Source organism: Gossypium hirsutum, chromosome A05 (assembly GCF_007990345.1).
Source record: "Gossypium hirsutum isolate 1008001.06 chromosome A05, Gossypium_hirsutum_v2.1, whole genome shotgun sequence".
In the NCBI taxonomy this organism is placed as follows: domain Eukaryota; kingdom Viridiplantae; phylum Streptophyta; class Magnoliopsida; order Malvales; family Malvaceae; genus Gossypium; species Gossypium hirsutum.
This window is the reverse complement of record NC_053428.1, coordinates 84,720,398-84,792,486: the sequence shown is the minus strand read 5'-3', so window position 1 is coordinate 84,792,486 and position 72,089 is coordinate 84,720,398. Positions and strand designations below refer to the sequence as shown.

Genomic DNA, 72,089 nt, shown 5'->3' with positions numbered 1-72,089 from the left:
GCTAGACTTATTTTCATTTCTTCCATAAAATTTTCAGAATTTTTGGTTAAGCCGAATAATACAGTTTATTCCTCAAAGTTACCCCTGATTCACTGTCTGACAGTTCCGACCCTTCTGTACTAAAGTTCAATTATCTCATAGTACAAGACTCGAATAATGTTCTCGTCTATTTCTATTGAAACTAGACTCATATGTATACTCACTAATTTTTTTCTAGAATTTTTTGCTAGGCCAATTAGTACAGTTTATTAGTTAAAGTCTCCCCTGTTTCAGGGTATGACCACTCTGACCCCTGTGCACTACAAATAGAATTTATCCCTGTACAAAATTCCAACGACCATGGCGTTTATTTCTCCTAAAAACAGACTCAATAAGGAATCCATGCATGTAAGGTGTGACTCTTAATAATTTTTTCACAATTTTTGGTGAATTTCTAAAGTCAGAACAGGGGATCTCGAATTCATTCAGACCCTGTTTCACAAGAATTCAAATATCACACAATATGGAATTCTTTTTCTTCCCCTGTTTCTTTCATGTGAAAATAGACTCATTAAGCTTTAATCCCATATTTTATTCTGCCTCTAACTCATTTTCCACTATTTTTAGTGTATTTTCAAAGTTACACTACTGCAGTAACTCAAATCTGTCAAGGCTAAATTACTCATTCATGATCATTGTTCACAAAATTAATACAACATCGTTTGTATAATCATCACCGAGACATTCATATCACATTTTCATTTATCATCTTACCATATTGTTATTATGTCGAGTTTTCAACCCGAGAGTACATACCTGTTCAAAGTATCCATTTCACAATATTTACCAATACGTCCCTTTCATCTCGAGTATTCCTCCATTTGAGTAGAATTTTACCCGTTGAACACATCGGAATATAATTTGGATACATGGAAAGTTTGCACATAAGTGCCACATATGTAGCCAAGCTACCATGTAACCCGCCCATAAGTGAACTCGGACTCTACTCAACGAGCTCGGATGCCTAGTTACATCTCACGAACTCGGACTCAACTCAACGAGTTCGAACATTCGCATCCATAAGTGAACTCGGACTCAACTCAACGAGTTCGGATGCTCAACCATCCTAGTGACATGTCACTTGTATCCTAATCTATTCCTAAGGTTCAAACGGGATTTTCTTCGAACACATATCCTTGCCATCTTCTGTAAAATACCGAAACCAATACTCGGTAGCACTTTATATTTAACAGATAATACACATAACTTGCATTTTATTCGAAAATAACCACAAAGCATATATTTATGATAAAAATTAGCATATCATATATTTAACATCAATAACTTAAAAATAACAATTATGCTACATTATTTACACATGAACTTACCTCGATACCACAAAGGTGAAAAAAAAGACGTAATTATCCCTTAATCGATTTCTTTCTGTTCTAGGTCCAAATATCGATTTTCATCATCTAAAATATCACATTCAACTTATTAAAATAATGTACTGATCAAATTAGTCCATTGACACACTTGGGCAATTTTTACAATTTTGCCCCTATATTTTGCCAAAATTACCAAATTACCCCTAGGCTCGTAAAATAATTTTTATCACATATCTTTACTCCTTGAGTCTAGATGAACCATTTTCATAACTATAGCAACTTATAATTTCAGCTATTTCACACATTTACAACTCATTTTACAACTTAGCAATCTAGCCCTTTTTAAGGTGTTTTCATGCAATTTCTTTCACAAAAGTTGTTTATTAGACAACTAGGACTCATAATCTTCCATAAAAAAACAGCAAACAACACATTTACTCTCATGGAAAAACCCTAGACTCTTCATCATTTTGCAAAATAGACCCCTCATATGAAAGCTCATGCTTTAGGGGTTCCAAAAATGTAAAAATCATCAAGCAAAGACATTAAAATCACTTACAAGCAAGGGAAATATGTTGCTGAAATTTTCCAGCTTCAAAGCCCTTTCTTTGCTGCATATTTCGGTGAAGGAGAAGAGAAAAATGATAGCTTTTTCTTTTTAATTTGTTAATAATAAAACTAGTCAAAATTGGTGACCAAATTTCACCTAATTTTGACTTTTCAACAATTTTGTCTCCCATGGCCTGCCATCACACTTTCAATGGCCTAATTTCACTTTAAAGACCCCTAATTTAAGATACAAGGCAATTTAACACCTTTAGGTATTAAAACACAACTTTTACCTTTTACCCAATTTAGTCCTTTTTCGAAATTGGACTAGAAATTGCTAAAATTAACTTACCAAAATTTACATGCACTTATAAAATTATATTATAACACATAAAATAATACTAAAATAATTTTCTCTGGCCTCAAAATAGTGGTACCGAAACCACTGTTCCGACTAGGCCCAAAATCGGGCTGTTACACAACCACATACTCATTTAGGCATACATCACATTACACATGTCGAAACCATCCATTAATTTAAAAATTTTAAATTTAAAAAGGGGGAAATCGACTTTTGAAAAACAAATGCATGGAGTCGCCACTGATCTTTTGTTTTGGTGTGATCGAATCACCTAAAAATGAGGTTAGTTTAATAAAACATTTTTGGTTTATTAAAACAATGATTTTGGTCTACGAACTTTTGAGAAAACGGGTTCGGGAGTCGGTTACGCATGAGGAAGGATTAGCACCCTCACTACGCCCAAAATTGGTACCGAATCGATTAAATACTGTCCTTATGTCTAAAATTAAAAAAAGGTTTTTGAAATGTAGTTCTTTTTTATAACGTTTGAGTAACCCGAGTTGATTGTCAAAAATCTTCTTGTTTCGACATCCGAAAATTTATAATTCAAGAATTACAAAAGGATGCTCAACTATTTAGTCCAACGAAAAATCGAAGCCCAGCACGGTAGGGTACAATTCCTCAAATTCCCAAACATTAACCATTGCCTTACCTTATAAAATACGTGTGAAATTCTGAGAAGATATTAGATTGTTTTTGGATAAATGAAAAAGCGCAACCCAACACGATAGGGCTCGATTCCCAAATCGCCAAATATCGAACATCGCCTTCATTTTTAAATTTTTTTTATAAAAATGAGTGAGAATATAAAGGAATGTTCGATCGTTTTGAGCAAACGAGAAATCACAACCCAGCACGATAGGGCATGATTCTCGAATTGTCAAATGCCGAATATTGCCTTCGTTTTAAAAAGTTTTTAGAAAACACAAATGAAATTCTAAAGAGACATTCAATTATTTTGGGCAACTGAGAAATTGCAACCCAGCACGGTAGGGCACGATTCCCCGATATTTCAAAATACAAATCATTGCCTTATTTGGAAAATTTCATTATCGAATAGTAACGAATACAATATTTAAACAACATGTATTATTAGTTTGGGTTAAAATAAAGCGATTTATTGGATAAATGTATTAGGGTCTAATTTGAGGCAATGATATGAAATGAAGTATAGTGCGACATGGAACAATAATTCATACATAAAATATTCCACAAGTGCATGGCAATAATAGGAACACGAGTAAGCAGAAACATACACGCAATTGCGATAATTTCACAACATACATTATTTATCATTAAGCTTAATAAACATAGAAATGAAGTAATAGTATAAAACAACTTAAATCAAATAATAAGATAATCTTAAATATAAAAAATATATATGTAAAGGGTTTAAAATAAATACTTGTAAAAGCAACTTAGAGTGAATGATAAAGCATAGTTTAAAATCATTAATGAAAAGTCTAAAATAAATGGTACATAAAAAGAAATTTACAACAAATAATATACGTAGTATATAAAAAAAACAACTTCTCATAAATATATATATATATATATATATAAAAATAATGTGTAAAAGGTTTAAGATAAAAACATGTGAAAATCTGAAAATAAATAATCCATACAAAAGAAAGTTTAAGGATAAACATTCTATAAACTTAAAATAATAAGCTATTCAAAAATAATATATAAGGAGGGTTTAAAATGAATAAATAAAAAGCAAATGTAAAGTGGTTAACATATATATAATAGTTCAAAATGATTTATGTAAAAAGGATTTAAAATAAATGATATGCAAGATAATTTAAGATAAATAATGGAAATAAGTTTAAAATGAATATTATGTAGTGAGAAATTCAAAATAAGTAATATACAAAACATCTTAAAAAATAAATGGTATATAAAAAAATAGATAATACATATAAAAATTTGAAATTGATAATATATGAAAAAAGAGAAAAAAAATTTAAAGTAAATAATAAAACAATTTAAAATGAATAATACATAAAAATAAGTTTAAAATAAATAATGTATAAAGCCACCTAAAGTAAAAAAAAACATAAAAAGGTTTCAAATAAAGAATGTATAAAAACTTAAAATAAATAATACTAAAGAAACTTAAAATAAATAAATACAAAAGAAATTTAAAGGTGAATAACATGCAAAGTAGTTTAAATGGAATGCTATATGTGAAGACTTGAAATGAATAATAATTTAAAATAAGGAGTATACAAAACATTTTAGAATAAATAAAATGTAGAAAGTTTAAAATAAAAAAATGGAATTGAAAACGACTACCATATAAAATAGTATATCTAAGTAGTCAGGTGTAAAAAAATTGAGAATGAATAATATGTATATTAAACAGTTTAAAATAAATTGGTATCTAAAAGTTTTCAAAATAAGTGATATATAATATTTTAAAACAAATAATGTATATGAAAGTTAAAAATGAATAATAGCCCAAAATATGTAAAAACTTAGAATACATGATAATAATACAAATTTAAAATACATAATATAAAAAAAAAACAAGCTTTGAATAAATGAATAATAAAATAGTTTCCTAAAAAAAACAAGCTTTGAATAAATAAATAATAAAATAGTTTCCTAAAGAATGAAATAATAAATAAATAAATTAAATAGATTAGGACTAGGCTGAAATTGAATTAAAAATTAAGGTAAAAATTGTAAATAATGAAAAGAAGGCCATCAAGGATCGAAATGAATCACACTGAAACAACGAAGGACTAGCTGGGAAATATTCCCAGCCTTTTATGCGCAGTGTTTCAAAGGACCCAAATGTAACCCAAACGAAATCTAAAAGCTAAATTAAAAAAACAAAAGAAAACAGAAAATGGGGCCTGATCGAATGGAGTTGCAAAGGAGAAGGACTAATCTCGCAAATCTCCCATTTAGGGATAATACACACCCCCCACTCTACCAAACGCGTCGTTTCATCATCATCATTTAAACCAAAAAACCTTTCCTTTTTCAATTTCATTACCAGCCCTCAATTTTAAACAAAAGAACAGAGAGCTTCTCTACTCTCTCCCCCTCCCCCTTTCTCTTTTCAGCTAGGGTTTCGAAAACCCATCATCGCCGCCGTTATGTCGCCGTAGAGGGCGATCGGAGTCACGAAAAGGAGGTTTTCAACCTCTATTTCTAAAGTGTTCGAAGACCGCGTTTTCTTAACCCCCAAAAGCACGAGAGAACAGACTCCCCATTTTCCTTTTTTGGGAGCCGATTCCAACGACGGAGTAGGGCTCCGATGTTGCAGCTCTGAGGTTTGGGTAAGTCCTCTTCTCTCTTTCTTTTTTATTTTTGTTTCAAAACTAATTTTAGAACCCCAAAAATAAAGAAATAAAAAATGAAATATAAGGAAACGAAGAAGATAACAGAGAATGAAACTCAACCTTTTGTGTGTGTTTTTTGATTGCTTGATCGTATAGAATTACAATTTTTTTATGTATTCCCAAAATCTCCCCGATTACAAGATTAAAATCTGGCTTTATAGCCGAAAAGAAAGAGGAAAAATAAATCAAAATACACTATTTTCTTTGTTTTGTTTTTTTGCTGCTGGGTTTGTCTTGTTCGCAGGTACGGAGTGCGCTCGGGTACGGGGGCTGTGCTGGAGGGTACGGAGGTAGCTGGCGTGAGGGCTCGGTTGTGGTGCAAACAAGCTGTTAAGGTTCTGCCTTAGCTTGTGTTCTTGGGCCAGGGTAGTTAGGCTTAGGATTGGGTTATTGCAAATGGGTTGGGATTTTGGGCTATGGGGTTGTATTAGGTTTAGGTTTTAAATTTGGGTAATGTAATTTGGACTGATGGACTTTTTTGGTTTAATTTTATTTTCGGTTTATTTTGGGTTTCAAAGGGGCTGGGCCAAAATTGGTCACTACAGCTGCCCCTCTTTGCTCATTGTCGTGCAACAAGAATAGAGCAAAGACTTCAAAAGGGACCAAATTTGTCCGGCCTAGCTAAGTCTCAAAGTCTTGATCCTCATCTTCCCTAAAGGTATTCTGACTTCAGGAGTGTCAAATTGGCTATCTTCAACTTGCTTCTTGAGAACTCGGGAGCACCAATCTGTTATTTTCGATCTGCTCTCTGCCAATACAGAGATGCCAAATCTGTCATCCTTGATCTGCTCTCTGTCAACACAGAGATGTCAAATCTGCTATCTTCGATCTACTCTCCGCCAACACAGAGACGCCAAATCTGCTATCTTTGATCTGCTCTCCGCCAATACAGAGACGCCAAATCTGCTATCTTTGATCTGCCCCCTGACAATACAGAGACGCCAAATGTGTTATCTTCGATCTACTCTCCACCAATACAGAGATGCCAAATCTGCTATCTTCGATCTGCTCTCCGCCAATACAGATACGCCAAATTTGCTATCTTCGATCTGCCCTCTGACAATACAGAGACGCCAAATCTGCTATCTTTGATCTGCTCTCTGCCAATACAGAGACGCCAAATCTGCTATCTTTGATCTGCTCTCCGCCAATACAGAGACGCCAAATCTGCTATCTTCGATCTGCCCTCTGACAATACAGAGACGCCAAATCTGCTATCTTTGATCTGCTCTCCGCCAATACAGAGACGCCAAATCTGCTATCTTCGATCTGCCCTCTGACAATATAGATACGCCAAATCTGCTATCTTTGATCTGCTCCCTGCCAATACAGAGATGCCAAATTTGCTATCTTCGATCTGCTCTCCGCTAATATAGAGACGCCAAATCTGCTATCTTCGATCTGCCCTCTGACAATACAGAGATGCCAAATCTGCTATCTTTGATCTGCTCCCTGCCAATACAGAGATGCCAAATCTGCTATCTTTGATCTGCTCTCCACCAATACAGAGACGCCAAATCTACTATCTTCAATTTGCTCTCCGCCAATACAGAGACGCCAAATCTGCTATCTTTGATATGCCTTCTGACAATCCAGAGATGCCAAATCTACTATCTTCGATCTGCTCTCCGCCAATACAGAGATGCCAAATCTGCTGGATTCACCAATGTCGCTACGCTGTCTTCTAAAGACATGATGTGTAGAATGGGTTTCCTATATCTGCGTATATCAAATAACTAGGATGCTATGATCGAGATCAATCAAATGTCCCTAACTAGATGAATGATTATGAATGTAGAAATGTTATGAGAGTGATTCCTTTTTAAATGTTTAAGGTGTCATTGCCCATAATTCGTTCGGGTTCTATCATTGATGTGCTATCACGTCTTCCTACTTAGTCGTTATCTCTGACAGAAAATTTGAAGAAATAGTCCAAATTTGGACTACTTTTTTTCAATGTTTTCCAACTTCGAACCTGCTCTCCGCCAATACAGAGATGCCAAATCTGCTGGATTTGGCAATGTCGCTACGCTGTCTTCTAAAGACATGATGTGTAGAATGGGTTTCCTATATCTGCGTATATCAAATAACTAGGATGCTATGATCGAGATGAATCAAATATCCCTAACTAGATGAATGATTATGAATGTAGAAATGTTATGAGAGTGATTCCTTTTTAAATGCTTAAGGTGTCATTGCCCATAATTCGTCCGGGTTCTATCATTGATGTGCTATCACGTCTTCCTGCTTAGCCGTTATCTCTGACAGAAAATTTGAAGAAATAGTCCAAATTTGGACTACTCTTTTTCAATGTTTTCCAACTTCGAACCTGGTTAGTCCTGACTAGTGGCCCTGTTTCAAATCCTTGCATTATTTAGAGACTTTCCAGAGTAATATGCATAACATCTTTTGTGTAAATATTACATGTTCAAAAATCGTGATTTCAACAAAAATGCTCGAAAGAGATTATCATAATGGACAAATGGAATTTTATTAAGCAAAATTTGATGCGAATACATTGGAGAATGAATCTGATAAGGTGCAAAAAAAATGAGAAAAAGGTGCCCTAGATATTGCAGCACAAGTTTCACTATTACAATTTCTCAAAGGCTCCTTCAAACCAAATGTGTATTCAGGAGATCCTATGTATTTTGTTGATGCTCCAATGTGTATTGTTCTTCTGTCTTGCTGATTTCGGAAGGACAAGACTACCATATGCCCCATATTCTAAATTTGAGCTGCCCGTTTTCGGGTTTTCAACTCAAAGCCCCTTTTGGTTCCAAAGTGCCCTTTACGGGTTTTCACCTTGGCCTCTCCCCCTTTTCTTTTTTTAGAAGATTTCAGAGCGCCCTTTGCGGGTTTTCACTCTGGCCTCTTTTTCTTCAAGTAAAATACTTCTTGACCGAATCCGAATTTATAGGATTGGGTAAGTCTCTACCGTCCATCTCGGCTAGAATTAATGCTCTTCCGGAGAAAGCTTTCTTCACAGTTTCAAACATCAAGAATAAGTTTGAGCAATAATCAACATATCACGATTCAAACTTTAAATCCCTAGAACAAATAAACTATGGAAATATCCAAAATATCATGCAAAATTTATGCAACAATTCTACCACATTGTCTTTATTTCCCCAAAACATAAACGAATTAATAACACCTACGAAATAAAGCTAACATCTTGCTTGGATCACCCCTCGGAAATCACACTGCTTACACCGGCATACAACTAATCTGCAATGTTTTAAAAGGAGTGGGTGAGCTTAACTAGCTCAGTGAATGCTTAGAATAACCACAATGCACACACAATATCAAAGGTTAAACAATAGCATACTACAACAAATTCACAACCATATTCAAATCAAGTCAAAATAACATATTCACGTTTCATTAAGTCATAAAAGTAACATATACTCCTACATGCAATTACACTCAACTCATATATAATTCATTTAACAATAATTCATCAAGACTAAACAACTTATACATGCTTTAATAACTCACAAGTCTAGTTGATATATTCACATACATATTCACAAGTTAAATGGAAACGACCCAGACCACAATTACATACGCAATTTACTATGAGAACATACTAACATTTTCATGAAACTTAAATAAACTCATTAGCATATTATTCACATGTTTAAGTGTTCACCTCACATCGTATTACCATAACAAATAAGATCACATTTACACAATAATTTACATAGCAACCACATACTCATTTAGGCATACATCACATTACACATATATACATTTTAAGATAATTTGACACTTGAAGCTAGTAGACAATATTTTTTGTCCGAGCCCAATTGGAGACTCATTTGTTCCCTTTAAATTTTTGTTCTCTTTACCCAATTTTGGTCAATTTAAGGCATTTATTTTTCTTTCTTTTTTCTTTCCTTTTTGGGTCTGTCAAGGGCCCAAATTATTATTATCATTACTACTATTATTATTATCTCTTTTTTTAACAAATAAATAATATTGAAAAACAATATATATATAGATGAAATGGAATGAAAGGAAAAAAAAGACTTTTCATATTTTGTTCTTTAAAAAAAGGTAAAAAAAAACAACAACAACAAAAACAAGCATTCTATTTCTTTTTTCTTTTTCTTTTTTTTTTGCCATATACATATCTTGAGGGATCAGGTTTGAGCTCCGATGAAGGAGACGTCACCGAAACATCTGTCCTCCACCCCTAGGACACCAAAAATCCAATTTTTTCCCTTTCCCTTTTTAAAATAAAGGTTTCTTTTTAAAAGGAATGATTGATCTCGGGAAAAGTTTTGATTTTTTTTTAAAAGAGGAAGTTTAGATTTTAAAAATAAAAATATGTTTTTTAGTCATTTTAAAGGAAAGTTTAAAATTTTAAAATAAAGTTTTGATTCTTTTCAACTATTTCGAAATAAAAGCTTTGATCTTTAAGAAAAGTAGTGAGTTTTTTAAAAGAAAAAAAAAGAAGAGAAAATTTAGATTTTTAAGAATAAAAATCTATTTTTTTTAGTCATTTTAAAGGAAAAGTTTAAAATTTTAAAACAAAGTTTCGATCTTTTTCAACTATTTCAAAATAAAGCTTTGATCTTTAAGAAAAATTGTATTTTTTTTAAAAGAAAGCTTTGGTTTTGTAAAAAAAAAAAAATTGGCCACCGTATGCGGCGGCTCCACCACCATAAGCCGAAGAGCCGTTGGACTCTTTGGTGGTGGGCCATTGCCAACATAGAAGGAGGAAGAGTTTTTTTCTTTTTTTTGAATGAGGTTAAAAATGAAAGAATGAATAGTTTTTTCCCATTTATAGGTGCCTAAAATGGGTAATTTATTGCCACCTTATTGCTTTTTAAATTTACAAAAAGTACCCTTTTTTTTGCAGTGTCACCCTCACTATCTGGCCTATTTACACCCGCAACCCTTTTTTTTATTCAAACCTATGATTTAATCCGAAATTTTAAAATTAAAAGAAAATTAATTGCTACATCAGTCCTGTCTTCCACATTTTTTATTTTTTAATCCCAAAATCAAGCTATGCCATTTTGTTTTCATCTTTAATAAATTATTTACACTTATATCTTCCCTTTCATTTCCATTTATACCTTATATATTTAATGTCAATTATGTACTTTATTTTAATGTTTTATATTTATTCACACTTGTATAATTTTTATTTATTCTTATTTCATCTTTAGTTATTTTCATGTCTGTAACCTCCCAAACTGGGCCTAAACATTATGGTCGAATCGGGAAGGCGAGACTGGACACCTTAGTGTCAAATTTGTCCTAATGATAGTTAAAAACCTTTGGGTACTTCTTTTTATAAAACCGTGGTTTCTATTGTTAGTTTTGGAAAACGTCCATTTACTTAGTCCAACCATACTTAGATCAAATTAGCGAATTAGGTGAGTTTTTGTAAAACCTTACTGACGGCGTTGCCTTTGAAAAATTATTTTGTTATCTTCTTAGCAGTAGAAATGTACCATTACTAGTCAAATTATTAATTTAGTCATATATCATGCATAGTCCATTTCAACATATTATAAAAACCATCTATCTATACCAAATATGTGTGTCATGCATGCATGAAAAACCCCAAAGTCTCGAACAGTCCCAAACCACATTTTAAAGAAACTTTACAATCCAAGACCAAATAATAATAAAATAACCTAAAAATATAATTAAGTTAAAATAATATGACGAAGTAAAGTTCGAAGCCCGCAATACGTCTGCATGCCAATTCCGATCCTAAGTTCGATCATTACCTGAGAAGTTGAGATAATGGGGTGAGCTTAAAAGGCTCAGTGTGAGACTAAACGAGTATTAAGCATTCATACAGGCAATTTCATAGAGGTACCAATAGCACAATCAAACAATAACAATAATAATTTTCAAATGCACATGTTAGATCCTACCCATACTATTCACTACACACCACGAGTTCCCCATAACCCGTCTGTCAAACTCCAACGTATGTGAGCAATGCTCTATGTGGTAAAACCACCAATAATCAATAATGTAGTGAAACTGTCAAATATATAATGCGATATAATTGCCAATCCCCTCGGTACTCCAAATGCAGTGAATTAACTAAAAATATATGCGGACTTAATATGCCGCTGGTACTCCACGGAACTCCTCCGTCAATCACAAAATCCTATCCCATCCCAATGCGCATGCAATATGTCATACAAATTCATACACAATCACATTTCAATACTTTTCACTTTTATTTGACATGCTCAACATGTCCTCAATAATTACATACTTTCAGAAAAAGGAAACAATGTTCCAATTTTCAAATTACCATTAAGATGGTATCCATCAATATCGTTCAATTCACATACTTTAGAAATTTCATTGTGCACAAATAACAACCTCATGTATATATATCATAGTAAATATTTCATGCATTTAAATCATGCATAAAACTAATATCTCAATATTTCATACCATTCCATCAAACATTCTCATACCACATAATATAACTATGAATAAGAATCTCAATTACACATTCATACAGTCAAACTAGCAATTTTGCCAACACATCAATCTTTTAAGGTTCGAAATGTACCTAGTTTGGCCACTCGCAAAACTAATATTTTGGCTACTATGCCAAACCAATCAGGAAGCTAATTATCAAATAAAACCTAACATTTATCATTATCAAACAAATTACAAGTTTAGGACCCATACCTTATTTTTCGCTTTATCGCAACACCCCAGTGAATCTTCCAATTTTCCTTAATAAAGCTTTATACGATCCTAAACTAAAATTCAGTATAAATTAAATCAATTCACCATTAAACCAGTCTCTAAACACCCGCTTATGAGTTCAAACCAATTGTCGAATTAATAATTATTTTACGAATTCAACTAGTTAGATTCCTTACCTTGTATCGATGCGAACCGTACGTACAATTGTTCTTCGGCTTTACGGTTGATTCGAGGCACTTGGATCAGCACCTAATTCTATAATATATTGGAAAATCAATAGTTAATAATTATTCAATTCTTTCATGTAATCAATCCATGACATTTACCCTACAACTATGTCGAAGCAACAATTAATTTTACACTTAACCGCACTTACGCTTCCCAATTTGTGAGATTTGAATGTCCAAACGATCAAGAACGGTTTTTCCCTAATTGAAATGGGTTTAATAGATGATTAGAAGGGTTCAAGAACTCAAATTAAAACTGGAATTAATTGGGCAAGATTTAAGAAATAAAACAACCCCCTATTCTACACATATGCGCACGCACCATAACCCATGATGGCTGAAATTAGGGCTGAATTTTAAAATGATTCGAAACCTCATTAAAATATATAAAAATACATTTAAAACCATTCAAAAGCCCCTAAATTCCAGATCTAGAAATTTAGGTTTTTAATGGACAAGATTAATTGAGAAATTGAAGTGAGAAGAGACATTACACAAGCTAGTCGAGAGAAACGGCAATGGCACTTCTAGGTGATGTTTGGAATCGATATTGGATTTAAAAATTTCAAATTTAGGGAAAATTTAATTGATGGAAATTTGAAACAATATAGAAAAGGAGATGGTGCACAATCTTGATGCAAAAAGTAAAAGAATAAGCTGATAAAAGGGCAGGTGTGGGCAACGACAACAATGGAGGAAAAAGGGAAAAGAAAAAAATAGAGATGAAGTGTAACACCCCAAACCTGGCCTAGACAATGGTCGAATCTGGCGTGTCACTTTGCACTACTTTTCGAAAATATGAACTCTGTTGGTTTTTAATAGTTAAAACCCTATTGTGGTTTGATAAGTATGTTAAATTCCTTGTTATTAACCGATCAGCTAGTCAAAACATTAGTCATATTAAATTACCATTATTTTATTACACTTATTTAAACGTGGAAGCTTTTCAAAACTATAAAGGTTAAATCGTGTGTCTTTGCAATTAATCGATACTTTGAAAACCCGTCTTCCTCTAAACTAGCAGTTTAAAGTAAGCAAGCAAATGCCCAATTAAAATTCAAATCCATAAAAGGCCTTGTTCCAGAATTAAAAACCCAAAACAAAAAAACTCAGATTTGGTCATAAAGGCAAATTGAGTCTGAGATTTATTGGGCCGTACGAGATTATAGAGCGTATCGGGCCGATTGCTTATAGACTACTGTTGCCACCTGACTTGGAAAAGATCCACAATGTATTCCATGTTTCGATGCTTCGTAGATATCGATCTGACCCCTCACATATAATTAGTCCGTCTGAGATTGAGATTAAGTCTGATATGACATATGAGGAAGAATTGATTTGTATTCTAGCTCACGAGATTAAAGAATTGCGAAATAAGAAAATTTCGTTAGTTAAAGTGTTGTGGCATAAACACGGAGTTGAGGAGGCAACGTGGGAGCCAGAGGATACAATGGGAGAACGTTATCCAAACCTATTCACCGGTAAGATTTTCGGGGACGAAAATCCCTAAGGGGGAGAGTTGTAACAGCCCAATTTAGACCCTAGTCGGAACGGTGGTTTCGGGACCATGAATCTGAGTCAGAAAAATATTTAAAAATTATTTACGATGCTTATTATGTGTGAATTTGTGTGTGTGAAATTTTCGTGATTTAACTTTATCGTTTGAGTTCCCGATTAAATAAAAGGACTTAATCGCGTAAAATGCAAAACTTATATGCTAAATGTTGAAGTATCTAATTGCTTTGTTCTTTTAATGTGGGGTATTTATAATGTAATTATACCATTGGTTTTATAGGCGGACGGTAATGGGCATGTTATATAAGGTTTTCTAATTAAATTTATTAAGGTTATAATGGTAAAATATGAAATAATATATGTATAATAAAACATAAAATTTATAATATGGTTTTATATTATAATGATTTTGTCTGAAACTTAAAAAAAAAAAGAGAAAAGAAAGCTAGGGTTCGGCACTTGCTTAAACTCAATCAAGGTAAGTTCTAACTCGGTTTTTGATAATTTCTACGTTTTTGAGATCATTGCTTCAAGTACTAGTAAACCCATGCTTGAATTTTTTATTTTGGTGAATATTTTGAGTTATGCCATTGATGAGAGCTTGTGATTTTTGTTGTTTGATGATGAAATATGAAAGATATGTTTTGGGTTAACATGTTTTGTATTGGAATTTTTGATGATTTTGAGTAATTAGGACTAAATTGAAAAAATAATAATTTTAGGGACTAAAATGTAAAATAAATGAAATATATGGACTTGTATGAATACTAGGAACATTTGGCTAAACATGGGTATATTGAAATTTTGCATATTTTGTGTTTTGTGCAATAGGGACTAAATTGTAAAAAGTGTAAAATGTCAGGGTAAAATGGTAATTTGCCTATTTATGTGTTTTTGGACTAAATTTAATGCAAATATGTTTGAATGAGTTTAATTTGAATATGTTTAGATCAAGAACCAAAGAAATCAGATTTGGATCGGGGGAAAACGAAAGTTGTCGACTAGTCGTCCCGTTCCATTTTACATCGTCCGAGGTAAGTTCATAAGCAATAGGCGTACTTAAGTTTAATTAAATACAAATTGTATATGCTGAAATGAAATATGTGGTTTTATATATACAATAGTCAAATATGAGTAAGCTTGGCTACTATATTTCCGAATTCGTTTCGACTGAGTTACGACGTCCGAAAGCCCCGTATAAACCTTAGGAATAGCTAGGATACATATGTCATGACATAGGATTCCAATATGTGATGTGCGAGTAAGACCATGGCATCTATATGTGATTCTGATATATGTGTGCGAGTAAGACCCTGGCTGGGACAGTGGCATCGATATATGATTATATGTAAGACCACGTCTGGGACGTTGGCATTGTATGATATATGTGTGATAATCCAAGTGTCCTATCCAATTCCGAATGGTTCATCAGGCAAAGATAAGTTGTGATCGAATGTGTAATACGAGCTAAATGGTCAGGTATGAATTAGCTTGTTGTCTACTTGAAATAAGGTAAGTAAATAACTTGATTAATGTTACAAATTTTGTGTGATGCAAATGAATAATATATATGAATTTGGTAAGTGTATTCGGCCTTGTGAATATTATTGAAATGAATCTTAACTATGTGTATATATGATCATGTGTATTCCGTCACATAACTAGTATATGTATATGAAGTTATATTTTGATACATGAGTTTATGTATTTTAGCGTATGTGGACTAGGTTTTATAATGATTATTTGGCTTTGAAAGTTGAATAATAATATGTTAAATTGACTATGTGGGTAGAAATTGTGTATGAAAATGTATTATTTATGAAATTTGTAAGTTTGAGACTAAGCATGTTAACGTTAATGTAATTCGGTTTAGCTTTAAATGAGTTGATTATAACATTGGTTTGTTTACTTGCTTATGACTTACTAAGCTAAGGTAGCTTACTTTATGTGTTCATGTTTACTCTATTTTATAGATTTTGGATCAAGTTACGAGCTTAGGGATTGTCAGCAAAGTTCATCACACTATCTACTGATTTGGTATTTAATAAGTTGAGCTCGAATTATGGCATGTATAGGCTAGATTACGTTTTGAAATGTTGAATTTTGGATGTGTGTAATCTAGGCCATGCGAGAATGGCTAAACTTTTATGTTTGGATTTGGTTAGGTTAAGTATGGTTTGTGTTCATTTTGGTTATAAAGTTATGTGCTTTGAATGTACAATATTTGTTGTAAGTACTATATGTTTTGAAAACGGTTGATGACTTAGAATGTACATGTGGTTGGCTCGGCTAAAGTTATGCATGGATAGAGGTATATGTGACTTTGAATTATCATATTGACTTATCAGGTTGTGCCTTTATATTCGGCTAGTGATAGTAAAACATATGCTCATACTTAAGATATATTGTTTGTGGTTTGGTATTTAAGGCCAAGTTGTTAGTGGGATGATTGATAACTATATATTCTATAAATGTAAGGTAGTATTTTAGGCAATGGTGTAAGGTTCATTTAATGAGCATGTGGTCGATTGAGGTTATAAGTGATAACCGAATGAAGGATTAATTAACATATGAAATGTGAGGTTTAGACTTGATACTATATATGCAAATTAGGTATACATTGATATGTCAATTATAATTGAAGTTGGATTGTGGCTATGGTGAAATGCGTATGAATTGGGTATTGAGTTGTCATATGTGTCCGATAATGGTTTAAGTTATTATGGTAAATTATGCTTGAGCTTGGTAAGATATATTTACACCTCTAATGTGTTGATCGTTTATAAAAATTATAAACATGATTTGTTACTAAGCTTTATTCGAATATGTTTAAATTCTTATATATTCTAATAGATGTATTAAATTGTATTAGAGTATGAGGTATGTAAATTTATATTGACTAATGTAATCATGCGCATAAATGAAGTATTGAAACTTGTTTTGTTTGACATGTAATTTGCACTTACGCAAGTCTTTTAAAATAAAATTATAATAGGTCTCATATTAAATTAATAAAGTTGTTGGTTTGTCATATGTTCTGTATATACATATAGTTTGTGTTAACATATGTTGGATCATGTTTTAATTATACTGTGTTATGAATGATATGATTTTAAGTTTGATATTAGATTAAGTTAATTTTAATAATGTTATTAAAATTTCGAGTTGTAAAATGAAATGCATAATTGTATAAACTGTGACATGACCGGTAATGCCTCATAACTCTACTCCGGCGACAGATACGGGTTAGGGGTGTTACACATCATTTCCCTAATCACAAAACTTGTATTCAACTAGAATTTCCCAAATTAAAACCACTTCCATAACCATGAATCATACAATTTATACACTTATGGTCAAAAAATACCAAATTAAACACATAACACCATTGCTCACATTCGTAACATAACATCACCAAAATGTCAAAATCATTACTTGTATTTCATCAAATAACCTATCATGTGTGTATTATTTCAACATCCTAACCATGCATTATATTCAAAACACACTTTTATATTATCAAATACAAATCCAACCAAATCATCAATAAAGGTTTCCATCAAACACATATATATATTTCAAATGGCACAAAACATAACCAAAATTATCATAACATACACATACTAAAGCCCTATTTACATGCCACTTATAACCTAACCAAAGCGAACAATTAATTACAAAATAAGTTACCGGATAGTGTGGTCTCTAAAAGCAATCCAATCAATAGCTCGAATCTGACGATCTACAAGGACGAAAAACCAACGCTAGGTATAAGCTTATGTAAAGCTTAGTAAGTTCACAATAAACTTAAACTTTTACCTACTGTAAAGGATGTAATTTTAAACATTCTACAAGATAATTCAATATCATGATCATGAGTTTGTTAATTACATATACACATCATAAGTCTCACAAGGTTAGTGAGTTCATATGTAAAACGTATAACTTTATCATATTATCAAACTTATACATGAATAACACATTTGGTATATAAACCAACCATCACATATTCATTTAACACACACATTTCATTTCAAATATCTATATAAATTGCCCCAATTCACACATATATTTTCACATAACCATTTCATGTATTCATTCCATATAACCGTTTCATTTACATATATAACACATAATCATTTTGTATACCACGTTTTGTTTCAATAATTCATATAAATTTATTCATTCAATGTTTAATTCCATATAACTGTTTCGTGTATTCCAATTCATTTTATACATTTAACTCCCGATGAACCAAATGAAATAACGTTGGATACGCTAGAACCATGCTCACACAAAGTGTGCCTGTAACCGTAACTGTAACTGCTCTCACGAGCCATATCTGCAAATGCTCACACGAGCTGTGAGTCGGAATGTTAGGCTACACGATGTTGCTCACACGAGCTATGGAGAATCCACAACAAATGTAAGACCTTAGCCACCGGTAAGACATCCAAGACCAGCACCCGAAATTGTAATAACCCCTAATGACATGTCATTTGTATCCTAAGTATTCACAAGGTTCATACGGGTTATATACCATGTCCATTTCAATTAACGTTCTTCACATTATACCATTACTAGCATACATCCATATAATTCTTATTTATCAAACACAACATCGATTTATCCAATAATTCAATCTAGTTTAATTTACTAATTGCCATATATCAACCAATTTAATTCATCCATAACATAAATAATAATTAACATATCATATAATTATTTAGCATTTCTTTGTCACATGAATTCAATTATATACTTTCTCCATTTTCAATTATGACCCTCAATTATAAATTCATTTCAATTTGATCCAATTTCACAACTAAATATTTCCTATGCAAGAAAATTTAAGTACAACATATTTAGATATTTAATAATTTAAAAAACAACAAATAAACCGATTCAATTATTATACAAACTTACCAAAACTGATTCTGCAGCAAACACAACGCCAAAGTCTAATCAACAATTTTTTTCTTTTCCACGTTTGTTTATGGATTCGTGTTTTTCATGATCTAAATAATAATAATTTTATTCAGTTAACCATTTCAATACCATAAAATACTAAAATTTATATATTTGACCATTAATCTTTATTTTGCACTTTTACTCTAAACTTTTAACTTTTATTCATTTTAGTTCCTAAACTCGACACTTTCAAAATAACCACATTTAGTCCCAATTCATGCTAGCCGAATTTCCTATAATCCTTATCCAGCCTATATTTAACAAATTTTACAATAATTTCATATAATTTTACTATTTTAGCAACTTAGTCATTAAACTTTAAAATTAACTAAAATCACTTTACAAAATAGTCCTATTTAATTATCAAGTTTACAAAACAATCATAAAAATTAAAAAATCTCACAAATTCAACAATGACACATGTCAAAACATTTAACTTTTTTGTAATTTAACATCCAAGTTAGCTAGACCTAGTTGTAACGATCACAAAAACATAAAAATTATAAGAAATGAGATAAAATTACACATACATGCGCACCTGCAAAGCTTGACCGAAGCTTTTATGTTATTCAATAATGGTTTTCGGTTCAAAACCATGAAAATGAAGAAGGTGATGATAATGACTTTTGTTCTATTCATTTATTAATATTTTAACATATAATATTTTAATTAAAACATTTAACAAATAATATTTTTTATTTTTCCTCCCACTAACCGGGCATCATAACAATTAAGGTCTATTTGCACTTTAAAACCTTCATCTCATACTTTTATAACCATTTAATAAAAATAAACTTATAACAATTAGCTTCTATATCCTTTACAATTTAGTCCTTTTTCCTTAATTAACTATCAAAACATCAAAATTTCTGAACCAAATTTCAATATACCTATATAATTGCTCCGTAAATATTTAATTATTAAATATTTATGAGCTCAATTTATAGAAATGAGGTCTCGATACCTCATTTTTTAAAATCACTTAACTTTAGGAACAAACCACTTATATTTAAATATTAATTCAATCACCAAAAATTATCAAATCAAAATTCAATATAATATTATATTAGACTCGTAAATATTAAATAATAATATTCACGGACTCACTCGTCGGATTTATGGTCCTGAAACCACTAAAAAACGAGCTGTTACACTTTAGTTGTGATAAGCTAAGGTAGTGGAGTAGGCAATTGGAGCCGAACTACTATAAATCCTTGTGTTCTTTGTTGCACAATTTTTATTGCTTTCACCATAACATCTCAAAGGTTAATTCAACTTTCTTATTGGCAATCTCGAGTTGATTCTTCTGTGCTAATACAAACCACTATCCTGAAAATTAGGGATATACTCAAAGACTTAACAATCATTTAACTAGAAAATAAAAACAACTGATTAAATTAAACATTGACTAAAGACTTAATTAATAAATCAATAAAAACAATTAACCAGACCAACAGACCAAATATAAACAACATAAACATTGCTGGTGTTACTGCTTTAACATAGGGGCCAGAAAGAGTGAGGGTTTTCCTCTGGTGTTACTGCTTCTTGTGGTAATGTAGTCGAAGATATAGACCATTTACTGCGCCAGTGTTTTGTTGCGAAATCGGTATGGTTCACTTTAGTTCAGAGAGTTTTTGTCAATGAATATTAAAGAATGGGTGCAATTGAATATACGAGATCCAGCTTAGTTTGCGAAAGTGGATGCTGTCGACTGGGACCTGCTGTTTGGATTTATATGTCGAAACTTATTGAATTTGTTGAAATAAGCTTGTCCTTGACCCTAGCTTTATTGAAACAAAAGGAATTTCAGAGAAAAGCAACATGATATGTATTGACATGCGAAGAGCAGTTGGTCTCGTGGGGCGACAGCAAAGTGCCAGTGGCCAAAAGTATAGTTGGTTGGTAATCTGGGAGAAACCGATGGAAGTATGGTGTAAGGTAAATACAGTCGGGGCGTTGCGGACTGAGGAAGGGGTGGCATCGCCAAGGGAATCATTCGAGATGCTGATGGACGTTGGCTGATCAGTTTCTCAAGAAGCTTTGGGCCATGCCTGATCCTAGATGCCGAGCTGTGGAGAGCATATGATGGGTTAAAATGTGAAATGGACATGGGTATGAGGAAGGAGATTTTAGGGACGAATAACATGGAGGTTGTTTGACTGTTGAGGCATAAAGGAAATCTGGCAGCTAATAAGGTAGTGTTACGATCGATTTGGCACTTACTTGGGAAGGAATGGGATGTTAGGGTGACACATGTCTTTCGCAAAAGAAATTAGGTAACGGACGAGATAGCGGCAATAGCTTGGGCTTTGAATAATTCGAGAGCCTCAGGACAACATCTTCAAGATGATTCCAGCGGTGTAGGAACAAGAAGAGTAATGCATAATTAGTCTAATTTAGAATTTAAATCCTTACATTAAATAAAGAACCCTAAAAAACTGTGATTGCAATAAAAAAAATATCACCACATTTAACCATTTCAGCATAATTCAAAATTTTTTAAAAAATCCTTAGAATTTTAAAAATTATAAAAAAAAATTAGAATGAATGACTTTTAAAGTTTTTATTTTTTTTGGAACACCTCTTCTTCTCCTTCTAGGCTTCTTTTGGTTCACCGTTTAAAGCCAGTGAGGTGCAGTTGGACTCCCAACCTCACTGGGAAGCTGTTTGGTTGAGTGTTTCAGTGCAACCAAAATCAATTCTCATCACACTGCTATCCCAAAAATCAACTGGAGCTTTCAGCAGCAGTAAGCTCACTGGTTGAACTTCCATTTATTATTTTACCATTTTATCCTTAAAGTTTCTTTATCAATCTGTTATTTTTTTTCAGATTTGGCGGCCAAATTCTGTTATCTATGTTGGAGTTTCAACACACTTTAACCGGGTAAAGTAAGAATTTCAAACAGAGCACCAGCAGCAATGTATTATACCCGGGTAAAATATGAAGGAAAAATACTTGAAGTTCAAGCTTTTAGCTACTGTTAAGAATGGAGAACAGAACTTAAAATTTTTAGAAGGCAAAGGAAGAATGGAGCATATGGAAGAAAATCTGATGATTTCATTCGTTTTAAACATTGGTTATATAATAAAAAATTAAAAATTATTATCATTTTATCTAATAAATAATTTAAATTGATTATATAATTCATTAAAATATTTATAATAAAATATTAAAAGATACATTTTAATATTTTATTAAATAAATTTATAAATTCACATATTTTAATAATTTTATATAAGTAAAATAATTTAAAAACTTCTATTATATATCAATTCTAATATGATGTCCTTAATAGTCATTTTTCATTTTCACCTCACCGCTACAGCTGCGTTTGAATCCAAACACACACTCCACCGCTGTTTCTAATCTCACCGCTACAGTATCCAATCTCACCGCTACAGTAACTAATCTCACTGCCACCGCTGTTTTTAACCTCACCGAAGGTAAACACACCGCCCATCCAAACTAAGCCCTACTTTGCTCTCTTCATCTCAAACCTTCCGCCATTGTTGTCCCAGCAAAACCGATCCAATTTCTCGGATTTCCCATGGAGTCCATCTCAAAACTAGATTTTTATCTCTAGAAACAATGGCTTCGCTACGGGTCTATGTCGTTGGGCTCTTCTGGAAAACTCTACTATTTCTCTGTTTGGTATTGCAACATGTCTAGAAATAACATTGTTGTTTGATCCTCCGATGACTCTCTTCGGGCCAAAACTTGTTACCGGGGCAGCCATCAGCGACTGGTAACCGATATTCAACGAGGCTGGCATTGGAAGATGGGGGATGTCCGGTTTATGGGAATTGACATAGTTTGGATTTTCCAGCTGATACGAGTTTGCCCAACCACACAATGAATTTCCTGAATTTGTTTGAATAAAGACTAAATTATATAATATGTAAAGTTGAGGATATTTAGGTGAGCATTCCTTAAATGATTTAAGGAGAGAATAATCAAAAGTAATAATATTAGTTATTAAAATAATAAATTTAACTCTTATAATATTAATACTCTTACCAAATAAAGTGAGTGAATATGATTTTTAATTTTAATTCTGAGGTCTATTGTATAAAACTGAAGAAGAAAGAAGGTCAAGTAATTTTATTACCAGATTTATAATGACGAAATGGTTGAAGGCTCCCATTAATCTCCTATCTTGGTGGGAAATTTGATAAAGTCAAACCTTTCTGCCCCTTTTCTGGGTTATTTACCACTAGTCTTCAATTATTTATTAGGGTTGTGGGCGTTCTGATTTGATGGTTGGCCGTAAAAACCCCTCTCTCTACCAATCCATTAGTCTGAATGCGCTCCTTTTTTCTTTCTTTGATTTCCGCTTTAACACTTTCTTTTTCCTTCAAACATCCCCATGCATGAAGTTGAAAGGTCAAAGTCTTCTTTAGCCCCTAAAGACAAGTTACAAGGTGGTCACCTCACGCCAGGCGCCCACTTCGCTCATCCCCTTCGTATAATTTACATACACACACGTTGCCCTCACTTTCCTATTCCCCATTTTAGGCTTGTGTTACAACCCAACTATATAACATTTTGGGGTTTAAGCTAGCTTTATATGTCATGTGAACCTTCAACTTGTTGCTCCATTTTGTTTAGAGCTTGATTCCCATTATTGGAATGGACAAACACCAAGAATACGAGAGGGTATTTAATCACTTCGATGAGAATAAAGATGGGAAGATATCCCCGGCGGAGCTTCAACTGTGCGTGAAGGCGATAGGAGGGGAGCTGTCACGGGAAGAGGCGGAGGTGGCGGTGGAGGTGTTGGATACGGACGGGGATGGATTGTTGGGGTTGGAGGACTTCATTAGGTTAGTGGAAGAAGTAGGAGAGGAAGAGAAAGTGAATGATTTGAAAGAGGCTTTCAAGATGTATGAGATGGAAGGTTGTGGGTGTATTACGCCAAAGAGTTTGAAGAGGATACTTAGTAGATTAGGTGAATCTAGAACTTTAGAGGAATGTAAATCCATGATTGCTCAGTTTGATCTTAATGGCGATGGAGTCCTCAATTTTGATGAATTTAGAGTCATGATGTTATGAACTTGTCATATTTACATATATAATCTTAACGATGAATTTGAAGTCATGATGCTTGGATGTATATATATATATATACATCTCTTTCTTCTTCTCTTTCCTTGTTCTTTGTTGGGATTTCTTAAAAATATTTTTATTTCACATAACGATATTAAGATTTTTTATATTAAATGTCAATAATATGATACCTTCAACAAAGTAATTGGAACATCAATTAGGTATCTTTTTATCACATTTTATTTTTTGATTTAAATATTCTGAGAGGTTATGAGTAAATTTACGGAGAGGAGTGTTTGATCCCTTGTCTTAATACATATGGGAGTTGAATAGGCAACTTAGACACCACTTTATCTAGTCTTTTTGTTGAGACAATTTTAATTTTGCGGGAATAAAATTGAGCACGGACACTTCGAATCTAATACCAAACCTATTGGGAGGGTTTATAAACTTTTAAGAATGAAACTGTAAAAATTTCTCTTTAAAATTAAGTTAAAATCCGCTAAACAAAAATAAAATAATGCAATAAGTACATTAAAAACTTAAGTTCAAATGTTCATCTATTTTAAATCCCCTAAATAAGTTGGAGTCATAAACACAAAAATGATTAAAATTTTAATTTTTTTATAAAGTAAAAAATATTATTATGAGTGTAATTTTATTTTTTTAAACTTATTTTTCTTGAAAAACAACAAGTACATTTTTATTTTTTATTTTTATGTAAAATCTATAAATCTAGAAAATTTTCAATTAAAGCCTAATTTTTTTAAAATAAAATAATAATATTGCAAACTGCAGTTTACGATTAGAGCTGATCATGGGCTGGGCGGCCCGGCCCGGCCCGAAGGCTCGCCCGAAAAATGGGAGGGTTTGGGTAAAAATATAGGCCCGAAAAATGGGCTTGGGCAAAAAAACGAGGCCCGTTTAGAAAACGGGCCGGGCCTCAGGTAAGGGTTTTTTGGCCCGGGTCCGGCCCGGCCCGGCCCGAATTATATATTAATATATATTTTTTATTTTATTTTTAATTATTTTAAATTTTTAATATAACCATTTTTTATTATATTATTAATTTGTGTATTGTTTTAAGAATTGTTTTAGTATTATTTTTATTTGTTTTAATATTTATTTTTATGTTTTTAAATATATTTGATTTATTATATTTTTAAATTTTTTATTTAATGACATAAAAAAAATTTAATATGGGCCGGGCCGGGCTCGGGCTTAGTAAGTTTATTTCGGGCCGAGCTTGGGCAAAATTTTAAGCCCATATTTCGGGCCGGGCCGGGCCCGGGCCTAGTAGATGAGCCTAAAATTTATATGGGCCCGGCCCGACCCGGCCCATGATCACCTCTATTTACGATAAGAGAAAATAGGGGAAAAAAACTGTAGATTCGCGCATTTCTACATGATGTGACAGGAGAAGAACCAGAGACTTTGCCCTATAAGAATTTTCATACTGTGGCATTTGGTCCCTCCCCACCCATAAAAAAGCTTTTAATTATTGGCCCCAAATTCATAGAACCACCAAAAGCTTCAAAATGGTTTTGGAGTAAAAAAAGAATATTCCAATCTTAAATATATTGAATATCTTAGATAGATCAGTTACCAATATTTTTTCTTGCAGATTGTGATCCAAGAAATGTGAATCATACCACTACCAAGCGTCACCTAGAAAGTAGCAACCTTTTTTATTATACAGTTTCTGCCAATTTCAATAGTTTAGCTAAACTTTGACTGAATGAGTCAAAGCAGCACAAGCTTCAATGAAGAATTCCCCACCATTTGGCTTCATAGTTTATAGTAAATTGTATGTAATCTTCCAAGCTTTTTCTAAAATGTTGACTACTTGAATGATTTATTATGTATCAGGAAATTCAGAGAAATTAAACAAAAACTACAAAGTTTAAACCTGCCTTATTTGTTCAATCTCAGTTTTCTTTTAATTACATATATGTAGTTATTTACAGGGATCTCAATACCCTTATCAAGAGGACAAGAGGCTATGAAGCCTGGACTCGAAAATAATAGCTATTTTGGATCTTTTTTAACAGATTATATTATATATTATTCACAGATTGGATGTTGTGGATGATGTGTTTACCAGAGGTTTGGAAGAGCTTTCGAAGATCAATGTGTGTTCTCCTTCTGTTGGTTCTTCCACCGATCTTGATAACCTGCCAACGATCTCTCCAGCACTTGGTCTCAAGCAAGGGTCTTCTTCAGTGCAAGCTCTTGCAAGGTTTGCCAATGTGACTGCCATATCAAATGAGTAATTCTCCCCTAATGCACTGTCCATCCATGCCCTTAATTCATCTGCGCTTTCTGATTGTAATATGGCCTTGATTTTCTCCGAAAGCCAAACGTTCCCGCCTCCTTTCTTATCCGGTCGGCTTATCGGGGTTTGTCCCGATAAGATTTCGAGCAAAACTATCCCATAAGCAAATATGTCAATGCCTGGGGAGATCACACCTTGGTGAAGATATTCAGGAGCTAGATAACCCAAGCTCCAACTGGAAGGGTTTGTTGAAAGATCAGGATATTTTGTATCATCTTCAACACACCTTGCCATACCAAAGTTCCCAATCTTTGCATTCAAATCTTCATCCAGGAATATGCTTCGGCTCTTGATATTTCTATGAACATAGCTCGGATTCATAACTTGATGCATATACTGTAATGCCACGGCTATATCGAAACTGATCTTCAGCCTTTGCTTCCATGTCAAGAAGCAGTAACATGAGGCTATGAACTGATTTTTCATTGCCAATCCACCATGTAACCAATCCTTCAAGGAACCATTTTTTGCATATTCAAAGACCAAAAATGAATGGGAGCCCTCAGTCACACATGTTCCGAGTAATCTAATTATGTTTGGGTGGTGATGAGTTGCATCAGTAAAGAATCTAGTCTCAACCTTTGAAATATTTTCTGTTCTAGTGCGCCTTATTGCCATGCTTTTCCCATTGAGATGACCATGATACACACTTCCCTCTATCTGAGTACTCGGATTGAAATCCTCGGTAGCTTTCCTGAGCTCCTCTATGGTATATAACTCCAGTAGCGCCTTACGAGGTGTAACACTGTCTATCAGCCGACCGTCTCCGGCATTCTGAGATCCTGCAAACGAGACTTTCTTCTCGCTTGCAGTCCGCACACTTAAGCTAAGCTGCTGCAGTTCCAAATCATCATCCTTGCTTAAGTTTTGCTTCTTCTTTTTCCTCTTCAATCGGATCACCAAGAAGGTTGCTGCAACAGCAATGATAGTCCCAATTACAACACCACTTACAGCAATATAAACTCCCACTTTCCACATCCTTGGCTTTTTCTTCTGAGGGTTAATTATAGGAATGCTGGTTTCCGGAAAATGAGGAAGGGGCTCACCATTAAGTGGAATCAAAAGAGATGTAAGAGTAGCTAAACTTTCAGGTTCAAAAGTCTCTAAAGATCTGTTATTTGTTGATATTATAGCTTCTGAGGTTGTATTGAAGGCAGCAGCCAAGTTAAAAATTGTATCACCTGGACTTACAGGGTAAGAAAGTAAGAGCCTTACTTTCAAAGCGACTTCAGACGGCGACGGACATGCGCATCTTAGTGGTACCACTAACCGGACTTTGTCACCAAGACCCCATGGTGAGACCCCGGGATTCTTGTCTTGGATTGCTTTGCAGGTTGTCAAGCCTTGCAGTGATTCAGCAATACCATAGAAGCTCTCCCCTTTGATTGTAGTTTTTGTTAAATCAGCATGGAACAAACCATTGTTGCATTTACAATCAATTGGCAACAGCAAAGGCTGATCTCTTGGTAGAAACTCAGTTTGTGCAGAGAAGCCATTAGCTTCAGCAATTGCAACCCTGTTGAAGCCTAAATAAAAGCTCAGATTGGAAAGAGATGAGTAGTATGATGTAGCTCGAAGCACCACGAACGTGCCGCATTGATCCTCTGATCCATTTATACGACAACGGTAACCCAAAGCATCTGGAGATGTAACGTTACAGCTAAGCAAGTTCTGTCCAAGTGGAGAGACAAGTAACCATATTAATAAGACCAAAGCTATCAAGTATATTTTACTCATTACAGATGCCATACCAGCTCCAACATAACGGACCAATCAAAAGAAGAGCTCACTTCGAGAGAGTGAATATTTTGGATCCATACATAAAAAAAAAAGAGAGGGGTTTTTGTTGGTGCTATAATTGAAACTAACAGATTCAGTGCAAACTTGTTAAGCAAGTCTCGAGACTTGTTGAGCAAACAAAAGAATTCGAGCTAGAGAAAGGAAGAAAAGCTAAGAAAAATGAAGGGAGAAATTGATGAACAAACTAAAACTTCATTCATGGGTTGAACAATGGCATAATGCCAATACATAAACCAAGCAATTTGCTTGTCAAAATCTGCATAATGATACCTAATCATCACCTACTACCACTAATACATTGAAACTTGAAAAACTAAGCTTGCACACTTAAACAAAGCTGACTTAACAGCTCAATTATCATCAAAATTACATCAATCATAAACCTAACATAGTTCTAAATAAACTAAAGTACATTACATTAACTTAAGATTACAAGATGAACAAAATAGGAATAGTTCAGCTCGTTCCAGGAGCTCCTGCATGACTTGGTCTTCATGGCCTGCATGCTGTCGAGTTTGCTGCATGCTGAACCAACTTCATCACTCCTCCTTGGTTTGCATGGAGCAAACACCTAGCTTCTTTCTTAGACATTCGAACCTTGTGACACTAAGGGCTTTGGTTAGAATGTCTGCAAGTTGATCCTCTGAATTACAGTGGACCAGCTTTACTTCCTGAGCTTGCTCCATTTCTCGAACAACATGCAACTTGATGCTGAAATGTTTTGTTCTTCCATGGAACACTGGATTTTTAGCAATTGCTACTGCAGATTGGTTGTCACAGAAGATCTCAGTAGCTTCCTCTTGATGCACATTCAAATCAGCCAATATTTTCCTTAGCCATATGGCTTGGTTGACAGCACTTGTTGTTGCCACATACTCTGCTTCAGCAGTAGATTGAGCTACTAGACTTTGCTTCTTTGAGCTCCAGCAAAACATGGCTGAACCAAGGTTAAAAGCATACCCTGAGGTGCTTTTCATGTCATCTATCGATCCAGCCCAGTCACTATCAGTGTAGCCAACCAGCTTCAGATTTCCTTCTTTGCTGTACTTCAAACCATAGTTTGAAGTGCCTTTGACATATCTCAGCACTCTCTTTGCAGCTTGGAAATGCTTCTCATTGCAGCAATGCAAGAACCTTGAGAGCAATCCTACAGCATACATGATGTCTGGTCTAGTGGCAGTCAAGTATAGCAAGCAACCAACTAGACTCCTGTAGGTTGTTTCACAAACTTTCTTAAAATCACCTTGGCTCGATAGTTTTTCTCCAACAGCAACAGGTGTTTTAGTTGCCTTGCTGTTTTGCATGGAGAACCTGGTCAGGATCTTTGTGGCAAAGCTTCTCTGGCTTAAAAATATCTCATTCTGCACTTGAGACACCTCCATTCCAAGAAAGTATGACATCTCCCCAAGATCAGACATTTCAAACACTTCCTGCATCTTGGTCTTGAAATCAGCCAGCACTACTCGATCTCCTCCTGTCACCAGAAGATCATCAACATACAGGGACACAATGAGTTGTATTTGTGTCCCTTGTTTCTTGACATACAGTGTTGGCTCACTCTTACTTCGATCGAATCCCAGATCAGTCAAGTAGCCATCGATTCTGCTATACCAAGCCCTTGGAGCCTGTTTTAATCCATATAGGGCCTTCTTCAGTTTGTAGACCATATGCTCTCTGCCAGCTATTTCAAACCCTTGTGGTTGTTCAACATAGATGTCTTCATCTAAGAAACCATTCAGAAAGGCTGATTTCACATCAAGTTGATGGATCTTCCATTCGAGCTGTGCTGCTAAGGCAATCAGCAGTCTGATGGTGTCGAGCCTGGCCACTAGTACAAAGGTCTCTAGGTAGTCCAAGCCATACCTCTGACTGAACCCCTTGACAACTAGCCTTGCTTTCAGCTTGTTCAAGGTACCATCAGCATTCTGCTTGGCTTTGTACACCCATTTCACCCCAATCACCTTCCTTTTGACTGGCCTTTCAACCAATTCCCAGGTCTGGTTCTTCTCAATCATGCTGATCTCCTCAGCCATTGCCTGTTTCCACCCTTGCTGAGCCTCAGCCTCTTCAAAGTTGTTTGGTTCAGCTATGGCTACATGAGCCCTTTCATAAATTTCAGCCAATGGCCTTGTTCCTCTGACTGGTTCATCATCAATATCCATTTCAGGGACATTTTGGTCTGGCTCAGCTTGGTCTATTGCAAGTTCTTCAGAAACTTCTTCAGGTTCATGTCTTTCCCAGTTCCAACATGACCTCTCATCAAATACCACATCCCTGCTTACTGACACTTTGTTTGTTGAAGGATCTAAAATCCTATAGCCCTTCTTAACAGTGCTATACCCCACCAAAATACCAGGTCGAGCCCTTTCAGACAATTTGTCCCTTTTAACAGCAGGTACATGTGCATAACAGATGCATCCAAAGACCTTCAGATGAGCCAGTGATGGCTTGAAGCTAAACCAGGCCTCGAATGGGGTCTTTTGATCCAAAGCCTTGGTTGGAAGTCTATTTTGAATGTATGTTACAGTGTTAACTACTTCTGCCCATAGTGCTTTAGGCAGACTCTTCTGAATCATCAAGCACCTGGCCATATCCATCAAACTCCTATTCTTCCTTTCACTTACCCCATTCTGCTGAGGTGTATATATGTTGGTAAGTTGATGTTTGATGCCTGCCTTATCACAGAAGACTTGGAACTGAGCTGAGGTGTACTCAGTCCCATTATCAGACCTTATGGTCTTCACCTTGCAGCCTGTTTCAGTCTCAGCAGCAGTTTTGAACTTCCAAAACACAGTGGCCACCTCTGATTTCTGTTTTAAGAAGTAAATCCAGCAATATCTCGAGAAATCATCAATGAACAGTATGAAATACCTGTTTCCACTTAATGACTCAGTCTTCATAGGGCCACACACATCAGTATGCACCAGTTGGAGTTTTTCAGAGGCTCTCCAGGCTTGATTCGAGGGAAATGGGAGTCTGGCTTGCTTTCCTAGCTGACATACTTCACATACATCATCATGGTCCACTGAGTTGATGAAGTTTTCAGCCAGGTCTTCTCTGATCATTCGGGCCATCGATCTGAAGTTGGCATGTCCCAGTCTTTGATGCCACAGCTTGGATTCATCTGAAGTGGCTGTGTAGGCAATGTCTGACTTTTTTGTCCAGTCAACCACAAAGCTCTTATCAGCCATAGGGACTGCCATCAGTTTGGATCCACTTGGATCACTGATTTGGCATTGGTGGTCTTTAAACACAACTGAATAACCTTTTTCCAGCAACTGAGCTATGCTGAGCAGGTTTCTGTCAATTTCAGGCACCAACAGCACATTTGAAATTACTTTGGTACCTGTAATGGTGCATATCAGAACATCACCCTTGCCTTCAGCTTGAATAAAATGACCATTTCCTATCTTGACTTTAGTTCTGCAGCTTCTGTCTAAAGACTTGAAGATTGCAGCATCAGGTGTTATGTGGTTGGTGCATCCACTGTCTAGGAGCCAACCAGATGAGGATCTTTCCTGAGCAGCTGAGCATGACACAGTAAAGACTTGCTCCTCTTGGTCACTGTCCTCCTTAGCTACTCGAGCCTCAGCTTTCATCTGTTGAGACTGGTTGCGCCTTGATTTGGCCTTGCTCTTACAGACTCTCTCAACATGACCCTTTTTCTTACAATGCTGACACACAGCATCTGGATTAAACCAGCATTTTTCTTCTGAATGACCAGCCTTTCTGCAGTGCTTGCAAGTCTGACCTTCTCTCCTTGCAGCATCATCCTTTGGCTTGTCTCTCCAGGCCTTCTTGCCTTTGTAGGCAGTATTTGTTCTTGCCTGAAAGGCACCTTCTTGGTGCTCCTCCATTCTGCTTGCTCTCCTCTGCTCTTGAGCATATAGAGCATTGATCAACTCTGTCAGGGAGATGGTGGACAGGTCCCTTGAGTCCTCGAGAGATGAGATTTTTGCCTCATACCTCTCAGGCAGAGTTGCTATAACCTTCTCCACTATCCTAGCTTCATTGAACTGCTCTCCAAGGAGCCTGATGCTGTTAACCACAGCCATAATCCTGTCAGAATATTGCTTGACAGTTTCTTCTTCCTTCATCTTCAAATTCTCGAAATCTCTCCTCAAGTTTAACAACTGTTGCTGCCTTGTCCTCTCTGTCCCTTGAAACTCTTCCTGCAACTTGTCCCAGGCCTGTTTTGGTGATTCACAGGCCATAATCCTTGTGAAAATCACATCAGACACTGAGTTTTGGATGCAAGACATAGCCTTGTGCCTCTTGGTCCTTTCATCAGCATGCTGCCTGATCTGAGCCACTGTTGGATTAGCTCTAAGTGGCTCTGGTTCAACATCAGTGTTGACCACCTCCCACAGATCGAAAGCCTGCAGGTAGGTCTTCATTTTGACCACCCATATGTGATAGCCTTCTCCATTAAAGACTTGAGGTGCAGCTGGTGAAAAGCTTGATGAAGCCATGGATTTGTGTAACAGATCCTTTAAGAAATAGGCTCTAGATACCAATTGTTGGTGCTATAATTGAAACTAACAGATTCAGTGCAAACTTGTTAAGCAAGTCTCGAGACTTGTTGAGCAAACAAAAGAATTCGAGCTAGAGAAAGGAAGAAAAGCTAAGAAAAATGAAGGGAGAAATTGATGAACAAACTAAAACTTCATTCATGGGTTGAACAATGGCATAATGCCAATACATGAACCAAGCAATTTGCTTGTCAAAATCTGCATAATGATACCTAATCATCACCTACTACCACTAATACATTGAAACTTGAAAAACTAAGCTTGCACACTTAAACAAAGCTGATTTAACAGCTCAATTGTCATCAAAATTACATCAATCATAAACCTAACATAGTTCTAAATGAACTAAAGTACATTACATTAACTTAAGATTACAAGATGAACAAAATAGGAATAGTTCAGCTCGTTCCAACAGCTCCTGCATGACTTGGTCTTCATGGCCTGCATGCTGTCGAGTTTGCTGCATGCTGAACCAACTTCATCAGTTTTAAAATAAGAGCTTTTTTGCTTTTTTCCTCAAAGCTTTTTCAAGGACAGGATTCTTGGGGATGGCGAAGATATTGTGTGTATATATATTTATATGGTTCCAGCTGTTGGTTAACCACATAGGGGGTGGCTATGTATCCCAAAGGTTTCAGTTGCCGGGGAACTAATTGTAGCCACCACTCTCAGCTACTTTTAGAGAACTTCTGGGGCCACTCAAACCTGCTTTTATATGCTGCAAAATATTCTTACATGTGCATTGACAGGACACTTAATTTGTTCCTTATCTATATCTATATATAGATAGATATTCATTTTCCTATGACATGAATGCCCCATTAGATCATGGATATGCAAACATTTTGTACATATGGTCCTGAAGTTGGGGAAAAAAGTTGCTTATAATTCACGGACCAGAACTGGAATGCAAACATGGTCCTGGAATTAGGACAATAAGTTGTCATCTTTATTGGTTGATTTAAATTAACTATGTTGATTGCATATTTGTTATTTGCAGAACAGAATAGATATAGGTTTTTGCAATGAAGAAAGCTGTCTGATCAATGGGGTAAAGGAAGCAGGAAGAAGAGGAAAAACTGGGAAATAATGAAGGTAGATAAAAGCATGTCCACAAAGACATGCATGCATTGACATACATGGCCTACCATAGCAATGAATTGACAAAAGTGAGGGGGAGGCCCCCGCAATTTCTAACGTTTTCCGTCATGTAAAATTATGATATGATGAATGAGCAAAAGTTTCCTTACTTTCATCAAGATTTTCTAGACAAAACATGTGAATTGCCTTTCCTATAATCAGCTGTCTATGTGGGAACAGACTTAATGAGATTAGACAACTCCGTGAAAATTTTCCACATGCAATAACCAGATTAGAGATGGATTTCAATGACTCAACTTATTAATAATAATATGAGGAAGGACTTATCAGAAAATTTTATTATTTTATTGTAGGTTTTTTTTTCCAAAATTATTTATCATTTATTTATCTCTAACTACCTTAATCCTATAATTTCTTTTTATTTTAAATACATCTTGTCACCCATACATTTTAAAACCAATTGCTTGAATAAAATTTCTAACAAATTTGTTACTATTTTCATTTTTCTTAATTACTACTTTAAAATATTTATGTTGTTACCTTTTTCGGTACCTAGCACTTTTTATCTTGGGATGATATATTATATATTATTTTATAGTATTAGTAGTTACATGCTGTTGATGTAATTTGTTTCATTGAACTCGATTACTCATTCTTTCACAAAAAATTTATATCAAAGATATATTTTGTACGATTATCAAGTTACAAAATATAGGTGGAAGCGAATAAAAACTTAAAGAACATGGCATTATCACATGCTTTGAAATCTTTGTTAATTTCTCAATACTACCTCATTGTTTATAGCTATCCTCATAGTGCCATGCTTTCGATGTCATATCACTGTATGGTAAATCGACGAGCTTTTTTTTTTTAATTCCCATAGATTTACTTAAATTTGTTAATGGAACTTTGAATCAATGGTGGGTGTCTTAAGCTAAAACATATGTTTATTTGGTGATTTTAAATTCTAATAATCGGTAAACTTCCAACCATGAAAAGTTATGACTTTTCAAAAACACAATTATGTACTTATTGGTACATGTATAAATAGAGGTTTGGTTAGAGTTGAATTAATTTATTTCATCCAAATCGTGAGTGAACATTATTATTATTATTTTTTCTCATGATTTGAGATATATATGGAATAATTTATTTATTCAAATCATTATATTATTAACTAACATTTGGATGTTGTTACGAGATATTATTTTAAATGTATTCATTGTTAGATGTTACATTTAAATTAAAGTTTATAGAAAATCATACAATATAAATCATCTTGACCGGTTTAAAACATCATAAGCTAAATAGGGTGTACATATGATAACATTTTAATATATATTAAAAGGTTGAATAGGATTGTGAGTTTTTAGTCACGTTTTATATTAGTTTTATGATAATTAAATGTTGAACTAGAAGTGATTTTGATTAGAAATAAAATAAGTCATATATAATATGCATGGTTAATTTTTCTAGACAAAGTAGAATAATAGAAAGCATTGGCTTATATGATAATATCACTATTCTGGTATAAAATCTTTTAGTGAGAATATGAATGTTGTAATCATACATTTGAAATCGAGATCATATTGTGCATATTTATGATGGTGAACATTTTTTAATATATACATATATGATTTGCATATGATTTATAATTTCAAGGTTCTATAAAATTTTTTTAGATATAATGAAATTTGAAATATATTTAGAAACCATAAACAAATTATCTAGTGAGTAAAAATAATAATAGTATGAAGCTATTTGACTCATTTAGGTGATGACCATAGTTTTAATTATAGTTACTAAAATGACTAATAAAGTCTATGATTATGATCACATATTATCTTAAATATGAAAACATCATATCTTTTTGGATATTCGAAATATACTAGTTTTCTTTACAAAAATATCCTAATTAGACAAACTAGTGGATGACCAATTGATACTAACAATTATTTTTCTTACCATGGTAGTGAATTAGTGGTTTTTTTTTGTTGGATTATATGTTATTAAAGATTATTGAATTCTTTAATATTATTTCTAGTATTAATATTTTAATATTTTACAACTTCAATTGATAAGATCAATAACCAATTTATCAACTTAGTTTATTATAGTAGATCAAATTTGGATGATTTAGATGGATTCATATTTCAATTGATAGATCTTATCAACATGATTTTTAAGAATGATGTCACATTGAAGGAAATAAAAAAGTGGATTCATAGAAAAATGTAACGAATGTGATATATCGCATTTGAACCCAACAAATGCAATGAATTGTTAGTATCAGTTGGTCATCCACTAGTTTGCCTAATTAGGATATTGTAAAGAAAACTAGTATATTTCAAATATCCAAAAAGATATGATGTTTTCATATTTAAGACAATATGTGATCATAAAAAAAATGTTCTAACTTTGTATAGATGTATTTCAGTACTTTTTATCCAAGGATACATGATTTGGTAAGATTTGGACAGATCAAAATAGATTGAAATTTGCTTATTGAGGATTAAATTTAATCTTTTATATTGAAGTCTTGCTCAACCTTGGAATATATTCATTGAAAAGAGTACATATCTAGTTCACTGAGAGGAACTTGTTCTTGAATGCATTTACTTATGTTCATAAAATGTTCTTTCGGTTTATACTAAGCTTTTGTGGTGAAAGATTTAATTTTTGAGAGTTTTCATTGTAATTGTACAAGAGTGAGGTTGCAATGATTAGGATATCAATCAAGTTTAAATCATAGCTTGGAATATGAAAGTTATAATCGATTTCTCACTGGGTATAACCCTGCAAATGTAGGTTTTTGAATTGAACTATATAAATGATTGCTCATGTTCATTTGTTTTATGTTTACTTGTTTCTTAAGTCACAACTAAACATGCAACTAATCAACAACTTTAACACTAGCAATAACATAACAAATAACGTATTTAAGAATACTAATAACATAAAATTGGGTAAAAAATATTTGCATGATAAATCGAGTCAAATTAAAGAGTGATTAAAAGAGTTTTAGAGTATATCGAGAGGTTTAGGTTTGAATGTAACATCCCATTTTTAGTTAAATCGAAACAGTGGTTTTAAGACCACAAATCCGAATCAGAAGGAAAATTATTTTAATATTAGTCCATGGTATGCATTATGATAGGAATAACGTATGAAAGTTTCATTAAGAAAATTTTACCGATTACATGTCTAATTTAATAAAGGACCAAATTGCATAAAATGTAAAAGTTGAGTTCTAGTAGCTATAAGTATCAAATAGCTATGGAATTCAAAATTTGAGGTCCTTATATGAAAATTAGACCATTAAGTGGAGTTAGTAGATAAGTATGATGATTCATCCATGGACATTTAATTAAATAAAATGATGAAATTGGAGAGTAAAAGATGAAAAGATGATAAATTTAAAAAATAAGAAAATATCATCATTTTCATCATCTTTCCTAAATAGAAAAACATGGAAACCCTAGCTAAGAGAAAAGAGCTCAAGCAAGTTTACTTAGCTTAAGTAGGTAAGTAATCTTGTTCCATTTTTAGTAATTTTCATATTTCTGAGATCATAATAACTTAATCTAACTATTTTGGGGATTAATTTGAAAATTTATCAAAGTATTAAAGTTTTTCCATGGATGAATATGCATGAATTATGAAGTTTTATGGTAAAAATGGAAAGGTTGTTGATATATAAACAACTTTTGTAAAGGAAATTTTCATGAAATTGTGATTTAGGGACTAAATTGAAAAGATGTAAAATTCATAAAAAAATTATAATTTTTTTGAAATATATGGGCTGTAAATGTTATATGTAAAAATCGGCTAGGCTTGGAATAAGGATTAAATCGCATGAATTTCATTTTTCGAGCCTAGAGACGAAATCGTAATTAATCAAAAGTATATGAGAAAAATGGTAATTTTGCCTAAGATGTGAATTGGATGAAATTGAATGTGAATTTTATTAAATTGAGTTAAATTTACTCTTATAGATCCAGATAAACCTAGTTCGGAATTGGATCGGGAAAAACAAAAACTATCGGAATAATAGTCTACAAACACGAACATTGTCGAGGTAAGTTCGTGTAACTAAATTGTGTATATTTATATGTTTCAATTAAATGTTGTATATATGTGAATTGTATAAATGTTGTATGTATGAAATTGATAACATATCTAATAATACCTGATAAATAATAAGTCCCGTTTGGATAAATGAGATTCGATGGATACAAGGTTCCCGAATTGGTTGTGGTCCTGTATATATTGCGGACACACCATAGCTCGAAAGAGCGTCCCGTTATTAGCTCTCATGAGCATCCTAGTATTTGGCCCTCTCAAGTTTCCCATTATATGGTTCTTGCGAGCTTTTTGTTAATAGCTCTTCGGAGCATCCCGATTGGTTGTGATTCTGTATGTGTTGTAGACACCACAGCTCTTATGAGTGTCCTGTTATATGGCTCTTCGTGAGCTTCCCAATATGGCTCGCTTGAACTTTCCAATATATGGCTATCCGAAGCTTTCCAATTAATGGCTCTTTAGAGCTACCCGTTATAAGGCCAGGATAAGCCTCCTGTTACATGACTCACATGAGCTTCCCATTATATGGCTTAAGAGAGTACTTTCCGTTTATGTGCTCTTATGAGCATTCTCGAATATGAATTGACATATTACAGTTTTGTACACTTAGTGTGTACTACCCGTTTATCCATCGATATTTTAAATAATTCAATGGACAAAAATCCTGACATGAGAACATATGAATCCAAATTGAATCGTTATATGTACATATATATGAAATACATCGAACTTGGATTTTGATGAGCTCATCATTATTCTTGATAGTCACATGAAATAAATAACTAATATGTTTGGTGAGATTATGTGCTTAGGCTTTTGGCCAAGTTGTTTGGAATGTGTTTGTATGCTTACCGTAAATGTAAATGAATGGTAAGATAATTTTCTTTATACGAACTTACTAAGCATTAATTGCTTACTCTATTTTATTTCCTTTTTTTATAGTATTCAGAGGCTCGTAAAGGTTGGATGTTGGTCGGAGCTACATCACACTATCCTACAACTCGTTTTGGTATAAATAACAAAAATTTCTTTTGAGTATAATGGCATGTATAGGCTAAAGTGGTCAAGGATGGCATATATGTGTTTGGTTGGGATTAGGCGTTGGTATGGCTTGTAAATGGTATGTTTTGATATAAAAAATGGTTTTAATATGCTTAATTTGTGTTTGAAATGGATGATTAATGAAAATCATCTAGGCATTTTGATTATGATAGTAAAATTGATAGAACATGTCTATATGTACACATGGTATTTTGGTAAGTATATATACTTGAACATATGTGTTGATATGTCTTACATAAAATGTAATGACCCAAAATTTAGGAGTATCAGAAAAGTATAGTATCGGGCCTCCGTCTTAGTAAAACGAATTTGTAAATATTTATTAAAAATATTTATGAAGCTAGTTGTTTGTTTAATTAGGTTTTAGTTAGGTGAATTTATTTTAATTAGGAGTAATTAGGAAAAAGGACTAAATTGAAATAAGGGTGAAAGTTTAATTATAAATTAAAAAAGTTAAAGGGACTAAATAGGTAAATATACCAAGTCCCATAAATGAGGCGGCATAAATATGATAAAATCTTAGATTTTTATGTTTTAAATATATTAATATATTATTTAATTATAAAATATATTATATTATATGTAAAATTTAACTAAATCTTAACAAATGTATGGTAAAATTTGTGACCTGTGTAATACACATATATTTGTAAAACACATACATGTTTACTTATTATATAAGTATATTATTAAGTTACATTTTTATAATATTATTAATAAACAAATGAAACAAATGAAATAAAAAGAAATAAAAGATAGGAAAGACACAAAGTAACATAATAGAAAACGAAATAGGAAAGAAAGAAAGGAGAAAAGAAAGAAAAGAGAAATTAGGGATTTCAAGGTTTGAAGTTTATTTGGTAAGTTAATTTAAGTCATTTTCTTATAATTTTTGAGTTTTTAGAAACCCAGAACAAAATATGTCATGGTTTATGTTGAAATTTTGTTAGTTGATAGATTTTTATACATGAGTTATGTTGAATTAATTGATGAATTAGGGGTTAAATTAATTGAATTTCAAGTTAGAAGTTAGTAAAGGATTGAATTGTAAAATAAAGTGTAGGTTTTGAATAGTAGGGACTAAATTGAAAGAATTTTGAAATTAGGAATTTATGGTGAAATTGAAGAGTTAAAATGAGTTTATAGAAGAAATTTAATGAGAATATGGAATAGTTTTAGTAAAATAAAAATTAGTATTGATTTAGGGATTAAATTGGAACTTAGATAAAATTTATGTATAAAAAGAAATATTAGATGGAATTGTATGATTGATGATTTTTAATTGTTTAATTATGTAGCTAATATCGTACCAGAGTCGTTGACCAAGAAAGGAAGGGAAAAGGTGGACGAGGAATAGATCAATGAATTTCGATTCGTATTACTATAATTCGAATTTAATTATTAATTGTTAAATTTTAAATTAATATACATGATAAGCAAATTGAGGTAAGTATTAGTATTAAATTGAATGAATTAGATTGAATTGTGATTATATGTGAGTAATTCAGATGTATATTGAATTGAGAAAATGAAATTAAAATATGATTATTAAATGGAAATTTAAATGGTTTGAATTGAATTATTGTACTATTGTGGTATTGAATTGGAATATGGAAATTGGTGATTGATATGGATTTTATTGAAATTAAATTGAGAAAGTATATTGAATACCCTATTAACTAGTTAGGCTAAGTCGGATATAGTTGGCATGCCATAGGATTGGAAGTGTTCAGGGATATTCAACCTCGAGTCGATTAGGCACTATATGTGTCGTATTAGGCACCATGTGTGTCGTATTATTACTTCTGATATATTGATTAGGTACTGAGTATCATTTGCTTCGGCAATATTTATTAGGCATAATGTGCTGTACTGGTGTGTTGGTTCGATCCGTGTATTTGCCAAGGTCCGAGTTATGTTAATAGGGGTAAAAGAACAAATTGCAATAGAATTGGTATTGAATAAATTAAATGAATTGTATATGAAATGAAATGATCTATTGGAATGATATGTGAAAAATCTAATGAAATTGAGATAGTGAAATAATGTATGAATTCAATTAAATACAAGATTTGAAATAATGCTTATTGAACAAGTTGATTTAAAGTATGAAATAATTATTGAATATTGTAGGCATAAATTGAATGTATATAATTTATTGTATAATGTTACAAATTTGAATTATGGTAATACCACTGAGTATATCTATACTCAGCGTGCGGTTGTTTCCGTGCGCAAATCAATAGAAATAACAATCCCGACCTCAGCTAAACTTTGGTGAAGTATCTCTCTTTTTGGTAAATGTGGCATGTATCTAGGTTAAATTTATAGGCCAATGTGAATAGTAGTTGTAAAGGATGTCAAATGTTGTTTTGACATTGGTTAAGTGAGATGTTAAATATGAAATGGTGTATATGGTATGAAATTTGACATGGAGAATGAATGAAGTTTATTAGCCAATTTTAAATGATGTTAAGAATGTTTATTGAGTAAATTATCAAGTCAATGTTTTAGGCATAATTAGGTATGTTTGAATGTGAAGATGGATTGGTTATCATATTGATTGTAAATTGGCTGCGGTTTGAAATTGCAGAGAAGGTTAGATGTTTATAAAAAGGTTATATTGAGTTTACAAAAAAAAAAACTACGAAAAGTTTTTGGAGCACTCAAACAAGTCTCGATTGATTTCTAACACGTATTATGGGCCTCAAGGGTCCATAAAAGGGACTTAATGAATAAATTATAATGTGTATGTTAATTGTTTTTTAATAATCGTAAATTGTCCGATATGTCCAGTAATGATCTGTAACCCTGTCTCGACGATGGTTTAGGGTTATGGGGTGTTACATAAAAAATATTTTGGCTTGATTTGAATGATTTATATTGGATTGAGAATGTGTTTAAATATTAATGTAGGTGAAATACAAGTTTGGGTGAGAAATAAGGCTTGGAAATGGCCTTATTTTGTCCACATATGCGCACAAGTGTGTGGTTCAGCCGCGTGTCCCTTGCATCTTTAAAATTGCAAAATAAAATACTCAGGTATTTTCGCGCGGACAGAGACACAGGCGTATGTCTCAGCTGTGTGTGGCACACGACCTCTGCACACGGGCATGTAACTTGGCTGTGTGGCCCCTGCACGTAATTGATGTAAATTAAAATGTTTACACGGCTTAGCACACGGGCGTATGGCTTGGCCATGTGACCCAAGTTAATAACCACCCTAATTTGGACACAGGCTGGGACAGGGCCGTTTGTCCCTATTTCGAATGTCCATACGGCCTAAGACACGGCATGTCTCTCGACCGTGTGAGACACACGACTTGGCCACACGGGCTGGTGTCCCTTGCACCTTGGAAATTTTTTAAGATTTCGTGAAAAATCCTCTGAGTTCCCGGTTTAGTCCCAACTTATTTTAAATGCATATTTTGGGCCTCGATGGCCAATTTAAGGAACAATATGATTGATTTCAAATATGAATAGTAAATGATATGAATTAACTGTATTTGTTCTATAAACTTTGGTAATACTCTGTAACATTGTTCTGGCAATGGATATGGGTTAGGGGTGCTACATTGAATGTGTAGAGGATAGGATAATAGAGGAAGAAGAAGTGATTGTAGGGTTTAAGAGAAATTAAACACAAAAAATATAAGCCAAACATCAACATCCATGATGTTGAGGTCAATGTAGCTAAGATCAAATTCATATTAATTGAAGTATAAGATCCTTAACTGTTATAATAAATGTCAATAATGGCAATAAAATGATTGCAAAAATGAGAAAAAAATAAGAACACATGGATTTTACGTGGAAACCCCTTTGGGAAAAAACCACAGGCAGAGGAATGTTGAAAAACGAATGATACAAGAGGAATTTTAACTACATCTATTTAAGGATTGAAAAAATCTTGTTCTAATCAAAATCAAATAGAAGAAGTGTAGTTTTATATGGATTCTACTTGTACGGCCTTTAGCCTCTCGCCCCCACAGATATCTTTATTTTGCCACTGTATTTATTTCTTCAACAAGTGGTGGGATTCAGGTCACACAAACTCTAACAATCTCCACCTTAGCACGAATTCTCAACGAACAAGTTCTCCACCTCTTCCATAAAACCCCTAAAGGGGTATTCTTTAATAATGAGCACCAACAAAGTTCAAGTAATGTTCAAACTTGGTTATAGGAAGTGACTCAGTCATCATATCTGTAAGATTATCATGAGTACTAACTTTGCTCACAATAATATCACCACGAGTAATAATATCAAGCACAAAATGATACTGAACATCAATATGCTTTGTTCTCTCATGAAACATTTGATCCTTCGTAAGGAATATGACACTCTGACTATCACAAAACATTGTATTAATCTGAAGGTCTTTACTGAGTTTACTAAAGAATCTTTTTAACCAAATAGCTTCTTTACAAGCCTCAGTAATCGTCATGTACTCAACTTCAGTAGTAGACAAAGCAACTGTAGTCTACAAAGTGGCTTTCCAACTGATTGCTCAACCCCCAATAGTAAACACATATGATGTGGTCGCGAAACTAACTAAAATTTTGACTAAGGCAAGTGCACCTATTAATTAATAATATAACTACGGTGAGCACAGGTATCGTTCTTACGAAGACTAAAAGTACTAGTAATTATTATCTTTCTATTATTTAACTGATAAATTCGGGTGATCAATTAAAAACTAAATTTAACTAAACTAATTAACTAACGAACACGAAAAAGAACAAAACATGAAAATAACCAAGTAATAACCGAAAAGCGAAACAATACCTAGGAAATAATTCACCTAGATTTCATCTGTCACTATCAATCTAAATTACACAATTTTTTTACGTAGCATCTTGATCTGTAGAAATCCTTAAATTACGCTAATATATCTTTCGAGAGTAAGAGCAACTGAGTCTAAGTTGATTAATTGAAATTTCTTTCTAATTAAAACCTCTATTATCACATTAACTCAATCTATGGATTCTCCCATTAGATTTGACTCTAATCTGATAGATTTATATCGTCCTATTTTTAGGATTGTATGCAACTCCACTCAATTACGCTAGATCTACTCTTAAACATGGTCTATTCCTCCTCTGATTTAACCATACCAAACATGAATCAATAGTCTAGAAATATCAAATCAAGAATTAAACACACATAATTGAAAAACAAGATCTAAGTATTTATTGCGTAAAATAAAAATCAAAAGACACAATCTATCATAGGGTTCATCTCCCTAGGTATTTAGAAAATTAGTTCATGCTTGAAATAAAAACATCCAAGACAAAGTATAATCGAAAGAAATAAAGAAACTCATGATGGCTTCCTAAAAAATCAACGGGGAGTCTTCAATTTTGATAGAAATCTACTTCAGAATCTGCTTCAATGATTTTTTTGAGTTGTTTTCTTAAATATTCTATGGCAGCTTTTTCCTATCTTCTTATTTTGTTATATATACGTCTTAGAAAGCCCGAAAAACTTAAAAATCGCGTTTTTCACTGTTCGGAGTGTAATTTTGCAAAATCGACATGGCCTGCCACATGGTCGTGTGGTAGCCCATGTAGCCAAGCCATGTGGAAGGGGTTAGCCCGTGTGGCTCTTGTACCTTGCTCTAATTTTTCGATTTTCGCTCATTTTTCGCTCCTTTTGCTTCCAAATGCTCTCCTAAGTATAAAAAATGAATTTAAAATATTAGGAGCATAAAATTCACCAATAACATCGAATAATATTCTAAAAATGCATTAAGAATGAGATTAAAACATGTTACTTTTAGCACTTATCAACATACCCTGTGAGTGACATTCTTTTATCAAGGTTTTCGACAAAATCAGAATCAACACACCCAATGAATCCATCTTTAGTTCTTACAAACTATAAACAAACATCAGTAGTACATCGTAAGTATCTGAAAATACATTGAACTGCTTTCCAATGTTCTCTACCAGGATTCGCAATGTATCTACTGACTGCACTAACTGCATATGATAAATATGGATGTGAGCAAACCATAACATACATGAGAGATCCCACTGCAGTAGAATATGGGACACGTGACATGTAGTCAATCTCATCATCTGATTGCAGAGACAAAGCTGATGAAAGTCTAAAGTGGGCTGCTAATGCAGTACTAACAGACTTGGCACTTTGCATATTGAACCTGCAAAGGTCCCCTTATTTTGCCACTGGATTTATTTCTTCAATGAGTGATGAGATTTGGGTCACGCAAACTCTAACATTAACAAATCTCAAAAATTGATCATGATCTAAACACCCAATAGAGTCAACGTCAAAGTATAATTATTTTATCATGTCCTAAATTATGGAAATTAGATTCTGTAAGGAATCTTTGACATAAATACTAAATCTCGCGATACCTATGAGTGTCGAGTTTCCTTCAAAAACTATTGATATTGACCTCGAAATTGGTAGATGTTGAAGTTGTGTAATATTAAAAAAAATTATAAAAATAATCTTGAAAAATCCTATTTTAGAAAAATATAAATAATAAAATAAAATTCCCCTTATATCACAATAAGAAAAAGGCTGATATTCTAATAAATAGCAATAGAATTTGTTACGCAATAATAAATGCATTAAAGATGGAGAAAAAGCAATGGTAGTATGTGAAGCAAGTTGGATGAGGGGAAATGATTGAAATTTTGAAACATAAAGAGGATGACATCAATCCACTGAAGATATATATGTCCATGAAAGTTGAAACGAAAAGCTGGGGCATGATAGGAAGGCTAGCGAATCATAGGTCAAATTTGGCATGAAGTTCCTACGTTGACAAGCTCCACGTACCGACCCATGAATCAATCAATCATCATTGCAACTCCAGGTTGTCCATGGAACTTGACTACTTTTGGCTCTCTTAACTTCAATGAACAAAAGGAGTAAATCAACAAAATGTTCATTTTCCCATTTTGTCCCCTTCCATTTTCTTGCCTGGAAGGCCACTTCTTCACTTCAACAAGTGAAGTTATTGCATTTTAGGAGAACTTGTAACTTTGGGGTTTACTGCTTTTTCATTTTAAACCCAGAATTGAAATTGCATTGAAAGTTTCAAACATCCATAAAACTAGATTTACAGAACCTAATGTGCACGTGAATACACGTGAAGCTATGCATAATTTAAAAACAAAAAAATATGGGACTTAGGTTTGGAACATGGCATAGCAGACACATTTAAGGATCGTTTCTTGTCGAGGATAAATGTATGCTTCTCACGTGCGTGCACGTAAATGGACATCTCGTTTTTGTTTGAAAGCTCCTGGATGTAACAATTTGATCCAAAGATGAAACAGTGTGTGTAGAAAGAGGTTTCAGCTCAACAACTGTGAAATTAATTTGGGTTTTCTTCATCAGTCTTAACAACAATTGGTAGATTTAAATCACTATTTCTGATTAGCTCAACCAATAAACCATGTCTCCATAATATCATTCAATTATATTTGCAGGCCGGTTTGTACATACATAGAGCACTTCAGAAAGGTCATTATCACCAATAATCTCGAATCATTTTATTGAAGGTTCGAACCCACCATCTCACCTGCAAAACAAATCCACAAAGGCTTTAGCATGTCTTCATTGCTCTAATGCATGAACATGGTGTTCCCAAGGAATGGTACTCTTCAAGAAGTAACCAATGCAAAAAGGTTGTGGAATATTACAAGGTTTGACCTTTACTTACCCCAAGTAGCAGATATAATCACAATAATAACATAAAGGTCGCGGAATATTACAAAGTTTGAACTTTACTTACCCCAATTAGCAGATATAATCACAATAATAACTAAAGCAAAAAAGTGAAGACTATGTACCGAAAAAGTAAAGGAAAGAGCTTTACCAAAGCAATGAAACATACCCATCCTGCAGAAAAAAAGGTCCAGAGCTGAAAAGAAGATTAGAATTTAGAAACTCTTTTTCATATCTTAAGAATCCATGAAAAGCAAAGCTAAATGCTTTTACCATGATATCCGTGTGATGCCAGTCAGCTCCAAAGTCCCATTTTCTTTCTTGTTCATCAAATAGGGTCCAAGTTTTAGGCTTTTTATTATTGTTTTGGAGCCCAAGTTAAGTTTTGTTTGGATGGAAGGAAAGTGGATTTGCAGTCTTGGGCCTAAGAAAGCAAACACATATTCCCATTAATTGCTTTTTTTTGCTACAACCTCTTAAAGATTTAAGAAAGTGACTTGAAAGTGGGATTTGTTTAAACCACTAATCAAATTATAGTGAATCATTCATATGAATATCACATGGTTTGATCTCGAAAGTTCAAAGCTTGAAAGAAACAAAAAACGATCACGCCAGGCAGCCACATGGCTTGGCCGATCATAAATCTCTAATAAATATTTTCTCCATGATTCTTGATTGAAAAGCTTGATCGATTAAATATATTCCGAAGGGTATGATATTTTTAGTGAATGTGAAGCTCAAACAGACAGACAATGACAATTGGAAATGGTCGGTGTTGGCATACAAACAAAAGAGATATAATTCTTTCTTTTGATTAGAATTTTGTTATTGTTTTGATTTTCAAAAACTCTTATCTTTTGGTACTATAGCCACAACCATCCTCAGTGGGTTTTCCATATTCCATTTGCTTTCCTCTCTTTTTTATTTCTGTTTGGAATTTTCTAGCTAATCTAGGGACAGGTCGGATTTATGGTCCAATTTGATAATTTAAAATATATTTTATTATAAGAACAAAAAGTAATAAAAAGAAACTAATTCCAGCACTGCTTGCTAATTGTTGTGCTAACTCCCCTTTCAATTCAAGACTAAGCACTCTCTTGCAGAATCCATTTTTCCTTTTCTTTTTTAACATAACGCTAAAGAAAAAGAGCTCTCTTTCCTTTCTCTTCCATTTTCTTTTTGCTTCTGCCTTTTGGGTTGCACGGTCCATTGGCAAAATAAAAGAAAGTTTCTTCTTTTCTTAGTGGGATTCTGTGGTTCTAAAGAGTTGGAGACAGAGAGAGAGAGAGAGTGGGAGAAGGAAAAAAAAAAGAGATGGGTTCATGTGTTTCAGTGCATAAGAGCTCTCAAGAGTCTGCCATGAAACTTGGGCTTTTTATAGAGCCTAAAACAGATAGCCTTATCATTCCACCTTCACCTGTTAAAGAGAAACCTGCTGCTGCCAATGGTCACTTTGCACTTGAATCTCAATCTTCCTCTACTTTTAAAGATTTAGGTAATTGTTTTCTTTTTGGTTTTCTTGGTCTTGTTTTTGGAATTAGTTTGCTTCGTTATGAGATAAAGGCAATCTTTTTTTTTTTCTTGTCGTACACTTTTATCATAAATTGAGTACAAAGGTTTTTTTTTTTTTTTTTTTTCACATTCAGGAATGATCTTGATGTCTAGTAGACTATTTACCTTTTTAATAGAAGAAAGGGTTTTTTTTTTTCTGGCTTGATGAATAATGATGCTTCCAATTATTGATTTTTATGATTATGTTTCAATCTATGCCATGAATGATATGCCTAATGAAATTGGTTTTAGCTTTGTTGATTGTGAGATATAAACATGGTGGCTCTTTTTTTTTTTTTTTTTGGTTTTCTTATAGTTGTGGGGTCTTGTTATTGTTTCATAGCACAATAGAGTATGGCGTGGTGACATTTCAGAGCATTTTCACCGTTGTATTACTGCAAGTTCATCTATCTTAGCTTAAATTTATTTATTAGAGTTGAGATTTCTTTTATAAGTAAAAAAAAGTTCATGTTTACTAGTTAACTCCATTTCCCCCCTTCCGTTTCATATGAGATTTGTTAAAGAGAAGTAGCTTGTCTTGCAAGAAAAGTCTTCCAGTATTGTAGTTTTTGCAAAAAAAGATATCTAATATCAGATGTAATGAAGCCAACTATTCCTAAATCTCTGAAGTTTTAGGTTCTAAGTTAGACTTTTGGGGTGGATCTTTATTCAGATGGATTGAAACGCCCTTGTTCAATACCTTACCTTGTGATGTGGAATAGTAATAGCATAAAGACATGTCAGCTATTTTAAGATTTTGTCTGATTTTTGAAGGAGCACATTATAGGGGCCCATTTTTTAATTTCTGTATATAGAGAGCAGTACACATCCTATTGTAGATTTGTCAGCCTCTGATGGAAAGCTTGTTGATGCATGGACCACACCTAGATATTATGAAAGAACAAAGAGTTTTAAGGTTTTTCCAAGGACATTGGTGTAAATAATTTGATATTAACATGTATATAGAAAGACCAGAAAGGCAATTTGTGGACTATCTGGGTACCATTCATACTTGTTTATGAGTCACAGGGTTGCTGGTAGTGATGTTATATTTGTAGAATATCAAAGAGGTTACATCCTTGTACATTGTGATGATGTAGTTCTTAAATCAACTTCATCCTTTTTAGCAATCTAAATACCTTGAGCTAAACTGTTCATTTGTTTTGCAGGTAGTAAAGATGAAACTTTTTTTGATTCCCGAGCGTATCTCGATTCAGATTGTGAGGATGATTTCGTTAGTGTCAATGGGGGTATGAATATAATAAAATTTTGAATTCATTGATCTAGCAAGCTTATATAATGGTCATAAATGGAGAAGCTTTCATGACATAAGTTAGGTTGTTTGTGATCATTTGTGATAATGTTGCCTTGGATGTTTTATGAATATATACCAGAGCAACTGTATAGTCCTTCCTGCTCTAATATCAAATCATTTTTCGAAATGTTTGTATGTTTCTGTGCAGATTTTACTCCTCCTCATAGTAATACCCCAGTTCATCGGAGCTTCTTTGTGGGGACATCTCAAGTTAACAAAGTCGGTGATGATGGATCTCCAGGGTCAGTTTCTGAAACATCCCCATCAGGGAAGAAAAAGAAGCTGGTTGAACTATTCCAAGAGAGCATTAGGGATGACCATGATACTACCGAGCCAAATACCTCAAGCAACCAGGACACTGCCACTGAAAAGATAGTCAAACCAACTATCCAAGACATACTACCTCCAAAATCCGTAGATGGTACCCCTTATGTCTCTGGAGCTAACTCCTGCTGCAGTAGTGAAAGGACTGTGAATGGAGATAACCCTATCTTTAAAGAGAAGCCATTAAGATCTGTACAGTGTTGCCTTCCCAGCTTGGTTTCATGTAGTAGTTTTAGTGAGAGGAAGAAGAAGATGAGCCCTGCAATAGCTGCAAACGATAAGCCGTAACTTCCATCCGCTACCAGCAATTAGATTGAAGAAGCCTGGATCTTGATTCCCAGAGATCATTTGCTCAAGATGACTTCAAATTTTTGTCAGAATTAACGAAGTCTTGGTGTCATGGTTACTTAAATATGGGATTTTCGGATTCAGGGAAATGAAAAAAAGCTGCCCTGGCCTATTAGTAGTATACCGTCTCAGTCAACCTGAAGGTATTAATTTTCTTTTCGACACGAAGTTTATAACATTACAGGTATTGTGTGATAAAAATGCAAAAGAATCAAAGGAAAACTTGTAAATGACTCTTGTAATCAATTTCATATATATTATGTAAAGTATTTTTTATATATCTTAAGTAACTTAAGGGTTGTGAAATATTAATTGTGCTTCTTGATTAGTAGGTCTTGGCACTTTGAAAAGCTCATGCTTTAACTTTCTTTCTCAACACTCAAAGATGTTGCTCCTTCAAAGTTTGTGTTTGATTGCTTAATAAATTTGAACATGATGGACACTTATTTTTCTGTTGTAAAGTAAGCCCTCCCTTCACCTTTTGTTGATTTATCCATTGAAAGTAATTTTGGGATGTTTTCTTCAACCATTGCTGTTTTAGCTGTGTTCAAAAGGACCCTAAAGAAGAAAGGGAAGAAACAAACTTGAGTAACGAAGGGGCATAGGTTTGCATTTACTTTTCGGAACTCTTCGGATTTAATACAGTTGGAAAGTGGTAAGATCAGACTGTAGAGACCTTAAACCAATCTACAATATGTTGCCTGCTTCAACTCTAAAGTCTTGCGGTTTTTGTCTCACAAGTGTGAGATTAAGTCTATGTGTCTCGAGCTTTTAATGTGGGATTGAGGTGTTAAACATGGCTTTCATAGTACGGAAGTGGTTGTGAAGGATGCGCCAAGTTAGCATTGGTCTCGGATTCATCACGTGTTGCCATAAGAGGACAGCAAGATGTAAACAGAAAAAAACAATCTATTTCATTTATTGCTCTGTTCTTAATCAAATGTAAATATCTTCGTTATTTACTGAAACTTTATGAAAAAGAATTGGTGCAACTTAACAAGGTTTTACACGGCTGTTGAATCTCTTCTCTTTGATCTATCCATAGGTGAAAAAAAAACTGCAAAAATTGAGTGCAACTGTGGAAGACTGAACTTAGAAAGATGAAAAAAAAAATGTGTGGTTCAAACAAATCTGCTATTGTACTTTTGTTTTATTTTTCGCTTAAGAAAGCTTGGGTCTTTCTAGATGAGGAAAGGCACTCAAAATGTTGTAAGCCCGCAAGTCTTGCCTGGTCAAGATCCCAACTACAGGAGCCACCTGCAGAAGCAACTTTGTAAGTAAGGTGTACAAAAATGGAAGAAAAGCATGAAAAAGAAGAGAAGTGTTTATGGTTAGTAAACTGACCCCTGCGCCTTGATACTTTGGCACGATGAGCAAATGCCTGAGTCCGACTTGCCTGAACAGCACCAAGGCTTTAGCCACTGACATGCTTTCCACCACAGTGAAAGGGGTTGTGTTGGTGAGAGGATGTAAATCAACATACATTTCCATTTCATCACGGGTCACTGCCACCTGCTCAATCTTGAGTTCCCTTTCAGCAAGTTCTACCCAGTTGAATTTCTCCCTCACTTCCCATTCCTCAGTTCTTCTTTTCTCTGGCAGGAACCATTTTTTCTTCAAGGCTTGAACAAGGTGAGCTCTGAGGATCAGTCCATGCAGTTCGGTTGCACCGGTGGCTACCGTGCCTGGCACCAGCACACCCTGGTCTACAATGGGGAATGCATTATGTGTAGTGTTCCTCAATACGTCCATGATCCGTGAAACCTTTTCCACCCCACAAAGAGTGACTACCGGTGGCTTGACATCAGCAAGCTCGCCAACTGTGAGATTTCTCATCCAGGGTTCAGGATTTGCATCTAGGAAAGGAAGGCCTTTAAGTTCTAGTATAATCTCATAGATACTGGGGTTGAAGCAGTCTCCAACAGTTTTGGCAATCAAAAGGACTATCATAGTTATTGGCAGCAAAAGAAGGTTGTTTGTGAGTTCAAGGAATATGACACAAAGTGACACAGTCATCCTCATTGAGCCAGCCATAAGGGAGGCTGCACCAAGAACAGCAAAAAGACCCTCGTCTAAGTTTGTATATGATCCCATGGCCATACTGAGAAGTCGACCATAACCTGAGCCCATTAGAATGATAGGGAGGAAGAGACCAGAAGGAACAGCAATGCCAAAAGTAATAAGTCCTAAGATGCAATAAAGTGCAAAAAAGATTAAAATGGAGGTAACATGGAATTCATTTGTAGTGTTGGTTGAGAAAATGTTTCGAACAGCATCATCATTAGTGGTAAGAAGGAGGGTGGCTAGATCATTATAGTAGCCATCAGGGCAGTTGAACTGCTTGAAGTTCCCAGACCGATCATTTGTCGGACAAGTCTCAGGAAAAGATGGATCGCATGCTCTGCATTGAGCTAGAAATGGGAGACAGTATTGGCACACAGAGGTAAAAAGAGAGACACCAAGAGCTAGGAGTAGCTTATGCATTTTCCCCTTACTGCAACAAGATTAAAAACATTGATTACTAATCAAGCAATCAAACAGAATTATATTCATTTTGAATTGCTCATTGACCATTTATCGAATTTTTAGAATATGTTAAAAATAAATCAATGTAGTTGTAGGATTGATGTGATAACATAATTGAAGAGGACGATGGATTATGTAGCTTACTGGTTAATGAGATTGTAGACTCTGAGGACCTTATGAAGAACATGATTATATAAGCTTCCCAAAAGTCCACCAATGATTCCAATTATGATAATTGGGATTACATCCATGGCTTGGTAGCTGACTTTAACATCGCTAACATCGAACATGATCAACCCTCCTGTTCCGAAAAGGCCACATTTCCCAGAATTGCAGATTTCGATGAATGCCCTTAGCACTACCACCACAACTGCTGTACTAAAGAAAGTTCTCCAGAGAAGGGCACTCCTCCACCATGTTGCAACTTCTTCGAGAGCAAATAGGACACCTCCCACAGGGGCACGGAAAGCTGCACAAACACCAGAGGAAGAACCACAGGTGATAATATCTCTGCGATCCCGATCATTGTTGAAGTAGCGAAGCCAACGCCACTTGATGCGGTAGTTATCAGGCCCTCCCTGGGCTAGTAATGAAGCAATGCAACTCCCAATGTGCACTAAAGGCCCTTCTTTCCCCAGATCTAGACCAGCAGAAACTGCTCCAATGCTGCCAACAATCTACAATTTTACAAAGGTCATCAGCACCACTAAGAAACAAATTAAAGTGAAACTATCTCATACTATATCCAAATTATAAAGAAACAAAGTAAAAGTATCTCATACTAGAAAAAGTATCTCATACTAGATCCAAATTTACCAGCACACTAATTAAGAAACAAATTAAAGTGAAAGTATCTCACTGGATCCAAATTAAGAAACAAATTAAAGTGAAACTGCTCAATCCTTAAATCCCGGACAAAAGCAGCAAAGCATAAAGCACAATGGCAAACCCACAATTGATGTATAGGACAGAAAAGAACTCTTGAAATGCCGGATCTGATCGGTCTCTACCGTCCATAATTGTTTAAAACAGGCATTTCTAACTGAAAAGGTAACCAACCTTGACAAGCAATGTTGTAGCACCAAACATGTTAGGAGTATCAACTCCATTGAGATAAGCCTTGATTTCAGGGATACCAGGACCAGCTGCAGTTGGGGCAAAACACACACAGAGAACTGCAGCAATCAAGGTCAGAAAAAAGTTTATCCCAGTGAAAAAGATCAACCCAGACATATACCTGCATCAAGTCACCTAGTCATTATCAAAATCAAATTCAGATCATCTTGGATGTAAAACTGAAGTTTAGTCTTTGATCATTAAAGTCCTTACCTGCCCTCCTCTATGAAACCAACAATAGCAAGAAGCTTATAGCCAGCAATATTCTCAATTGCAAGATTGATAAGGGTGGCAATCAATCCTGTCAACAATCCAACAAGGAAAGCCAAAGACCATTTCAAGAAAATGTACTGCAAAACTTGAACTTTAGATCTTCTTCTCCAATCATGCTTGAAAAGATCATTTTCATTTATCCTGCATCAATTTTTTTCTTTTAGTAGATGTTATCAGAAACAATGATCAAAGAAGAAGAAAATTCAGAATTTAGAAATATATGTGTATATATAGATTATTACTCATAATCCAAACTCTCAATATGGGAGACCTTGGCTCCAACCAAGGCTAATGGAGTGGAAGAAAGGGTTCTGTTTCTTTTGAGAAGTGGCTGACGCAAAGAATTGCTCTCAGTGTCACTTCCTTCTTCTTCTTCATAAGTTTCAGCTTCCAAGCTATGGGGTGTTTCTGGATTTGCCAAATGGTTTGAGTCCTCCATCAATCAAAGAAGGCAAAGACAAAAGTGTTGGCTTTTGAATGGCAATGGATTAGTATTAAGGAGGAAGCAAAAGCTTTTTATATCTCTTGAAACTTTATAGTGCACTTAAGCTTCTTTGTCCTACTTTAAACCAATCTTTCTTCACATGAAGTTGCACGATATACACGCTAGTTAAAGAAAGTTTAACCATTGTTGGTCTTTAATATAACATTTTTTAATTTTTTTTATTTTTAAAAATAATTTTTATTTTTATTTTTTATGAATATCCTTTTAAATAAACCCTTATTTGGTTTTTCATTTTTTTGACCATATAATCCATGCATGCAGATCACGCAAATCACTCCTCAGATCTTTAGTGTGTTCAAATGGATGAAAATTGGCCCACCTACAATCAAAGTAGGCCACATTTTTACTCCAAAATTGGCCCCACCAATAATGAAGTATCACAAGCAGAAATTTACTGCAACATATAGAATAAGATGAAATTGGATAAATTAATGTTCACATTGGCTGTTTATTGCTTTGGCATTTGGCTCTTTATTGTTCACAAATTGATAATTAAAGAAGGGCGGGGGGGGGGGTGTCTTCATGACAGATAGGAACCAATCTCATCTCAATCAAAGCCCAGTTGGATATAACGTTTAAAGATCTAACGGTGGACAAAAATCCGACCCTTGGATAATGGAAAGGGTGGCCTTATCCATTAATTTAATAATAATATATTTGTGGGACTAAATAATTGAAAATGAAAAGTGATGGGATTTTGGTGTTTTTATTTATTAGGAGCCAGGTGCCAGATATTCAGGTGGGTTGACGACGGATGATCCACATTACTGGGGATGTAACCCATGTGACGTGGGAAACCCTCAACCATCAGATGTAAATTAGACAAAAGAAATCCAAAATACAATCTCGAGACGCCACTTTCCAGCAAAATCGGCCGACCAAGCAAAGAGCATGGGATGGCATGATATATGTGATGTAAGAAATGTGGATGGAATGCCCCCATATTTTTCCTTTTGCCTTTTTAAACAAATTCATCATTATTTTTCACTTCTAGCAACATATATCAATTAAAAAAAGGAAAATAGCTTTAGGAAAGACGAATACATAAAAAGATGATGGTTTTTAAAAGTTAGAGGTTGAAATTTGTGAATTCATCAGCCCACCGAAATCATTCATCCTAACCACTTACGCCACGGTTCTAAAAAAGAAAACAAAAAGAGTATATATTAAATTTTATAAACGTTAATCTTTATCAAGAAAAATAAATCGGACCAATTAAGTTTTAATTTAATTGACATGGATATTAATGTTAATATAAGAGGATATAAGTTTAAATACATTGAAACACATTATTCTCCTATTTATAAATTAAAAAAATTTATTGATAATTTTAGATATTATATCAAAAAATAGTAAATATAATCAAAATCTATAATAAAATTGAACATGTGAGAACAATATGTAATTAATCAAAACAATTTTTTCCTTTACTTACTGCTATCTGCTATCGACCATTATTATAGAGAAGCAAATGAATTATTAAACACCTATTTAAATTTCTATATGATATGCAGTTGTTTCTCCACTTTAATTTTTTACTTATTTGTACCATGACTACTACTCATAATCAATTTTAAATGATTATATAAATTAATATTTGTAACAACTCATTTTCAGTGAAATCGGATCAGTAGTTTCGAGATCACAAATCTGAGTCGAAAAGATAATTTATTTTAATATTATTACATGATCTACGTTATTATAGGAATGTTATATAATAATTCTGATAAGAAAATTTTACCGATTATGTGTTTAATTATAAAAATGACCAAATTGCATAAAATACAAAAGTTGAGTTCTAGTAGCTATAAGTACCAACTAGCTATGGAATTCAAAACTTGAGGTCCTTATATGGTAATTAAACCATTAAATAAAAGTTAGTAGATATTTTTAATGAATCATCCATGGAAAATTAGAAAAAGGCAAGGACTAAATTGGAAAGCGAAAAAATTAAAAGATGATAATTAAATCAAATAGAAAATATAATCTTATTTTTCATCATCTTCCCCAAAATTTCTATGGAAACCCTAGGAAAGATAAACAAGCTTTCTTGGCTTAATTGGGTAAGTATTCTTGTCCCGTTTTTAGTAATTTTTATATTTTTGAGATCAGAATAGCTTAATTTATCTATTCTAGGGATTAAATTAAAAATTTATCAAAGTATAGAAATTTTGCCATGGATGAATATGCTGAAATTTTGAAATTTATGGTAGAAAAAGAAAAGTTGTTGATAGATAAATAACTTTTACAAAGTGAATTTTGATGAAAATATGATTTGGGTACTAAATTGTACAAATGTAAAAGTTATGGAAAAATTATGAATTTTGTGAAATACATGTGTTGTAAAAGTTATATGAAAATTTCAGTTAGGCTTGAAATAAGAATTAAATTGCATGAATTTCACTTTCCGAGCCTTGGGACAAAACCGTCATTTATGAAAAGCACAGGGGCAAAATAGTAAGTTTGCCTATGATGTGAATTGAATTAAATTGAGTATGAAATAGATTAAATTGATGTTAAATTTATTTACATAAATCCTGAAAGACCTAATACTGAGTTGGATCGAGGAAAACAAAAAGTTTCGAATTAGTAGATTTCGTATACGAACAAGTATCGAGGTAAGTTCGTGTAACTAAATTTTGTATATTTTCATGTTTGAATTGAATGTTATATATGTGAATTATGAATTTGTTATGTATATGGATTTGATTATATTCGACATGCCCGAGAGTTATTAAGTCCCGTTTGAATAGATGAAATTCTATGGATACAAGTTTTTCCCGAATTGGTTGTGGTCTTGCATATGTTGCGGACACACCATAGCTCAAAAGAACATCCCGTTATTAGCCCTCTTGAGCTTCCCGTTATATGGTTCATCGAGCTTCCCAGTATGACTTCTGTTAGTATATTTTGATGTATATATATAAGTGACTTGTCATGTTTAATGTGTGAATGATATGGTAGAATGAAATAAAGTAAAATGTGGTTTGAATATGTATACATGAATTTGGTTTAACAGTCCGGTTTAGACCCTAGTCGAAATAGTGGTTTTGGGACCACAAATCTAAGTCATAAAAATATTTTAATATTATTTTCCGTGCTTTATGATATGTGAATTAGCATGTGTAAAAGTTTCGTATGAAAATTCGATCATTTGTGTGCTTAATTTGAGAAAAGGACCTAATCGCGTAAAATGTAAAAGTTGTATGCTATTTGTTAGAAGTGTTGAAATGCCATGGCTTATTAATTGAGAGGCCTTATGTTGATATTAAACCATGGGTTTTGATAATAGACATAAATGGCCTTAACATATATGATTTTATAATGTTTATAATAAGGTTAAAATGGTCAAATGTATATTTAAGTTATATTAATTAAACAAAACAAGAAAATAGGCCATTATATGTTTGTATATGCCGAAATTGAAGAACAAAAGAAGAAGAAAACACAAGTTAGGGTTTCAGCTATAGTTTTGCTTGATTGAGGTATGTGTTTTGATCTGTTTTTGATAATTTCTATGTTTTTGTGATAGTTGCTTAGTGTTCTCCAAAGCCCATGTTTGAATTTTGGAAATTGCTGATGATTTGGAGTTGAGCTATGGATGATAATGTGAGCTTTATGAAGTTTGATGTTAGTAAATGGAAGATATGTGTTAGATTATTAAGTTTTGTCTTTGAATTTTTGATGAAATTGAGTAATTTGGGATAAATTGTGAAAATGATATTTTTAGGGACTAAAATGTGAAATAAATGAAATATGTCGGCTTATATGAACTATATGGAAATTCGGCTAAGCATGTGTATAAGGAAATTTTGTGTATTTTTTGATTTTTGTAATTAGGGACTAAAGTGTAAAAATGTAAAAATGAGAGGGCTAATTTATAAAATATCCTAAATATGTGTTTTTGGTTTGATTTGAATGATTAGGTGATTAAAATGGTTAAATTTGAATATGTTATCAAGAACCAAAGAAAACGAAATTAGATCGGGGAAAGTCGAAAGTCATTGAATAGTCGACTCTGTTCGTCCGAATCTGTACAAGGTAAGTCGATATACAAATAAATGTATTTTGAATTGAATTATTATTGATTATATGATAGTGAACATTGATGAATGGTTATATGAGTTGAGTATGAGACATTCGAGAAAGTATCGACAAAGTTCCGACGTCCGAAACGCCCCGTACGAACCTTAGGAATAGTTAGGATACATGTGTCATGACATAGGATCCGATATGTGTTTTCGTGTAAGACCACGTCTGGGACGTTGGCATCGTACTTGATTTCGTGTAAGACCCTGTCTAGGACAGTGGCATCGATATTTGATTACATGTAAGACTATGTCTGGGACATTAGCATTGTACGAGCTTTCCGAGTTATCTGTGTATCCTTATGATTCCAAACTGTTCAACGGACATTCCGAGATACGAATGATTATATGAAATGTGTATCCGATTAAGGTACATTTGAATTGTACACTATGTTGAGATTGAAAGGTAAATACATGTACCTTTGTGAACATATGATATAATTATGAAAAAAATATGTTATATGAACATATGAATTGGAAGTATGTGAATTGTATGTGAACTAAGTGATATATGTTAGTATCTTGGCCATGAAGTATATGTATTGTTATGATATTGATATGTTTAAGTTGATAAGTTTATTTGTATATGGCTTACTAAGCTTTTTGAAAGCTTACTTTGTGTGTATTTGCATTATTTTATAGATATTGTAGCTATTGGGAGTTCGGGGATCGTCGAGGATCGTCACCACACTATCAAACCTTATTTTGGTACCTTTTGAAAATTTATTTATTAAAGTATGACATGTATAGGCTAGAAGTACTTTGAATATGTTTTGTAATATGTATATATCTAGCCATGTGATATGGCTTGGTTTTGGTTGTGTTTATGTATGGTTTTTGAGTAATAAATATGTGATGCAATATTGCCAATGTGATGTGTTTTTGGATGGCTAATGGTAATGGTCAATTTGGTAAGTTTATGAGATGTGCTTATTTGAGAATTTGGTAAGTTAATGGTATGAAATTGAATGAAGTGTTTTGAAATTATAAAATATATGTTTTGTTATGTTTATAGCTTATGAAATGATATGGTTTGGTATATGATATGTATAGAATTGGTTGGAAATAATATAGCATGATTGGTCTATGTTTTGGTTGTGAATTGGTTGATAATTTGGTATGCAATTGATGCCTATTTGTTGATGCAGGGAAGACCCTTTATGGTGGCAAATTGGCCTTGTAAATGGCCTATTTTTACCCACATGGGCAGAGACACGGGCGCGTGTCTCAGCCTTGTTGCTCGAGGGCCATTTTGAAATGAACAGACCATACGGTCGCATATACGGTCATGTGCTAAGCCGTATGGCCAAGTCAGTTCCGGCCATGGGCTTGACACACGGGCGTGTGACTGGCCGTGTAATCCAAGTCAGCAGCCTCCCTAATTTTCACAAGGCTTGGAACACGGGCGTTGCTTGTGGCCGTGTGGACAAGTCAGTATGTATGCCTTATTTTGACACCGCCTAGACATACGGATGTGTCTAAAGCCGTGTGAGGTACACGACCTGTTCATATGGGCATGTGACCTGTACAACTTTGAAAAATGTTGTAGTTTCGAAAAATTTTATATGTGCTCAATTTAGTCCCGACCCTTTTCTAATGCATGTTTAAGGTCTCAATAACCTATATAAGGGACATTATGATCATATTTGATTATGATGGTGGATAATGTATGTGAATTGTTTGTAAAATGTTTCTGGTTGTCCGATAACGCCTTTAACCCTAGTTCGGCGATGGATACAGGTTAGGGGTGTTACATTTGGTTGGTATCAGAGCTACGGTTTAGTCGATTCTAGGACTAATATAGCGTATGTGAGTCTAGCTATATATACCATATTTATGAACTGCGATAGTGTGATGAATCCTGACAATGAAAATGAGTTTTTACACAGCAAATGGATCCCGAACGAGTCGTAGCTGACAATGTCAAAAGTAATGCGCCTGTTCCCGCGCAAGAGACAGTGCCATCCGATTCTAGACCAGCTATGAGTGGCCATGATGGGGAGGCTAGATAAGCCTTCTATCAAATGATGAATGATTGGTTTAGTCAATACATTAGAACTAATCCGGCTGTTCAACAACCCCCAACCCTGGCTAATCCTCTGCAAGTCCCTGCTATGTCGTAAGTTAATCCGAATCAGTTGAATAAGCCTCCAGTTGATATAGAAAATATGGGGCTGAAGAATTCCGTGCTACTACTAATGATGATGCTGAAAGATCCGAGTTCTGGTTAAAGAATACGATAAGAGTATTTGATGAATTGTCTCTGATTCAGGATGAATGCATAAAATGTGTTTTTCACTTATGAGAGATACGACGTATCACTAATAGAAGACTTTGATATTTGTGGTTCCAAGTGAGTGAGTCACCTGGGATTTCTTCCAAGCTGAATTTCAAAAGAAATATATCAGTCAGAGATTTATCGACCAGAAACGTAAAGAGTTTCTTGAATTGAAATAAGGTTGTATGTTTGTTACAGAATATGAGCAAGAATTTGTAAGATTGAATCAATATCTAGATAATGTGTTTCAACTGAAGCAATAATGTGCAAAAGATTTGAAGATGGTCTGGATGAAGATATTCGTTTGTTAGTTGGGATTCTAGAGATAAAATAATTCATTGTGCTTGTTGAACGAGCCTGTAAAGCTGAAGAGCTCGGGAAAGAGAAAAGAAAAGATGATTTTGAAGCTAGAGACATGAGAAAGAGATCTATAAGCAAATCATTTCAGTCTGCGTCAAAGGAATAATGAGATGATTATAACCGTTCAAAGGCTAATGTGGGACATTCGAGTAGTCGAGTTTCAGAGCTCCAACTGCACCTGTTGCCAGTGTTGGAAATGTTCAATTTGATCGTCTTGAATACAAACACTATGGTAAAAGAAATCTTGGTAATTGTAGATTATATGATCGAGCTTGTTTCAAATGTGGATCTTTAGATCATTTCATCCGAGATTGTCCAGAATCAGTTGAGTAAGAGATTGTGCAAAATCTGAGATCGAGTAACACCTCAACTAGAGGGAGACCTCCCAGAAATCTGAGAAATATGAGTGGTGGTCAAAGAGGAACTAAAGATACTGTTGTTAGATCCAAGGCTCGTGTACCTGCCAGAGCCTATTTCATTCGAGCTCGTGAGGAAGCTTCATCGCCAGATGTGATTACGGGTACTTTTACTCTTTACGATACTTCTGTGATTGCTCTGATAGATCCTGGTTTAACACATTTATATATATACATGAATTTAGTGAATAGTAAGACTTTTCTTGTAGAGTCTACTGAATTCGTAATTAAAGTATCGAACCCCCTAGGCAGATTGTCCTAGTTGATAAAGTCTGCAAGAAATGCCAGTTAATATTTTGAGACATTTGTTTTCTGGCTGATCTAATGTTATTACCCTTTGATGAGTTTGATATAATTCTAGGTATGAATTGGTTAATTTTACATGAAGTTGTTGTGATTTGCAAACGGAAAACCATTAATTTGAGATGAAAAAATGATGAAATAGTCCGAATTGAATCTAGTGATTTGAATGGATTTCCTGCTGTGATATCTTCGATGAAAGCTCTGAGTATTGTGAGAAAAGGTTGTAAATCTTACTTTTCCTATGTGATTGATTAGAAAGTGTCAGAAAAGAAAATTGAATCAGTGCCTGTTGTCTGTGAATTCCCTGATGTGTTTCCTAAGGAACTTCTGGGATTACCTCCGATTTGAGAAGTTGAATTTGGCATTGAATTAGTGCCCGACACTACTCCAATTTCGATAGCTTCGTATAGAATAGCTCTGACCGAATTAAAAGAATTAAAGTCTCAGTTGCAAGAGTTGACCGATAGAGGGTTTGCTAGATTAAGTTTCTCACCTTGGGGTGCTCTTATTCTGTTTGTGAAAAAGAAAGACGGTACAATGAGAATGTGCATAGATTATCGTCAATTGAACAAAGTAACTATCAAGAACAAGTATCCTCTGCCTCAAATTGATGATTTGTTTGGTCAGTTGAAAGGAGCTACTATATTTTCGAAGATAGATTTGAGATTAGGCTATTATCAGTTGCGAGTGAAAGACTCAGACATTCTGAAAACTGCATTTAGAACGAGGTACGGCCACTATGAATTTTTAGTTATGCCTTTCGGATTAACTAATGCACCTGCTATCTTTATGGATTTGATGAATAGAATTTTCAGACCGTATTTAGATCGATTTGTTGCCGTATTTATTGATGACATATTGATTTATTCGCGTGATGAATCCGACCATACCGAACATTTGAGAATAGTACTACAGACTTTACGAGATAAGCAATTGTATGCGAAGTTCAGTAAATGTGAATTCTAGTTACGAGAAGTTGGTTTTTTGGGCTATATTTATCACAATTAGGTATCCGAGTTGATTCATGCAAAATTTCGGCTATTCTGGATTGGAAGCCTCCGAGAAATGTTTCTGAAGTCCGCAGTTTTCTAGGACTTGCTGGTTATTATCGAAGATTTGTAAAAGGCTTTTCTATGATTGCAACTCCGTTAATGAAACTGCTTTAGAAAGATGTGAAGTTTGAATAGTCCAAAAAGCGTCAGAAAAGCTTTGATCAGTTGAAAACTTTGTTGACTGAAGCTCCAGTGTTAGTACAACCCGAATCGAGTAAAGAATTTGTGATCTATAGTGATGCTTCGTTGAACAGTCTGGGATGTATTTTGATACAGGAAGGCAAAGTCATTGCTTATGCTTCGAGACAGTTAAAGTTGTATGAAAAGAACTATCCAATGCACGACCTTGAGTTAGCTGCGATTGTGTTTGCTTTGAAAATATGGTGCCATTATCTGTTTGGTGAGAAATGTCACACATATTCTGATCATAAGAATTTGAAATATTTGATGACTCAGAAATATTTGAACCTGTGACAAAAGATAGTTAGAACTGTTAAAAGACTATGAACTTGTAATTGATTATCATCCGGGAAAAGCAAATGTTGTTGCTGATGCTTTGAGTCAAAAATCACTGTTTGCATTGCGTACGATGAATGCTCATTTGGTTCTATCCAATGATGGTTCGGTATTAGCTGAATTGAAAGCGAGACCGTTGTTTTTACAACAGATTATCGAAGCTCAAAAGGTTGACAATGAGATAATAGCAAAACAAACTTAGAGTGATTTAAATTCTGATTCAGAATTTAGAGTTGATAAAGATGATTGTCTGAAATTCTGAGATCAAATTTTTGTTCTGAGAAATCTAGAGTTGATTCGAATGATTTTGAATGAAGCTCACAACAGTCGTTTATCTATTCATCCGGGTAGTACGAAAATGTATAATGATCTGAAACAACATTACTGGTGGTCTAGAATGAAAAATGATATCTCTGACTTTGTTTCTAAATGTTTAATTTGTCAGCAAGTTAAAGCTGAACATCAGGTGTCATCCGGGTTGTTACAACCGATTATGATTCCAAAATAGAAATGAGATAGAGTGACAATGGATTTTGTTTCTTGTTTGCCCCTATCTTCGAGAAAGAAAGATGCAATATGGGTTCCAGTTGATTGATTGACGAAATTAGCCCATTTTATTTCGATACGATCTGATTACTCACTTGATAAGTTAGCTAAGTTATATATTTCTGATATTGTGAGATTGTATGGTGTGCCATCATCTATTGTGTCATAGAGAGATCCGAGGATCACATCGCGATTTTGGAAGAAATTGCAAGATGCTTTGGGTACAAAATTCTACTTCAGTATTGCTTTCACCCGCAAACGGATGGTCAATCTGAGCGGATTATTCAGATACTCAAGGATATGTTGAGATGTTGCATTCTTGAGTTTGAAGGTATATGGGAACAATAAGCCTTTGATTGAATTCACCTATAATAATAGTTTTCAATCGAGCATCAAAATGGCACCATACGAAGCTTTATATGGTTGCAAATGTCATACACCTTTGTATTGGACTAAGCTCAGTGAAAATAAGATACACAGGGTCGATTTGATAAAAGAGACTGAACAGAAAGTAAAAATGATCCGAGATAGTTTGAAATCAGCTTCTGATCGTCAAAAAAATCTTACGCAAATTTGGAACAAAAAGATATTGAATTTGAAATCGACGACAAAGTGTTTATGAAAGTGTCTCCGTGGAAGAAAGTATTTCGATTTGGCCATAAAGGCAAACTGAGTCCGAGGTTCATTGGGCCGTATGAAATTATAGAGCGTATCGGGTTAGTTGCTTATAGATTGTTCTTTCCACCAGATATATTTCATGTATCGATGCTTCGACGATACAGATCTGATCCTTCACATGTGATCTCTCCGTCTGAGGTTGAGATTCAGTCTGGTATGACCTACGATGAAGAATCGATCCGTATTTTGGCTCGCGAGATTAAAGAATTGAGAAATAAGAAAATTTTGTTAGTTAAAGTAATGTGGCATCGACACGGTGTTGAAGAGGCTACGTGGGAGCTCGAAGATGCTATGAGACAATAATATCCGAACCTATTCGACGGTAAGATATTCGGGGACGAAAATCCCTAAGGGGGAGAATTGTAACAGTCCGATTTAGACCCTAGTTGGAATAGTAGTTTCATGACCACAAATTCAAGTCAAAAAAATAATTTAATATTATTTTCCGTACTTATGATATGTGAATTAGCATGTGTAAAAGTTTCGTATGAAAATTCAATAATTTGTGTGCTTAATTTGAGAAAAGGACCTAATCGCATAAAATGTAAAAGTTGTATGCTATTTGTTAAAAGTTTTGAAATTCCATGGCTTATTAATTGAGAGGTCTTATGTTGATATTAAACCATGGGTTTTGATAATAGACATAAATGGCCTTAATATATATGATTTTATAATGTTTATGATAAGGTTAAAATGATAAAATGTATATTTAAGTTATCTTAATTAAAAAAAAAAGAAAATAGGCCATTATATGTTTGTATATGTCGAAATTGAAGAACAAAAGAAGAAGAAAACACAAGTTAGGGTTTCGGCTATAGTTTTGCTTAATTGAGGTATGTGTTTTAATCTGTTTTTGATAATTTCTATGTTTTTGTGATAGTTGCTTAGTGTTCTCCAAAGCCCATGTTTGAATTTTGGAAATTGCTGATGATTTGGAGTTGAGCTATGGATGATAATGTGCGCTTTATGAAGTTTGATGTTAGTAAATGGAAGATATGTGTTAGATTATTAAGTTTTGTCTTTGAATTTTTGATGAAATTGAGTAATTTGGGCTAAATTGTGAAAATGATATTTTTAGGGACTAAAATATGAAATAAATGAAATATGTCGGCTTATATAAACTATATGGAAATTCGGCTAAGCATGTGTATAAGGAAATTTTGTGTATTTTTTTATTTTTGTAATTAGGGACTAAAGTGTAAAAATGTAAAAATGAGAGGGCTAATTTGTAAAATACCCTAAATATGTGTTTTTGGTTTGATTTGAATGATTAGGTGATTAAAATGGTTAAATTGAATATGTTTAGATCAAGAACCAAAGAAAACAGAATTAGATTGGGGAAAGTCAAAAGTTATTGAATAGTCAACTCTGTTCATCCGAATCTGTTATATGAGCATATGAACTGGAAGTACGTGAATTGTATGTGAACTAAGTGATAAATGTTAGTATCTTGGCCGTGAAGTATATGTATTGTTATGATATTTATATGCTTAAGTTGATAAGTTTATTTGTATATGGCTTACTAAGCTTTTTGAAAGCTTACTTTGTGTGTATTTGCATTGTTTTATAGATATTGTAGCTATTAGGAGTTCGGAGATCGTCGAGGATCGTCACTACGCTATCGAACCTTATTTTGGTACCTTTTGAAAATATATATATTAAAGTATGACATGTATAGGATATAAGTACTTTGAATATGTTTTGTAATGTGTATATATCTAGCCATGTGATATGGCTTGGTTTTGGTTGTGTTTATGTATGGTTTTTGAGTAATAAATATGTGATGCAATATTGCCAATGTGATGTGTTTTTGGATGGCTAATGGTAATGGTCAATTTGGTAAGTTTATGAGATGTGCTTATTTGAGAATTTGGTAAGTTAATGGTATGAAATTGAATGAAGTGTTTTGAAATTATAAAATATATGTTTTGTTATGTTTATAGCTTATGAAATGATATGGTTTGGTATATGATATGTATAGAATTGGTTGGAAATAATATAGCATGATTGGTCTATGTTTTGGTTGTGAATTGGTTGATAATTTGGTATGCAATTGATGCCTATTTGTTGATGCAGGGAAGACCCTTTATGGTGGTCTTTAATAAACGGTAAGTTAATATGTAATTTTTTCAATAGTTTAAGGAATTTAACGAATTGTTCGTTTGTGTGGTCTTTCCTTGTCGTATTTGGATATGGCACATGAGGTTTATATTCCTCAATGATCGATTTTTGCTCGTTGTGGCTCACCTCAACGTTACCTTTACCTACCACATCATTTTGTCTCAATTTTGGTTCATCTTCAACTAACCCTTCTTCATCTCGAACAGTAATCACATGAAGTTGCTCCATTGGGTTAGTTTTGGTATTACTCAGTAAGCTACCTTGTGGTCATTCTGAAATCATCTTGGCAAGTTGACTAATTTGATTTTCGAGCCATTGAATCGATGCTTGCTGATTTTTGAGTGCGATTTCAGTGTTTTGGAAGTGAGTTTCTGACATCGAGATGAATATCGTTAGCATTTCCTCAAGGTTTGACTTATTTTCCTGCTGGTAAGGTGGTTGTTGAAAACCTGAAGGGTGTTGCAATTTTTGATGTCCTTGACCACCCCATGAGAAATTGGAATGGTTCCTCCAACCTACATTATAAGTGTTACTATATAGATTATTCTGAGGTCTAGAATTATTACCCATATAGTGGATCTGTTCGTTCTCTATGCTAGGGTTGTAGGATGGATATTTTATGTTGTTCATTCTTCCTCCATTCGCATTGCACTGCATTACCAGATGTACCTGCATAGAAACACATAAATCATCAATCTTTTTATTTAAGAGCTCTACCTGGTTTGATAACATGGTGATCGCGTCAAAGTTGAAAACACCGACTGTTTTATTAGGCTTTGTCCTCATGACTTGCCACTGATAGTTAGTCAGTGACATCTTCTCTATGAACTCATAAGCCTCCTCAGGTGTTTTATTATTTATGGTACCACTGGCAGCTACATCGATCATCTGCCTAGTTGAGGGGTTCAAACCATTATCAAAAGTCTAAACCTGTAACCATAGAGGTAAACCATGGTGAGGGCACCTTCTCAATAAGTCCTTATACCTCTCCCATGCATCATATAAAGTCTCTAAATCCATTTGCACGAAGGAGGAGATATCGTTCCTCAACTTAGCTGTCTTAAATGGTGGGAAATATTTCAATAAAAACTTCTCGGCCATTTGATCCCAAGTAGTGATGGACCCCCGTGGCAAGGAGTTCAACCACTACTTAGCCTTATTTCTCAACGAGAAGGGGAATAATCGTAAGCGAATTGCGTCGTCAGAAACGCCATTTATATTGAAAGTATCACAAAACTCTAAGAAATTGGCCAAATGAGTATTTGGGTCTTCATCATGCAAACCAGCAAACTGAACAAACTGTTGAATCATTTAAATAATGTTAGGTTTCAATTCAAAATTATTTGCAGCAATGGCAGGTTTAACAATACTCGATTCAACCCCAGTGAGAGTCGGCTTAGCATAATCGTACATAGTATGAGGAGTAGGATTCTGATTTACAGGAATTGCGGCAACCACAGGAGGTAGCTGGTTATTCTGATTTTCAGTCATCTCCTCGGTAATATTAGTATCGTCCTCTTGCCCTTCCTCTATATACTGTAGACTCCACCTTTTTTCTCTATGATTTTTGCGAGCTGTGTTTTTAATTTCACTATAAAAAAAGTAGAGGTCTTGACGGGTTTCTTCTAGTCATAAACTACAAGAACCTGCCTGGAGCAAACAAAAGAAAAGTTAGTAAACAAAAATTAAATTTAAAATAAAATGTAATAAAAATAAAAAAATGGCTAAATTAATAAAAATCAAGCGTTCCTAATATCTTAGTCCCCGAAAATGGCACTAAAAACTTGATGATCGTTTTATGAATCACTAAACTAGACTACGATCACGACTAAGGCAAGCACACCTATCGAATGGTAGTATAGCTATGGTGAGTTTAGAATATCGTATCCACAAGGACTAAAAGTACTAGTACAGTTATCTTTCAATTATTTAGCCTAAAATAAAAGGGATTTTTTTAATCTAAAATTAACTAAACTAATTAACTAATGAACACGACAGAGAGTGAAGGAAATAATCGAATAAACCAATGATAAAGACAATAGCCAAGGAAGAATCCACCTAGACTTCACTTATTATTCTGACTCTAAATTAAATGATTTATGCATTTGTCTTGATCTGTAGAAATCCCTAAATTATGTTAATATCTCTTTCAAGACTAAGAACAACTAACTCTAGGTTGATTAATTGAGATCTCTTTCTAATTAAAACCCCTATTATCGCATTAACTCGATCTATAGATTCCCTTATTAGATTTGATTCTAATTCGACAGATTTATATAGTCCTATTTCTAGGATTGCAATCAACTCCGCTTAATTATGCTAGATGTACTCTTAAACAGGGACTTTTGCTCCACTAAATAAGCACATCAAACTTGACTTAATATCCTGAAAATATTAAGGCAAGAATTAATAACACATTATTAAGAACAAGAACAAGTATTTATCATGTAATTCAGAAAATTAAATAATAAGATTCGTCATAGGTTTCATCTTCCCTAGGTATTTAGGAAGTTTAGTTCATGATGTAAAAGGAAAAAATCTCAAATTTAGAAAAACAACAAGACATAAAAAACCCAAATAAACTTCGAGAGAAATTTGAATGGAGATTTTCAATCTTGAAGTGGATCTGCTTCCGAGATAATTCCAACGGCTTCCTTCGAGTAATTTCTGCTTTCTACCATGTGTGTCCCTTTAGGTCCTCTTCTAGTGTCTATTTATAGACTTTAGAATGCTCAGAAACCCTAAAAATTGGGTTTTTCCGCGTAACAGGGAAGCAGGGTACAAAATCGACACGGACTAGCACATGGGCATGTGGCCAGCCCGTGTGACTCACATGGGCGTGTGGCCAGCCCGTGTGGAAATGCCCAGGCTGTGTGGATCCTAGAAATAGCTCTTTTTTCCCGCTTTTGGCTCGTTTTTAGCTCATTTCACTCCCCTATGCTCACCTAAGTATAGAAACATGAATTTAAAAAATTAGGAGTATCAAATTCACTAATTCATATAATAAATCATCCAAAAATGCATCAAGAATGGGATTAAAAACATGTTACTTTTATGGCTTATTAGGGTTCCTACTCAAAAGTTTAGTCTAGTTAGAAGTATAAGACAGGGGTGTCCTCTCTTCCCTTATCTTTTTATTTTTTGTATGGACTGGTTGGGGCAAAACATCAGTTCTTCTATAAATTCAGGCATTTGGTCTCTCATTCGTTTGTCTAGGGATGGTCCTAATTTTTCTCATTTATTTTTTGTTGACGATCTTGTTATCTCTGGGAAAGCTGATGTTAAACAGGCTATGCTAATAAAGGAATTGCTGGATAACTTCTGTGGCTATTCTGGACATCGGGTGAATGCTAAAAAATTGAACATTTTCTTCTCCAAAAGAGTGAGTGATAATCTGGCGTGGCATCTTTGTGATACGCTTGGTTTCCATAAAGTTCATAAATTTGGTTTGTATTTGGGTGTTCTTCTATTTCATGATAGGGTTACTATCAGTTCTCTAAAATTCATAGTGGAAAAAGTCAAGTCGAGGCTACATAGATGGAATGCAAGGTAATTATCTCTAGCTGGTAGAGTTACGCTAGCTCAATTGTTTCTGCTCTTTATTCCTATCTATTTTATGCAACTTTTAAGGATCCTGCAAGAAGTTTATGATGAGATTGAGAGCATTGTTAGACAATTTATATGGGGATCATCTGGAGGGAGTAAAAAATTACCCTTGTTAATTGGAGCTTAGTTTGTCAACCTAAGGCTTCCGGTGGGCTTGAGATTTGTCAGCTGAAAGATCAAAATACCTCTTTTTTTTGAAGTTGGGATTTTATATTCTAACGAATCTAGAAGCTTTATGGGTGCGGGTTTTGCTAGCAAAGTATGTTGTTCAGAAAGGTATTCCATCATAGAAATGACTCTTTTCTATAGAGCGATCTTTCTAAGATATGGCCCCTGCTTAGAGAAAACATTTTTTGGTCTATGGTAAATGGTTACACAGTTAGATGTTGGGAAAATAGTTGGATTACAGAGATTGGGCCCTTGGTGAATTTAATCTCAACTAATACTCGCTTTGCTACGGACTGTTGTATTAAAAAGATGATTACTAAATGGGATGTTAGAATCTTGATCTCTTTCATGTATGGTTGCCGGAAGATTTAATTGGACGTATCTCTAGCATTCTGCCTCCGCATCCTTTAGCAGGTCCAAATAAAATTGCCTGGACGGGAACTTCATCTGGTTATTTTTCTATTAAAATCGCTTATCGTAAGGTTAAGGAAAGTTTGTGGAATTCTATAGAAGAAGCTTGGAAATTACCTTGGAAGGTTGAGGCGCCTCAAAGAGTCCAGGTTTTCCTTTGGTTGGTTTTCAAACAAAGATTGCTTACTCAAGGCGTGGTGTGAGTAATGATGTAAGATGCTCAGTTTGTGGTCATGGATATGAAGATGTGCTTCACGCTATTAGAGATTGCGACATAGCGAAAAAGGTATGGTTTCGAATCATTCCCTCTAATAAACTAACTGGTTTCTTTTCAGGTAATTTATAGGAATGGCTTGAGTTTAATTTGGAGAATCATATTAATATCGCTTGGGGGAAAGTTAATTGGTCGTGCTTCTTTAGACTTCTTGCTTGGTGAATTTGGACGAACTGTAATATAGTCACTTTCCAAGAAATGCAGTGGAATATAGAGGAGGTTGTTAAATGCACTTACATTTGGGTTCAATAATACAATTTTACTCAAAAGGGAGGGAGGTTTGGTAGTCATGCATCGAGTGAGGACTTTGTGGGAACAGACAAGTGCATTCGCATTAAGACTGATGAAGCTATTAAAATTAACACAAATTTCGCCTTTACAAATGGAGTTTTGAGAGACCAGAACAGAGATTGGGTCTTTGGTTTTAATCGCAGAATATGAATTTGTTCTATTTTTGAAGCTGAAGTGTGAGGCATTCTTGATGGTGTGACTTCGGCGCAAAAAAGATGTCATGACAGAATTCTGATATAGAGTGACAACATGGAAGTCATTGGGAGCATTAAGGAGTCCTTTTTGAAGGGGACAAATTCTAA

At 34.0% G+C, this 72,089-nt stretch overlaps 4 protein-coding genes, 1 long non-coding RNA gene and 1 other non-coding gene across 6 annotated transcripts in view; 3 read left to right on the top strand and 3 right to left on the bottom strand.

Annotated features, from left to right (window-relative positions):
- Window positions 1–2,010, bottom strand: part of LOC107956998 (uncharacterized) — a 3,696-nt gene extending 1,686 nt beyond the window's left edge. The window contains exon 1 of the long non-coding RNA XR_001700313.2: window positions 1,927–2,010. This is a non-coding gene — a long non-coding RNA (uncharacterized lncRNA). The remainder of the gene's footprint in view (window positions 1–1,926) is intronic.
- Window positions 2,011–23,225: 21,215 nt separating this feature from the next.
- On the top strand, window positions 23,226–24,199 carry LOC107956997 (calcium-binding protein CML38). The gene has a single exon (XM_016892421.2). It carries the CDS (start codon window positions 23,685–23,687, stop codon window positions 24,105–24,107), a length of 423 nt encoding a protein of 140 aa, XP_016747910.1. The 5' UTR covers window positions 23,226–23,684; the 3' UTR covers window positions 24,108–24,199.
- Window positions 24,200–26,149: 1,950 nt separating this feature from the next.
- LOC107956995 (protein LYK2) lies at window positions 26,150–28,185 on the bottom strand. The gene has a single exon (XM_016892418.2). The coding sequence runs from the start codon at window positions 28,183–28,185 to the stop codon at window positions 26,170–26,172; it is 2,016 nt and encodes a 671-aa protein (XP_016747907.2). The 3' UTR covers window positions 26,150–26,169.
- Window positions 28,186–47,544: 19,359 nt separating this feature from the next.
- LOC107956994 (uncharacterized protein At3g27210) lies at window positions 47,545–50,537 on the top strand. Its single transcript, XM_016892417.2, has 3 exons — window positions 47,545–48,216; window positions 49,442–49,522; window positions 49,736–50,537. The coding sequence occupies exons 1-3, from the start codon at window positions 48,036–48,038 to the stop codon at window positions 50,197–50,199; spliced, it is 726 nt and encodes a 241-aa protein (XP_016747906.1). The 5' UTR covers window positions 47,545–48,035; the 3' UTR covers window positions 50,200–50,537.
- Window positions 50,538–51,150: 613 nt separating this feature from the next.
- On the bottom strand, window positions 51,151–54,943 carry LOC107956992 (chloride channel protein CLC-b). Its single transcript, XM_016892416.2, has 6 exons — window positions 54,417–54,943; window positions 54,115–54,315; window positions 53,845–54,022; window positions 52,930–53,462; window positions 51,604–52,753; window positions 51,151–51,516 (listed from the first exon to the last, which is right to left on the bottom strand). The coding sequence occupies exons 1-6, from the start codon at window positions 54,611–54,613 to the stop codon at window positions 51,421–51,423; spliced, it is 2,355 nt and encodes a 784-aa protein (XP_016747905.2). The 5' UTR covers window positions 54,614–54,943; the 3' UTR covers window positions 51,151–51,420.
- Window positions 54,944–67,983: 13,040 nt separating this feature from the next.
- LOC121229790 (small nucleolar RNA R71) lies at window positions 67,984–68,090 on the top strand. Its single transcript, XR_005927746.1, has one exon. It is a non-coding gene; the product is annotated as a small nucleolar RNA R71 (small nucleolar RNA).
- Window positions 68,091–72,089: the final 3,999 nt, after the last annotated feature.

Coding starts and splice junctions, on each gene's coding strand:
- LOC107956997 (XM_016892421.2), top strand. CDS start 23,685: ATGGACAAACACCAAGAATACGAGAGGGTATTTAATCACTTCGATGAG.
- LOC107956992 (XM_016892416.2), bottom strand. CDS start 54,613: ATGGAGGACTCAAACCATTTGGCAAATCCAGAAACACCCCATAGCTTG. Junction 54,023..54,114: donor GGTTTCATAGAGGAGGGCAG/GTAAGGACTTTA, acceptor GACTTGATGCAG/GTATATGTCTGGGTTGATCT. Junction 53,463..53,844: donor CTACAACATTGCTTGTCAAG/GTTGGTTACCTT, acceptor GTAAAATTGTAG/ATTGTTGGCAGCATTGGAGC.
- LOC107956994 (XM_016892417.2), top strand. CDS start 48,036: ATGGGTTCATGTGTTTCAGTGCATAAGAGCTCTCAAGAGTCTGCCATG. Junction 48,217..49,441: donor CTCTACTTTTAAAGATTTAG/GTAATTGTTTTC, acceptor TTTGTTTTGCAG/GTAGTAAAGATGAAACTTTT. Junction 49,523..49,735: donor TTTCGTTAGTGTCAATGGGG/GTATGAATATAA, acceptor GTTTCTGTGCAG/ATTTTACTCCTCCTCATAGT.
- LOC107956995 (XM_016892418.2), bottom strand. CDS start 28,185: ATGGCATCTGTAATGAGTAAAATATACTTGATAGCTTTGGTCTTATTA.